This window comes from Centruroides sculpturatus, unplaced genomic scaffold (genome assembly GCF_000671375.1).
Source record: "Centruroides sculpturatus isolate CEXI.00-Female unplaced genomic scaffold, Cexi_2.0 scaffold261, whole genome shotgun sequence".
In the NCBI taxonomy this organism is placed as follows: Eukaryota; Metazoa; Arthropoda; class Arachnida; order Scorpiones; family Buthidae; genus Centruroides; species Centruroides sculpturatus.
In genome coordinates, this window is record NW_019384426.1 from 218283 (window position 1) to 286616 (window position 68334).

General features: G+C 30.8%; 3 protein-coding genes across 3 annotated transcripts; 2 read left to right on the forward strand and 1 right to left on the reverse strand.

Annotated features, from left to right (window-relative positions):
- The first annotated feature begins 10339 nt into the window (after window positions 1-10339).
- Window positions 10340-26399, forward strand: LOC111619581 (rap1 GTPase-GDP dissociation stimulator 1-like). Its single transcript, XM_023361329.1, has 10 exons — window positions 10340-10450; window positions 16705-16806; window positions 18282-18425; window positions 18575-18700; window positions 18772-18918; window positions 19003-19131; window positions 23206-23331; window positions 23398-23544; window positions 26031-26162; window positions 26227-26399. The coding sequence occupies exons 1-10, from the start codon at window positions 10447-10449 to the stop codon at window positions 26382-26384; spliced, it is 1215 nt and encodes a 404-aa protein (XP_023217097.1). The 5' UTR covers window positions 10340-10446; the 3' UTR covers window positions 26385-26399.
- Window positions 26400-29204: 2805 nt separating this feature from the next.
- Window positions 29205-45632, forward strand: LOC111619582 (rap1 GTPase-GDP dissociation stimulator 1-like). Its single transcript, XM_023361330.1, has 12 exons — window positions 29205-29212; window positions 29344-29490; window positions 29575-29703; window positions 33827-33952; window positions 34019-34165; window positions 36651-36782; window positions 36847-36981; window positions 39861-39986; window positions 40056-40145; window positions 42082-42258; window positions 42333-42458; window positions 44475-45632. The coding sequence occupies exons 2-12, from the start codon at window positions 29364-29366 to the stop codon at window positions 44594-44596; spliced, it is 1437 nt and encodes a 478-aa protein (XP_023217098.1). The 5' UTR covers window positions 29205-29212; window positions 29344-29363; the 3' UTR covers window positions 44597-45632.
- Window positions 45633-50911: 5279 nt separating this feature from the next.
- LOC111619595 lies at window positions 50912-52294 on the reverse strand (the record flags this gene model as incomplete). Its single annotated transcript, XM_023361358.1, has 1 exon — window positions 50912-52294. A coding segment is annotated over one exon (1383 nt), but the record flags the coding sequence as incomplete, so codon positions are not given.
- Between the last annotated feature and the right edge of the window lie 16040 nt (window positions 52295-68334).

Here is a 68334-nt window from a genome sequence, read left to right on the forward strand (position 1 = left end):
TAATTTCAACTGTAAAGAACATATTCAATTGAAACTACAGCTAAATTACTTAGTCTTTGCTGGTGCATTGTTGATCTTAAATAGTTTTTCTATAATTTTTAACTTTGAAAAGGACCTTTCACCAAATGCAACTGTAACCGGCAATGTAAGTAATATTCTTAGTGCTATTGCTGTGTTCAGAAATGTTGAAATTAAGTCATTAGTAAAAAGATATTGTAATAGGGTTTGTGGATCATTAGACTAGTTTTCTGGAAAATGCAACTTTAAAGTATTGATTTCATTAAACAAATCAATACCGTCAATGTCTGTTTCACTACTTGAATCGTCTTTAAGCTTCATATTTAAATCCTAACCAAGTTAAAATATCATTAATTATACTTAGACCCATGTCAGAAGAATTAGTTGCAATTTGATATGCGATAGAACTGTTCGAATGCGTACAAGTACAGTACAAACTGAGAAGGAAGCTCCGTGGGGATTCCCTATTTTCGCCAGTCCTGTCAACTTCTGTCATAGAGCACGACTATGGGTACTTGGCTTTCGGGTACTTATGGGTACTTGGGCCGGATGATTCAACCTGCCGACAGACGTTTCGCATTGCATCTTAATTCTGATAAATGCCAATAGAGGCGCTGTTAACGCTATAATATAAATAAGAATATAGTAATTGCGCGCCGGTCGGAGTTTTTGCTCCATGCGAAGACATTTCTTATGCTATAAGTAGAGTGGGTATTATGACAATGACTTTCAATATTACGTGACCGATCGCTCGATTTGCCACTCCCTGGATGTTCCGCCCGCGTGCGGTGCACGCTTTGCACGCCCGCTTACGGCGGGCCTGCCTAGGAGTGGGAAGAACAGAGGCCCCATCACTCTTGGCAAGACTGGCAGTTTGTTTAGTTATGGCAACACAACACTTGGGTGATCTGCCTAGGGGGATATGCCTTGTGACAGATCTTTTTAAGGAAACAGGCCTCTATTTAGGCGTTACAGATGTGGAGAAAACCTAGAAAACTCCACTTGGCCAGCCCGTCCGAGCGAGGCACGAACCCACGACCGAACTCCCAGCATTCAGGGTACGAAGATTGCTTGGCCACTGGTGGGCTATCGGACTGGCAGACTGCATGGCAGAATTGAGCACCAAGTTACTTGTAAGTTTCCCCACCATTGTGGGGACGTTTGCTGGCGTGCTTTACAAAATGCACATCGTTTCTTGTGTAGAAACGGCAGCAATGCAGGGTCCACCAAGGCGGAAATGCCGTTAGGCTCGCAAGACGGGTAGTCATATGGTTGTTTTCTGCTGTACGGATCTATGTAATGAAGACCAGGTACGTCCGCGGGATGTTCAAGTAGTGAGTCTAGTCTTGGCAGAGCCTTGTTCAGTACAGGCGCCAGCAGGCCGGATGGCCGAGCGGTCAAGGTTGCAGCCTACCGCTCTGGAGGACCCGGGATCGAATTCGGACAAGTCAAGGAATCCCCAGGAATTTTTCGGGGGTGGTCCGTTCGGATATGTCGGGCCCCATCCCTCACCACCCAGTCTCCCCATTGTGGGCCTGGCCGAACCCATAATGGGCCTGTTATAAGAGGCCCCGGAAAGAGTAAAAAAACGAAAAAGTACGAAAAAATTAATAAATGATTTAATACAATATATAAATAAAAATAATTTACTTTTATTTAAATTAATTAATAAATACAATTCAGTAAGAAACTCTCTTCTAATAAACAAATTCAAATCGCATATCATGTTAGCATCAATTAGAGTAAGAGTGTAAAAAAAATTGTTGTTTTCGTAAGGTGGCAGCAAGTATTTGAATGTTTATCGTTTGGTTGGCGAGATATTGAACGTTTCGTCTGTTTTCAAATTTTTTTTAATCAGTAATGGGTGAGTATTTGTGAATTTTCCGTAATTATTTAACGAAAATAAGTTTAAATAAGATATAAATGCGTTTATAAATTCTGTTTGTAGACATTTTTTACATTTTATGAATGGTGAGTTTTCAATCAATTTTTTTATGCTCTTTACTCAGTTAAAAATACATCAGACAAGTTAAAAATACAAGTGTCTGTGTTTTTATTCACAGATTCTCCCATTCACATGCTATTTCCTTTGGTTTTAATCATTCAGTAAACTTACAATACATGCAATGTAAACATTTAGACAAAGATAAATTTTCATATTCTTCTTTCCAGTAAAAAAGTGAAGTAAGGAACATCTTACAAGATTTATTAATCAATATAATATCAAAGATCATCCAGAAAAAAATGTATATCATTTATATTACTATGACATAAACAAACAGATGAATTTTAGTGTGGATGAATGATCTGTTAGTGCCAGGTATCGTCTATATTTTCATTGAGAATAGTTGTGATCGACAATGGAGAGAGATGAGGAATGATGCTCCGATCTAATGACATTTTGACACTAAATGACATTTTGTGGTTTGAGCATTGCCATATTATCCACTAGGCATATGAGACACAAGCCTCTAGAAAAGAAATAATGCAATTTTACTGTTGCAATTGTATATTTTAATTTATAAGCAATGCCTGTAGCTAAAATTAGACGTTTTATTGTGTTTATTTATGTGGAGGATCTCCTAATCTTCCGTGTCTATGGGCCCTAGAAGGTCTTAATCTGTTGCCGGGTTTGTGTGGACTTAAATGAGATCCTGAATGACAGACTGACGGGTTGGCTTGTGACTGTCGGGCAGACAAATTTTAACGTGACGACACCGAGTTGTGTGTAAATTTAGAAAGTTCTATAGAAAGGAGCTTGCGTTATATTTTATACGTGTTAACATATACAAATGACCGTACTTAAATGAGACCATAAACATATCTATCTTTGCTAATATAAAATAAAAATTGGCATTAATTCTGAGATAATTCCAAGATAATTAACTGTAAAAACTAACTTTCATAGAATTTTATTTGAAAAATATTAAAAATTTAATCCTTTTATATTCAGGGCAAATTAAATTTCAGTTTAAACATTTTAAATGTTATATTAAAAAAACATTTAAGGACACTTCCAGGAAAGTGCATTTATATATTTACTAAATAAATGAATTATTTAATTATTGGTAACATCAGATACTTACATACAAATAATTTAATTACTATATTTTATATATTGACTATATTTGTGACAAAAATTATATAATTCAAAATTCATAATGAAATGTGTACGTAGCAGTGACTAACAGGAAAAGACACTAAGCAATATAACATAATTATGTAAATTTAATCAAAAAAAGTATATTTAAGAATTTATCGTAGAATATTTTTTCTAGCAGTGCATAAAATGATTTAAATTTAAAATGTTTTGACAAGCAAAAAAAGTCATATGATTTTTTGTTTGTCTGCTTGTTCTAATGTTAGATTATCAGGAGCTTGAACCTGATGATGACTCAACAAAAGTACAAAATATTTGTTTAAATATAAATATATAATCATTCACTGTTAAGATATCTAGTTCTGTCTATAATTATACCAATGAACATTTTAATTTTTTTTAACAGGGCTACACTGGCCACAGAGTATAGGATTGTTTTAAAGTTTCATTTGTCATTTTTGAACAAAATAATAATAATATTGAATTGTTAATTTTACAAATTGTATCATTTAGTATATATTTATAAATAATAAAAGAAATTTGTTGCATTATTTGTATTTATTTGCAAAAAACATAGTGAGTTTGAAAGTAATTTTTGAAAATACAATTCATCTTTTGTAGTGCATTATTAAAAATCACACTTAATTTTGGCTGATAAATTATTTTACAACAGCAAGTGTTATATGATAAAAACAATAATTCATGTTATGACAACTAATTCCTGAAAAATCACTAACATCTGTATTCACAACTAAGGATAAGAGTTACAGTTACAAGTTAATCAATAAGCATTCTTATAATAAAAGTAAAGTGAAAGGTAATTGATTAACTTCTAACTCTATTCTTGATTCTTGGTTGTGAATGTCATATGATTATAAGTGAGTAGGGTTACCATACATCCTTATTTTAAAGCCCTGTCCATGTTTATACTATAATTAGAAAAAATAAACAAAATGTCCGTACTTTCAACTGATTATGCAGTTAATAGTTAGAACATAACCACTTAGATTTAAATCTGACGAAAGGTGCTAAATTTTTTATAATTATTATCGTATATGTTGGCTAGGTGGCAACATTGTATAAGCAAATGCAACATCTCTGTTGCTTAGAGAACATGTGCACATTCAATACAACAGGTTTTTAATTCATTAGTACTTGTTGTCTAAGTGGTAAAATAGTTTTCTTATATTTAAAATTCTGTGCCCCAAAGGAAAGTGTAAATTGAAAATTTATATTATGTGTCTACATTTACTATATTGAAAAATGTGAATAAAGCTTGATATCAAGCTTAATTAAACTTGGGCATAATATTAAAGATTGGTAGGCTAATCATCTTAGGCTGCACAAATGATACAGTATTTTATAACACAATATTGCATAAATATAAAAATCAGCCCGTGAAATTTTCACCAAAAATATTGTACTTTATACTAAATCTTCCACAGTCACTAGTTTACTGCTAAATTTAGCAGAAATCTTCCAACTTGGCGATACTTGTCATCAGTGATGGCATTGTGCTTGGAAGACAAAATATCAGAAGACAATTGAAAATTATCTTAAAAGGATGATTATGTTGAGAACTCTAAATACAGTAACATATGATTATCCTCTTTTCATATTTTGTTGTCATACTGTAGCCTGTACAGTTGACCCCCCCCATAACACTGTTGATAATTCCGTTTTATATGAATTCCATATTGTATGAGTCACTTAGATTTTATAAATACGTGTCGGGCTGTGAACGGCTCACGTATTTGTAAAATCTAAGTGACTCGTACAACATGGAATTCATATNGTCATGTCCGGGTGAAAAGTGTCGAATCCGGTAAGAAAGTCGCATCCGGGTGAAGAAGAGGAAATCGAAGAAGATCACCGCCTAGGCCAACCTATCTGACTTTTTAAATTTTATTTTGGTTTAACAATTTGATATGATTTGGGCTTAACGAAAATTAATAATGAATCATGAATAATGAATCAGTTTCCACTAAAATTAATGAAAAGATCCGATTCGTCATCTTTTCGAAAAATTCGCGCAACGATCGATCATTTATTGTTGAAAGAGAGCTTGTCCGAAAATTATTGTCACTAATTACGATATTCTTCAATGTTCAAAAAATACCTGAATTTAGAATGATCCGTAGTCTAAACTTACCAATACAATCGCTGCAATGTAGCAAAACTCAAAACAAGTACACTTGAAATAAATGCATTTCAATCGCAGGAACTAATGATCGAACCGCTGGCAAGTAGACAAATTGTCAGAGTTCTATTGTTGCGACGCAAATGTTAAAAATTTGAATATTTCCCCCATACAAAACTCTGTAGACAGTGGCAATTCAAACTCGGGGCGCCGGTTAGTGACCTGGAATTTTTCAATTTACGACTACGCCCTGATATACGTTACAAATGGCAGATCACAAGGCCCATGCCTATACTTTCGAAAACATCGAAGTTAAAATAATCATTATAAAGTATTTAAAATGTTTTCCATTTTTCTGAAGGAGATAGAAACTTTAAAATTGTTTTCTATGTTAGACATGTTTCAAGTATGTCTAATATTTAAGGAAAACATGTTTAAAGAATACAAAGTATGTTTCTCACTTAAAAAATATCGCAAATGATTCGGAGAATTTTGTGAATATCTCTTTTAAAAGCTACATAACATTACATTAAAAAAAATTTAGATTTGAGGTTCTCGGAAGGTTTATTGGTTTCATTCACTGGTTTGATGGAATACAGCAACGCAACACAGCGATCTACCAGGGAGAATTTCTCTGAGAAGACTTTCAACAGGAAATTGACTCCTATTTAGATGTTAGAGATGTAAAGAAAATTCAGCAAATTTCACACAGCAAGCTGTTTAAAATGGAGTTATTTATTTTAAAAAATTGGTACTTTACCATTAATGGGCGCCAGTCACTTTTACTACTATTTTTAGCGAAATCGATTTTTCATTTCGTAATTAACACATGTTTAAAATTACAATGAAATAATGAACAATTAACAAAGGAATAAACTTACTCAAAACATCAAAATAATTGTAAGATATCAAGTTTCAGAGTCTACAAACTTTATACCTGTAGTATTGCATCAATCGATGGTTTTTAGCTGAACGGTCTCGCACGTTCACTGAAAAAAACTCTCAACTCACAGCAAATTCCATCGAATACACACTACTGCGGAAGATTACTTCCGACATTTTGTTTTCTACCAGTAAATCGACTTCGGTATACGTCAACGACTCTTGTTTGCATCACCTAATTTTACAACGATTAGAGAGATTAAAGAATTGGTACAAACATAATGCATATTATTATTCCGATAAACAGTCGGGCAGGGATTATTTCCTAACTCATTATGTAAGATTCCAATTTCTAGGAAAAAACAAAACGCAATTTTTTGGTCAGTTGAAAAATGCTATATTCTAAAACCCATTTTAAATCGAAGAATAACAAACTAACCAAAAGGAACAATTACGACAAACTCTGAAAAAACATAAAAGAACCTGACTTTCTGTCTGATTTATATGGAGATCCCAGTCAATTAGGTTATACAGTACAGCGTCGTTTATCCGAATCAATTGGGGACTGAGGTTGTTCGGATAACTCATTTTTCGGATAACCAATTATGTACGAAAAAATATATTAACCTATCCCGTATTGAAATTTTTCTCCGTTGCGTGTCGCTTCGTGTTGAATTTTCGTCGATGTTAAGCCTAACGTAAACGTTTTAAAATAATAATCGTGGTTATTGTATCGTTAAAAATTATTTCTTTATTTCTTACAAACAAAATAAATACCTGTATATTGAAAAATACAGAAACCAAAAAATATATACTTTAGAAGATGATCTAGTATCAAAAACGTTGGATTCAGCGTGACACACAATCCTCAGAAAAACACCACACAAAAGTGCCAGTGCTGCCAGCTAAAACACACACACCAACAAAAAAAATATTGGAGTAGCCCAAGACATAGCCGAAGATTGCAGTGCCACAGCACTAGCGAAAATTTAATGGACTGGAATGCTTTCGGATAACGGACTTTCGTAAACGACGCTCTACTGTATTCTCCGATGTGCCGCCATCTGGTGGCTACTGAAAGCGGCTTCCAATCCCCTTTCAGCCCATTGGAGGCCTGTTTGTCGAACGTACGTTTCTAGTGCCACCACGTGCTGTCTAGAAGACACAGCGTGTGGCCAGTAGATTAGTACAGTATATGATTTAATTCCAAAGTTAGATCTATGGACAAGGTCGAGCGAAGAGTTTGGCGAAATTGTTGGCATAGAGGAAGGCCATTGCATCATTTGGAAGAGCCTCTCAAAGATCCGCCATAAAGCATGTGAACAGAAAAGGAGCCAGGACACTGCTCTGTGGACCCCATGTAGAAATGGATGAGAGGTTGTGCCCCTTCAACGAACGTGGAAGGTGCAGTTTAGGAGGAAGGAGTTCAACCAACAGTGTATTTGATCTCCAAAACCCAAGCCAGACAATTTTTCCAGGAGCCTAGCCTGGCAGACAGGATCATAAATACCTGCTAAATCTAGGATGATGACATATGTCCAGTGATGCTTCACCCTTTCGATAGCTATGTGGTGATGTATGACTTCAACCCCCTATGCAGGAGGAAACCAAACTGATTCTTGAGAAAGATATCGTGTCGATCTATAAAGGTAAAGCAGAAGTCTCTTGAAGGTCTTTGCCACATCGAAAGTGAGTGAGATCAGATAATACAACAAAAATGCAGTTGGACATTTGGGTTTGGCAATTGGGACGATTGCTACTGTTATCCAGTCAAGTGGACAAAACCCTGCACTCCAGATTTTGTTGAGATGTACAGTACAAGAAGTTGGACGCCCTCTGGGAAAGGGCCTTAAGTGCCTGGGTTCTGATACTGTCCGGGTCTGGCATGGTGTGCTGAAGAGGTCTGCTTAGGTCCAGAAGGTGGAACAGGTGGTCTGCAGACCAGTTGCCCTGCTGACTGCACTGTGAGAGTGCAGGAAGGGGTGCAAAAGCCTCTATAGGGCAAGGTCAACCAAAGAAGTCTGCAAGGGCTTCCACCTGTTGAGCTGGCATGATCAGAATGTCTGGTGTCAGAAGAACCAGGCGATAATCAGTGGAGATGGTCAAGTTCTGTAATAGTCAGAATATCCTATAAAGTGTTGCCTAGGCTGTTTGAACGCCCGTGTGCAATACCGATTATGCTGCCCCCTGTTTAACTACGACTACCTACGCTGAGCTTGCCAGAAAGACTCTCTAGTGTTGTCTTATAAGGGTGTGAAAAAAGAAAATAAATACTTTACAAAGAAAAACTATTTATTATTACTAAGTTATTTTTGTTTACTTAAGTGTAAAACCATATAAATATTTATCTACAGAAATTGAACTCTTCTTGCCTTTATGTTTGCGAAAAATCTGCTATCAATTTTCTTGTATCCAAGCTGTCTAAGATTTCATATTCAATTGAAACTACAGCTAAATTACTTAGTCTTCGCTGGTACATCGTTGATCTTAAATAGTTTTTCTATAATTTTTAACTTTGAAAAGGACCTTTCACCAAATGCAACTGTAACCGGCAATGTAAGTAATATTCTTAGTGCTATTGCTGTGTTCAGAAATGTTGAAATTAAGTCATTAGTAAAAAGATATTGTAATAGGGTTTGTGGATCATTAGACTAGTTTTCTGGAAAATGCAACTTTAAAGTATTGATTTCATTAAACAAATCAATACCGTCAATGTCTGTTTCACTACTTGAATCGTCTTTAAGCTTCATATTTAAATCCTAACCAAGTTAAAATATCATTAATTATACTTAGACCCATGTCAGAAGAATTATTAACAAAATAGTTGCAATTTGATATGCGATAGAACTGTTCGAATGCGTACAAGTACAGTACAAACTGAGAAGGAAGCTCCGTGGGGATTCCCTATTTTCGCCAGTCCTGTCAACTTCTGTCATAGAGCACGACTATGGGTACTTGGCTTTCGGGTACTTATGGGTACTTGGGCCGGATGATTCAACCTGCCGACAGACGTTTCGCATTGCATCTTAATTCTGATAAATGCCAATAGAGGCGCTGTTAACGCTATAATATAAATAAGAATATAGTAATTGCGCGCCGGTCGGAGTTTTTGCTCCATGCGAAGACATTTCTTATGCTATAAGTAGAGTGGGTATTATGACAATGACTTTCAATATTACGTGACCGATCGCTCGATTTGCCACCCCCTGGATGTTCCGCCCGCGTGCGGTGCACGCTTTGCACGCCCGCTTACGGCGGGCCTGCCTAGGAGTGGGAAGAACAGAGGCCCCATCACTCTTGGCAAGACTGGCAGTTTGTTTAGTTATGGCAACACAACACTTGGGTGATCTGCCTAGGGGGATATGCCTTGTGACAGATCTTTTTAAGGAAAACAGGCCTCTATTTAGGCGTTACAGATGTGGAGAAAACCTAGAAAACTCCACTTGGCCAGCCCGTCCGAGCGAGGCACGAACCCACGACCGAACTCCCAGCATTCAGGGTACGAAGATTGCTTGGCCACTGGTGGGCTATCGGACTGGCAGACTGCATGGCAGAATTGAGCACCAAGTTACTTGTAAGTTTCCCCACCATTGTGGGGACGTTTGCTGGCGTGCTTTACAAAATGCACATCGTTTTTTGTGTAGAAACGGCAGCAATGCAGGGTCCACCAAGGCGGAAATGCCGTTAGGCTCGCAAGACGGGTAGTCATATGGTTGTTTTCTGCTGTACGGATCTATGTAATGAAGACCAGGTACGTCCGCGGGATGTTCAAGTAGTGAGTCTAGTCTTGGCAGAGCCTTGTTCAGTACAGGCGCCAGCAGGCCGGATGGCCGAGCGGTCAAGGTTGCAGCCTACCGCTCTGGAGGACCCGGGATCGAATTCGGACAAGTCAAGGAATCCCCAGGAATTTTTCGGGGGTGGTCCGTTCGGATATGTCGGGCCCCATCCCTCACCACCCAGTCTCCCCATTGTGGGCCTGGCCGAACCCATAATGGGCCTGTTATAAGAGGCCCCTTAGTGCCCACAGGGCGGAAAGAGTAAAAAGTACGAAAAAATAATAAATAATTTAATACAATAGATAAAAAAAGTAATTTACTTTTATTTAAATTAATTAATAAATACAATTCAGTAAGAAACTCTCTTCTAATAAACAAATTCAAATCGCATATCATGTTAGCATCAATTAGAGTAAGAGTGTAAAAAAAATTGTTGTTTTCGTAAGGTGGCAGCAAGTATTTGAATGTTTATCGTTTGGTTGGCGAGATATTGAACGTTTCGTCTGTTTTCAAATTTTTTTTAATCAGTAATGGGTGAGTATTTGTGAATTTTCCGTAATTATTTAACGAAAATAAGTTTAAATAAGATATAAATGCGTTTATAAATTCTGTTTGTAGACATTTTTTACATTTTATGAATGGTGAGTTTTCAATCAATTTTTTTATGCTCTTTACTCAGTTAAAAATACATCAGACAAGTTAAAAATACAAGTGTCTGTGTTTTTATTCACAGATTCTCCCATTCACATGCTATTTCCTTTGGTTTTAATCATTCAGTAAACTTACAATACATGCAATGTAAACATTTAGACAAAGATAAATTTTCATATTCTTCTTTCCAGTAAAAAAATGAAGTAAGGAACATCTTACAAGATTTATTAATCAATATAATATCAAAGATCATCCAGAAAAAAATGTATATCATTTATATTACTATGACATAAACAAACAGATGAATTTTAGTGTGGATGAATGATCTGTTAGTGCCAGGTATCGTCTATATTTTCATTGAGAATAGTTGTGATCGACAATGGAGAGAGATGAGGAATGATGCTCCGATCTAATGACATTTTGACACTAAATGACATTTTGTGGTTTGAGCATTGCCATATTATCCACTAGGCATATGAGACACAAGCCTCTAGAAAAGAAATAATGCAATTTTACTGTTGCAATTGTATATTTTAATTTATAAGCAATGCCTGTAGCTAAAATTAGACGTTTTATTGTGTTTATTTATGTGGAAGATCTCCTAATCTTCCGTGTCTATGGGCCCTAGAAGGTCTTAATCTGTTGCTGGGTTTGTGTGGACTTAAATGAGATCCTGAATGACAGACTGACGTGTTGGCTTGTGACTGTCGGGCAGACAAATTTTAACGTGACGACACCGAGTTGTGTGTAAATTTAGAAAGTTCTATAGAAAGGAGCTTGCGTTATATTTTATACGTGTTAACATATACAAATGACCGTACTTAAATGAGACCATAAACATATCTATCTTTGCTAATATAAAATAAAAATTGGCATTAATTCTGAGATAATTCCAAGATAATTAACTGTAAAAACTAACTTTCATAGAATTTTATTTGAAAAATATTAAAAATTTAATCCTTTTATATTCAGGGCAAATTAAATTTCAGTTTAAACATTTTAAATGTTATATTAAAAAAACATTTAAGGACACTTCCAGGAAAGTGCATTTATATATTTACTAAATAAATGAATTATTTAATTATTGGTAACATCAGATACTTACATACAAATAATTTAATTACTATATTTTATATATTGACTATATTTGTGACAAAAATTATATAATTCAAAATTCATAATGAAATGTGTACGTAGCAGTGACTAACAGGAAAAGACACTAAGCAATATAACATAATTATGTAAATTTAATCAAAAAAAGTATATTTAAGAATTTATCGTAGAATATTTTTTCTAGCAGTGCATAAAATGATTTAAATTTAAAATGTTTTGACAAGCAAAAAAAGTCATATGATTTTTTGTTTGTCTGCTTGTTCTAATGTTAGATTATCAGGAGCTTGAACCTGATGATGACTCAACAAAAGTACAAAATATTTGTTTAAATATAAATATATAATCATTCACTGTTAAGATATCTAGTTCTGTCTATAATTATACCAATGAACATTTTAATTTTTTTTAACAGGGCTACACTGGCCACAGAGTATAGGATTGTTTTAAAGTTTCATTTGTCATTTTTGAACAAAATAATAATAATATTGAATTGTTAATTTTACAAATTGTATCATTTAGTATATATTTATAAATAATAAAAGAAATTTGTTGCATTATTTGTATTTATTTGCAAAAAACATAGTGAGTTTGAAAGTAATTTTTGAAAATACAATTCATCTTTTGTAGTGCATTATTAAAAATCACACTTAATTTTGGCTGATAAATTATTTTACAACAGCAAGTTGTTATATGATAAAAACAATAATTCATGTTATGACAACTAATTCCTGAAAAATCACTAACATCTGTATTCACAACTAAGGATAAGAGTTACAGTTACAAGTTAATCAATAAGCATTCTTATAATAAAAGTAAAGTGAAAGGTAATTGATTAACTTCTAACTCTATTCTTGATTCTTGGTTGTGAATGTCATATGATTATAAGTGAGTAGGGTTACCATACATCCTTATTTTAAAGCCCTGTCCATGTTTATACTATAATTAGAAAAAATAAACAAAATGTCTGTACTTTCAACTGATTATGCAGTTAATAGTTAGAACATAACCACTTAGATTTAAATCTGACGAAAGGTGCTAAATTTTTTATAATTATTATCGTATATGTTGGCTAGGTGGCAACATTGTATAAGCAAATGCAACATCTCTGTTGCTTAGAGAACATGTGCACATTCAATACAACAGGTTTTTAATTCATTAGTACTTGTTGTCTAAGTGGTAAAATAGTTTTCTTATATTTAAAATTCTGTGCCCCAAAGGAAAGTGTAAATTGAAAATTTATATTATATGTCTACATTTACTATATTGAAAAATGTGAATAAAGCTTGATATCAAGCTTAATTAAACTTGGGCACAATATTAAAGATTGGTAGGCTAATCATCTTAGGCTGCACAAATGATACAGTATTTTATAACACAATATTGCATAAATATAAAAATCAGCCCGTGAAATTTTCACCAAAAATATTGTACTTTATACTAAATCTTCCACAGTCACTAGTTTACTGCTAAATTTAGCAGAAATCTTCCAACTTGGCGATACTTGTCATCAGTGATGGCATTGTGCTTGGAAGACAAAATATCAGAAGACAATTGAAAATTATCTTAAAAGGATGATTATGTTGAGAACTCTAAATACAGTAACATATGATTATCCTCTTTTCATATTTTGTTGTCATACTGTAGCCTGTACAGTTGACCCCCCCCATAACACTGTTGATAATTCCGTTTTATATGAATTCCATATTGTATGAGTCACTTAGATTTTATAAATACGTGTCGGGCTGTGAACGGCTCACGTATTTGTAAAATCTAAGTGACTCGTACAACATGGAATTCATATAAAACGGAATTATCAACAGTGTTATATGGGGGTCGACTCTATGTTTTTGATTAATACAATGTACTAATATCATGCAACTACAGTGGTACTTTATACTTTGAATATTCCAGAGTTTGAATGCTACAGTTGAGAGAAATTTGACTCAGAATTGAAATGATGACTCTACAATCAAACTGCACACACAATAAAAAGTTGCACTCACTGTGTAAATGCTTTCTGTTATGCATCTAAGTTGGCTCTTGCTCTCACTGTGAAAACATCTCTTGCATTACACTTGTATATTTTCAGAGAATTTTTTTACAAATATCAACTTCCTGAAACATGATGTATTGATACTAAGCCAAACAATTGTCATAATTAATCAGACTATTAATTACTTTTAATTAACTAGTACCAAATTACTTAGTTTTTAATTATTAATTATAGCATATTAATAGCCTGATTAATTACGGCAATTGTTTGGCCCCTATTATTATCCTGGTATTCAAGAAGTGTCTGGAAGCAACAAAACCTAAGAGAAAGGTTACAGTATCAACAAATGACCTAAAAAGAAACTTATATACTGCATACTTGCAATATGTGATGGATCTGGAGACCAAGTGTAAGATGCTGAAGTTGATGGCATGCAGTATTCTTAAGGACAAGGAAGCAATAAAAGCATCAAATGTGGCTAAAGCTGTGACAACATTGACCTCCAGGAGATTGCATATTATTGAGGAGATGGAAAAACTTTTATGTCAATAACTGAGAAAGAATTGGCTGATAGTACTGTATCTTCTCCAAGATGATTATTTGTAATAAAGCCAAGCAAACTGCATAATGACCTTAAGAAACAGGACATCATCACTCTTCATTAAGATACAGTTAATGCAATTTCCATTTTATTATACATTATTTACATATTTTATTTATTGTTCCATCTTTTAATTTATTATTTAGAGCATTTAATTGTGATATTTTCATCTTAAATTTTGTGTATTTGCTGATTAAGTATATCAAAATGGGTATTGTTTAGGGTCTAGGAGCAGATTATTTGACTTTCCATTATTTCTAATAATTGATTTGGACTTTGTTGATATGGACAGGAGTTCGAACAGCCTCTTGGAACAAATTCAATTCAGAGAATGAGGCACCACTGTAAATATTTTCTTTCTGAATGATTAAGCCATCGAATTTACCTTACTTCCAATAATCTGGCATTCTCCTTAATTTTACACTGTTCTGGTTCCACGTATCAAATTACCAAGATTGTACTATATAAGCTTTATGAATAACGTTTAGAGCTGTATCACCATTATTTTTAAGTTTAATTTATGATAGAATTGTCATAAGTCAGAGACTATTTGCTATCAGAAGTAAATCTGTTATCAACCAGATTACTGTCAATTTTGGAATTCTAACATCATTTCTCAATGCCACCAATAGTAGACAATATTCTGGATATTTGCATTTTCAGAAAACAGAATTGATGTGTAAATAGAATTTTGTATTTTTTTTAAACTATGCTTTAAAATTAAGCCATAAAACAACATTCTTTAGTTATTTTAAGAAGAAACTAATAGAAGAACTTTAAGTTGGTAGTAGTAACATCAAATAAACTATAGAATTGTCAATTACCCACACAGACCTTGCAGAGGATTTGAATATGTAGTTAATTAACTTTTGCATAATCTCTTTCAAATGCAATTTAATATAAGTGTGTATGGATTATTTATGAATATGGGACAAACAAATTATTTGCATGAGGGAAGTGTAGATTGGTATAAAAAAAATGGAGAGTGTAGTAATGTTTGTTTTTTTTTCTGTACTACATAATGATGTTATTACAAATTACATTTATAGTTTAAATGTGCTGTTTTGCACATATGATGAACACTTTTCAGTATATATACAGAAAAGTGCAATTTCCTTGGCTGCTACTGTATATTTATTTCAAAAGATAATTAAAACTAAACAACTTCTGCTTATAAAAATAAAAATATTTATTTTCTCAAATTTTTTGCCATCTGCTATGTACAGTACAGTACATATAAAGTGGAGCTTAATAGGTGGCATAGTAATTGTAATTTGAAGTATTGCAATTATGTATCTATGAATTTGCATAAATACAGTGGTTAATCTTAGATAAATATTTAAAACATTACTTACTGTAAGTGCCAGTTCTAGGGGTGGGTCCACCCCTATCTACAGACACTTAATTTGTTCAAATCCACTGAGAAATCAAGGAGTTCATCTAACAAAAATCTCCTTTGTGTAATATATATACATAATGATGACTAATAAATCTTTGGGTTTTAATGTGTCTTTCAATATCAGAGTAAAAACGTCAAAATTTTCACTAAATATAGTTTTATTCACTTATCCCACTTAATATTATCAGTTGGTTTTTGTTGTCAGCATGGACAAGAAATTCAAATAAATATTTTGGAAGGAGGATCAAAGTCTATGATTCTATAAGCTTAAGGAATTATTCCATATTACTACCAAATTAGCTGAATTTAAATCATGTGTTATTACACTCAAATACTTCTTACAGATTGATTTAATAATTAATGATGGTATGAGCAATGTGGTTTTTTTTTTTGTAGCAACTTAGGCAAAAATTGTTAACTACAGTTCTGTTTCTCAAAATAAGTTGCCATGATCAGCCAATTTTTCATTATTTGATGATTTTATTCTTTTTTAATGAGTAAAAAACCAATATGTATATGTAAATGATTTATCTTCCAACTTATTTGCACTACAAGTGCATCACAAGGTATAATATTACATAAAATATATGACCAAACATAGGAAATTTGACATTTCTAGAATAATTTTAAAATTTGTGGGACTTAACACACAAAAAATTGATTCATTAAGTTTATTGTTAGGTCCAAAAGTTGGTTACCTGATATTTAATGTGATTTTCACAACAGTTAAAACTGGTTTGGAACAGTTGCATGTTGCTAGTTGTTATCTAATGAAGAAAGTATTCTGTATTAATCACTTAAAATAATAATAATAATATATTGGTTCATTAACTTTTGGACCACCTTGTATGAGATGTGTCATTCCAAAGTGCATCTCATTACTTTTCAGAATTCAATAAAGTTTTTTAAAGCTTTAAACCTGACACTGATAATATTGGTTTATAAACTAACATGTAGAATGAATACAGTTTGGAATGACACACCTTATGTTATTTATATTTTTAATTTTTCAAAATTAATCTTATTTCCAGAACAAGAAATAGCACAAAATACTGAAGACCCTAAAATATCCAATGAAGAAACATCACTGCCTTCTTTTGATTTAGAATTAAGTCTCACCAATTTAGAAAAAGGTAATTGTTTGTTATATTTTATGTACAGTACCTGGATATTTAATACAAACACTTAAACTTGTCTAAAACTTATATTAGTACATAACAACCATTTCATTTAACAGTTCATTTTTTATTATATGTTATTGTCTTTAATTCAGAGTAGATTATTATCTTTACATGTCATTGATTATATATAAATCTATACCATAGAGAGACAATAGTTTACCTAGATTTTCATAAACTATAGCATTTTATTATTGTACAAGTAGAAAAATTTTAAAGGCCAGTAACTAAAAAAGTTTATTAATTATTAAAGCATTATCTATTTATATTAACTGGAGTGTGATATTAGGAAAATGTAATATTAACAAGTGCTTCTGTCCTTGTTTTGAACAATTTTTGTTCTACTTTTTTGATGTCTTTTCTATTTATAAATAATCTTTAATGAAATTACATTTATGTCGAAAGTAGATCATAATGAAAAATTTTTTTTTTTTATTTCTGGTTAATTTGAATGAAAACAATATTTGTTTTGATCTATTGTCTATTTTTTATGTAATGTGATCCATTTTCTTTTTTACATTAAATTGCAAGATATTATTATAAATACATTTGTTTAAAATGATATGAACAAATTTTTGTGTAATGGAAAATAAAATGTACAGCACATTAAAACTAACATCTAATGTAATATAAGTTTTCAATGTTTTTGTGCAATTTTGTATACAAATGAGGGGCACAAAAATCTAATGGTAGTTTTATAAACAATTATATAAAAAGTAAATATGCTTATTTTTATTTCAATATAAAGTTAATTAATGCTGTTCTACTGTATTAATGTAAATAAATGCTTTGTCTGCATTATCTTTAAAGAAGTGATTCCTTGGCCTTTTCTGTCACTCACATCTCTTAAAATTTTAAGATGCATTCTCACACCCTTGTGAGAAAGTCATTATTTTTATTTAAAGGATAGTAGTATTCCATTTTCTCATGTTTAATTTTACCTAACTTTGCATACAACTTAAGCTATTAAGAAACAAAATGCATCTGTGGCCGTTTAACAATATAAAAACATTTAGGTTTAGGTTAGGGATTATAATGAAGAATTTGTAATTATTCATTTAAATTTCCTATTGATATATTTTTTTATTACAATCGTATTTAAATGAAAATCAGTTCTCAATGAAAAAAGGCTTTAAAACTCATTTAAAGAAAACTTTATCCTCATAAAATCATGCATATTGCAGAAGTTTTATATCTCTGAATAAGATATTCTAGTTTCATATCTCAAGATAGTCATTGTCTTAATCAGACTTGACTCACTGAAGGTTTTTATTCATTAGTGATTTTTTTTATTATTTTAGACAAGTTTCTATCACAGTTTCTTCTGGAATGTCTTCTATTTTATTTCTATTAACAACTGAAATTTAATTTTTTAAATGTTTTATAATTTATAAGAAAGATGGTGAAACAGTTTAACTATAAATTTTTAGGAAATAACAAAGAACTGATAATCAAACAGCTTAAAGAGGAAGAAGGCTCAATTTTGCAGTTACAGTCAATACTTTTATCTAAAAAATTGGAAAATAAATCACTTATAGAAGCAGTAGAAATAGTTGCTGAAGTGACAAAAAATGGTAATAATTTTAATATAATCACTAAAATTTTAAGTATTATGTTTGTTCTCTCAAGTTTGAAAATAAATTTTATTCTGTGTTAATAAGCAAAATTTAACTATGTAATGTAATAATATAAATACAATGTATGAAGTTGGCCTTTTTTACAGATGCTGCAAGAAAAAGATGTACAGATGAAGAACTAATATGCTATTTATTAGAACTTTTATCGAGTGATAACAATGCATTATTGTTGCAGGCTGTTCGAGCTTTAGGAAATATATGTTATATTAATGGTAAATTGTAAATAATAATACTTTATTTTTATTTTTAACTAAGATATTAAATTTTTGTAAAATTTTTACAGATGAAGCTTGTGAAATTGTGATGAATCACCAAGGTGTTTTTAAAATTATTGACTTATTAAATAGTTTATCTAGGGTAGAATCAACAGAAACTAGATATTTGATATATGTTTCTGTTGGCTGTCTTATGAATCTAACAGACACAATAGGTAAAATTTTGAATTTAATCAAATTATATACAATGTAATTGTTTTTTATTTATATTTTACATATGCATAAAATTCTTCTAATAGAAAAAGTACAGGAACAAGCTATTGCAGGAGGTGCTATCAGCTTATTGTTAAAGTATTTAGAAAAATATTATGAAGATGAAGAAATTGCAACCAACTGTTTGTTGGTTTTGAATTGTTTATCTGTTTGTGGTATGTGTTTAATTCCATATATTTTTATAATATTTGTCTTTTTTTTTTACCTTCACTTTTTAATTATAGTAATTTAAAGTATCAATAGTAATAATTACAATTATTATTTTATAGCTTTTAATTTCTAGATTAATAGAAATTAATCTAGAAATTAAATGGTTAACCTGTTACTAAAAAAAATACCATATTTACTCTTATATAAGATGATCTCGCATATATGATAAGGTGTGACTTTAAAGATCAAAACAAAGAAAATTAGATTTATTAATACAATTCAAATTTTATATCAAATGCACTTAAATGCACACATTGTCCCACAAAAATTACTGGCATTTTAAACTTTAAATAAAAATCTTGTAAAATCAACAACATAATTTGTTCATGTAAAGCTGGACAATCCAGAAGTTTTTTGCCTATTCTTAACAGTCAAATCCACACTCTGTTAATTACACTTAAGAGTTTCTCCGAATTCTGATTTCCAAATAATCATCTGTATTTCACCAGGAATAAATTTAAACTTATATCAGGCTCCCGTGTGATTTTGGAATTCAATTCAAAAGCTTTGTTTTTCGTATTGCTATTCTTATTCAATACACAAGAACGATTCAAATGACCCAGATAAAATACTTTTGTTTTTAAACACCATAGAGTGAGCATTCAATAAAAAAAAATACAAATACCTGAAGATGGCCTATTAACTAGGCTGAAAACGTTTGTTTTTTAAAATTATATTTATTTCTCGACTAAAAAGGTGTTTTGTTTCTCTTTATTTAGTTGCTGAGCGCTTTTCATATTAATACCTGGTTCACAAAAATTATTGCAAAAACACAAAGAATCCTTTGCTTACATGTATAGGTTTTTGAAGCAGTGAAAAATTAATAAAAACCTCATCTTATATGTGAGTAAATATGGTACTTAAAAAGATTTTTTGAATTAACTTTTAGTAAAGAAAAAATTCAGTAAAAATTAAATAAAATTAATAAAATAATTCATCAATTTTAGTTATTTGAGTCACATATGGAGATTTTTAAATTTACATGTACATTTTCTTTAAACTGTAATTTCTAGTCATCATTTTAACCAATAGAATCAATAGTTCCAATATTTAAGTCTCATTTTTTACAAATTGCAAATTTGCAAAAGAAATTAAAATGATTTTAAACTACATTCTAGAATGGAATATTTTCTTTAAATTGAGGAAATTTATTTGATAAATACAATTGCCTTGGTCAAGTTATATTTGTATGTACTACGAGATTTAAAATAAAGATACCTATTTTTTAAATTTATTTTCAACATTTCAGCTTTCATATAGAAATAATTACTATATAAACTATTTTATATTAATGCTTTCTCACCATAAGATATTTTATNTTGTCCTTGACCTGTAATCACCTACTAAGACACACAGCCAATCATTGCTTTTCTGTGGCATGGTATATACAGTTGACTTGCCTTAAAACAAACACCAATAAAGCAAATTCTTATTGGGCTACAATAAGATATTAATCAGTTTGACTAATCATTAAAATTTATCCTTGAGTTTGTTATATATTACCTCTTTGTAAGAAGCATTTTAAAAGCAAAAATTTCTGTAATGGTTGCAACTTTTATGTTTTTAACAATAAATGCAAACATAAGTTGATACCTTCTTTCCAAATTAAAAAATAAATAAATAATGATGATCTTGGAATAACTGGTTCTAATTCATACCTCAGCACAATCTAACTTTTTATGTTAAAAGTCACTGAATTTGGTCCTACAAATGCTGCAGGCTACTAAATAAAACTTTATTGAAACAAAGAAAAATGTTTCATAAATTTCTTATCTGACAGCTTTTTCTTTTTCTTAGAAATTTTTCTATTCATCATTTCCTTGTATTATTTTATTGGTTTGAATAATAATGTTTTGAAAGCATAACCAACCTCATACTTTCTTTATTTTTCTGTTGAGTGGCAAATGTTTTCCCTGTTCATTATAAAGTTATTGCAGTCTGATATGTATGATAATGAAAGAAAAATACAATAGCTACAGATATTTTAAGCTAATTTACACTAACAATCATAAAATTGGTTATTGAATACTGTCTTAAAAATGCAAAATAGTAATTAAAATTCACATACTGTTATTAGTCTATTATGTATTAGTAATGTAAATTTCTACTCAACAGAAAGGACAGATTAATAATTTTGATTTGATAGTGTTTATTATTTATTTTATTTTTAAAATACTGTTAAACTCCACTGAAGAAACTGGTAATAATGAAAAATACAATTTTAGGAAACTAAAGAGAATTATTGAGAAGAAAGAAGAAATGCAAATTTGATTTATTGATTTGCATTATTTTAAAATATTTCAAGCATGTGATTTATTATTTCAGACATTTAAAATATTTAGAAACTTTTGGTTATGATTAAAGTTTTATAGCAGTTCTATATTATTTAAATAATTTTCTAAATTTTCTACAGGTTTTACTAGAGATTTTACAAAGAAGAAAAATACAAAAACACTAAATATATTTGTATTTTTTCTATTGAAGAAATAGATTTTTATAGATTATAATTTAATTTAATAATTATTTAGCTGTTCTATTGAATAATGTTGATAGTTTTTCCCCTGATGAGATTTTAATAAACAGTAGGTTTTATAATAAAATATATACTATACTAAGACAAACTTTTGACTAACTGATGGTAAATACCAACCATATATACAAGTTTTGGCTTACTTATAGATTCAACTTTAACAAAGACTTGGGAACAGAACTCATTCACAACTCAAGGACTGCCTGTACCTGCATTGGTTTTGAAAACACAGTGAAGCATTGAAAATCCAGACTTCAGAATTCTGGATTTTGCCATAAAAAATGGATATTAACACTATCAATGATAACTTCATTGTTATTGTTCTTTTAGTCTGTCTTGAAGGTTTTCTGATCAAAATTTTATTACTCATCATTACATTAAATTAACAAGAAACTGTTTAATGTATATTTTAAATATAGTTCTATAGTATAGTATATAGATTGTGACAAATATGAAAAAAAAAATAGTGATTCTGTAAATTATATTTGGAACTTTGTAAGTATTCCTACATTCTGTATGAAGTACTGGCTAGAACTTAGAACACCTAAACTTAAATAAATAAATAAATGAGCAATTATTTATTGCGGCATCGTCACAATGCCGTGCTGCAATTTTTAATCATATTTTTAATTTATTTAATTTAAAATATATACTCTCCACTTTAAATTAGTAGCGGCTTGCATCTGTACATCAAATTTTTCCTGTAACAATAGTTATATTGCTCATCTATCTAATATCTTTCAGGGAAAAAGTTTTAAATTGAAATAACATGACTTCTGGTCTAGACTGGAAGTTTGTATATAGTTAATCAGGACCTCCTGCCCTTAAGGTTTACGTATCTGATCTTGGCTTTATCTAACTTTTATCAAGATTAACGAAAGACACAGACTGATGGATGACAGTGGGAATTTATAGGTTACAATTTTTTAAAATTGCAGCCCAATTACAGTGTACTTGGGGTTTATAGTACTTAAAATTCTAGTGTATGCTTATATTTGAAAATACGAATGGGATCTGGTCCCAATTAGTTTGTATTTTTGATGCTTCACTGTATTAAATATGATTTTATCTAATAGGAGATAAATAATTTTATATTTCAAGATTATTTTTTTCTTCGAAGTTTTCAGTCAAGATAAAAATTTTTAATAATTTTTACTTTCCAAATCTGTAAAAATAAACATAAAAAAGTGTTTTAGAACATTTACTGTAATAAAAATATTTTCACAAATTTATTAATATTTAAACAAAAAAGTGATTTTGTCACTAGTGAATTTCAAAGAATAATTTAACTTTAATATGAAAACAATAAAGCACAATGCTAATTTTATTTTAATATATTTACAATCAAAATTAATTTTTAAATTTCAATACAATTAGAAGTATAGCTGTGTTTTTTAAAATAGTATATTTTGTAATGAGATCTAAAACTTTTATGCTGTTGTTCTCTTAAGCTTCATTGTTTTATAGTGTAAAAATTTACAAATTTCAGAAAATGGCAAATCAGAATTAATGGGAAAGTCAAGTTTGAGTTCTTTAATGAACGGTCTTGAAAAACCTCTGTCAAGTGATTTGATGGATTCGTTGTTGGATTTACTGGAGTATCTTGCAGAAAATGGTAAATATTGTGTATGTATGCAATTATTTCAAACTTTTATTTTTAATTTCCAAATTAAAAATTTAGATCCTGCCAAAATAAACATGGCTGAATTAGGTATGGGAGATATTATGTTGCAAGTTATCGAGAAATGTCATCAAAATCACTGGAAGGATGAAAGTCAACATATTTTAAAACTAGCTTGTGATTTAATCATTCTTATTTTAACTGGAGGTAAGAAAAGTTTTTAAAATTTTCTTTGCAAAGCTTTAAATTGGTATAGAATGGTGTTTAATTTATTTGATATTGTATTTTAAAACTGTAAATTATATTTGAGTAGAGAAAGAGAGTAGTTTTTAGTGGTAAGAACTTTAAAATTTCAATGTTTGAGTTAAGGTCTAGATGTAATTATGTGTGCAATTAACTTGATAAACATTATTAATCAAATGATAAAGCAAATTCTTATTGGGCTACAATAAGATATTAATCAGTTTGACTAGTGATAGGTGGTTAACTTGTCATCTCATGTTAGATTTAATAATCCAAAATAAATTTCTTTTAGAATATTCTAAATTAAATTTATTTATTTAAAAAATTATTATGTTTGGTTTAGTGAGTTATACTCAGTTGACACTATTTGCTATGTACTATGCTGGACCAGAGTCAAAGCATAGCAACCAAAACAAAACAAAAATTAAATAAGTGTGTCAGTGTGCGTCTGTATTCAGGAATTTCCTAACAATATGACACATATTCAATATATTGGCCTTCTGCAGTGTGATGTATGTGTTCCTATTCAATTGTAATGTTCCCAGGCTTTTGTGTAGTGTGTGTGATATGACACCTGTAGAGGAGAGAATGACAGGTACAATAATTGCCCCAGCCATCCTCCACAAATGCCTTATTTCCTGGGCAAGTTCTGTGTACTTACTGATTTTTTTTTTTTTTTTTTTTGGGCATGTGTTTTGTACATTGTGAGTGTTTGGATTGGATATGTCTATAATGTATGTGATTTTATTGTGTTTGTCGATGAGTGCGATGTTTAATCTGTTGTGGTAAATTGTTTTATCTGTGATTATGGCTGTCATAGTACAGGGTAGTTATAATTAAAGTTGCCCTACTCAGACCTGTATAGAGTCTGTTCTCATTGACATATTTTGATGAAACTTGGTATATACATTATATGGATCGTGGGGAAAAGGAAAATGCAAAAAAATAATTAGTTCAAATTTCTACCACTAGATGAAAAAATGGCACATGACGAACAATAAACACAGTGGAAACAAGCAAAAAAATTTTTTTTATTCGTGACATTTGTTCAACATGCAATCCATTTGTGTCAATCACATGTTCGAAGCGTCTTACAGCATGTTCAACAGTAGCCCAATATGTTTCTTGAGAAATTGCAGCAATATGGCATGTTATGCTTGCTTTTAATTCAGGCAGAGTTTGTATGCCTCCTTTACAGACACAATCTTTCAGATATCCCTACAACCATATGGACATGTTGAACTAATTGTTCAAAAATGTGATTATTTATCGTATTTACTTTGTTCAGAATCATAAATGACCATTAAATATTATTAGATTTGAGAAAACTACAGAAATGTATTTGTCTTATAACTTCTTAACAGACTGTATAGAACTCAGAATAGAGAAAAAAGAACATTCAAAAATTTGTATGGATTGACCTTATTGATTGCAGTATTGCCATAATAAAACTATTCTTTAAAAGTATAAGGGATGCCAAAGAATAAAGGCACAACAGATTGAGAGTAAGAAAAATCAAAAGAAAGGAAGGTTGGAAGAGGCAGAATAAAGTTATTTAAACTGAAAAGTAGAGGAAAATCCAAATTAAGAAAGGAGATTAACATTATGGAGCAGAGTTAGCAAAGTATGAGGCCAGTTCAACTTCTGTCCAGAATTTCAGTAATAGTGATGGAACAGTATAGGTTACACAGTGGCAGTTTTTTTTTCCTCTGAGTACTCCCCCTCCATACACTGACACTTCTCCCATCATTTGGTAATAGTAGTATATCTGCAGATAGAAGTATTTTGGTTGGTGTCAGAACTGCTGCAAGACTAACTCTGAAGTAAAAGGGTCCTTCATGCAGTAACTTTTGTCTCCCAAGGCTTCCTTTGTCTCCTGTTTCAAAAGCAAAGCCAAACAGGTTATAATTGCACAGTGACAGATCCAGACTGTAGGTCAGCTGATCCATTTTTTACTAGCCAAATTTTTAAATACTACTTTTCAAGAGTTTAATCATTAATGCACAAATGTTGTTAAATGATGATGTATCAATCAATATATTACTTTTTTCCATATGATCACAATTCTTGAGAAGATAGGAATTATTTTTCATTTACTTTAAAGATTTTCTAGCTTTGTTACAATCTATTATTCCTTCCTTATATTAAAGAAAATTCTTTCTGATCATGCTTTATGCATGACATTTTTGATACCACTTCAGCTAGATGTGTATACGGAGTGATACAAAAGATAATTATAAAATTTTTTCTAGTAAATATTTAATAAAAAAGACAAAAAGATTTCAAATCATCTTTAAGAGTAGCAAAAGTGAGGTACTGTAATTTCTTTATAGATTGTACAATCATCAAAGCAAGATTAAAAATTTGTGTTTTTTACCAGAAAGTCTACCAAAAGGTGTTTATGACAGAATAAAATTAGAAAAAATGTTAAATTCTTATTTCTTTAATAGATACTAGTATGAGCATTTTATATGAAGAAGGTAATGGAAATGTCTATCAGAAAACTAAATGTTGGTTGAATTCGGATGATGATGTCATGCAGATTGCTGGTGCCTTAGCAGCTGGGAATTTTGCTAGAAAAGGTAAGGATAATGTAAGTTATTTGACTTTCAGGATTTTAGTGTTAAATTTTGAAATGTTTTGTAGATAGTTATTGTATACATATGGTTGAAGATCACATATCAGAAAGTCTTTTGTGTCTTCTTGAAAAACATAGTAAAGATAATGATATCAGACTGTTGCATGCTGTTTTATCAGCTCTCAGAAATTTAGCTATACCTGGTAAGTTGTTCTTTTTAATTTGAATTATATTAAAAAGTAATGATTTTATATTCTTATTTACTAATTGTTGGTTTGAGTAAACATATTTTTATAATAATGAGCAGCTATTAATTTACTTTTTATGCAAATTATTGTAAATACAGAACAGTTTGTTTATACAGAGTATAAATGAGATAATATTACACAAGTCATGTTCATTGGTCCAAAGATATTTGCTTATTACATTAGACCCCCTATAACATGGTAGAGAATTCTGTGTTATATGAATTCCATGTTGTACGAGTCACTTAGATTTTACAAATACGTGTTCCAGGCTGTGAATGGCTCACATATTTGTAAAATCTAAGTGACTCATACAACATGGAATTCACATAACACGGAATTATCTACCATGTTATAGGGGGGTCTATTGTATACTTATTGCTGAAAATGTATCATATGAACAGTAGCAGACTCTGAAATTTTGCTAGTGCTGTTGTTCCTATGGTACTACGACATATGACATGTTACAAATGCACACCTGTTAGGAAAATGGATTTTATTGCTAAATCCTTATTGATTGTGATACTGTAATATTCTGTACAATATCATAGAAAGTGTTGTAAATAAGCTGCCTGCAATCACTTAAATGATTTGCACTTGATATTTTGCCAAACTCTTTGGAAGATAACTGGAAATGTTTTGATGTTGTACTTGCTGTAACTATTTGTCCTAGAATATCTGATTTGCACTGTTGCTTTATAGTAAGCAAAATTTCACAGCCCTCTACCATTCGTATATCATATTTCTGGCCATAAGTATTATAAGCAAATATTATCATTTGGGATCACTGAACCTGCTCCCAATTTGTGTAATAACATCTCATTTACATCCTGTATAGATTAATATTGACTATAAAATATATCAAAAACTCTTAATTAAATATCTCACCATGTATATAATATATACATTTACGATTTCAGAATGACTAATTTTTAACATTAAATAAATATAAGATTCTGGACTTATAAAACATAGTTCATATTCTCAACACTTCATATTCACATTAAAAAACTTAAATATTCTATTTGAATTGTCATTTAACTGAAACTACAAGTTATTTCAAATATATGATACCAATCATATATTTCCATAATGATACTATTTTATATTTATAATGAAATCAAAGACAAGACCAATACATAAAAATAATAATCCAATGAAGAAGCCAAATAATAATTTAATTTAAATAAAGCAAATGTATCATTACTGTAAATATAACTTCTAATTTTTTAGATCTATGTTTAATTAAATATGCTACAGCAATACAAACTGCTGTAATTTACTTAGAAGAATTACATAATAGATTCTGTCAATTAAAGCTGATTAAATCTAACAAAGCACACGGTCTTTTCTCAACAGTCATCAAAATAATTCTTTTTATTTGAAAATAAAATTGGTACTACTATCTCAATAACATTACATACTGAAAAAATTGTTGTTTATGTTCTTTGAATAACTTAAATTTTTAACATTTTTATACATAATACAGTGAAACCTTGATATATTGTTTCTGCATGTATCATTTTCCAGAAACATTGTTTAATTTGCCCATGAACAAATCCTATTTAAATTATGAAAATTAAATCTACATTTACTAGATTTACTGTTGTCCTGTATCTATCAGTTCAAATTTTTAGTTCTGAAGAAAATTAATCCCAAATTGATCATTTGTAAGAAACACCACACACACAAATGTTAATATGCACCACTTATGACATACTATACCAACTTGAAAGCATGATTGCTGACAGGTTTTCAGACTTTCTGTGCTCTTTTTGAATTATTTGGTGCACAACACAGGAAGAAACCTCTTGTTTGTAGATAGTTGTACTGTTCATTCTCCTTACATATTCTTATTAAAGAATGTAAAGATGATTTTTTATCCTTCAAACTTTACCAATGTGATACAGTTGAAATGAATGTGATCAAACAGCTAGTGCAGAACTATCCATTTTATTGTTTTGTACAGTGTGGCTAAAGGAAGAAGAATGAAGAAGGGTCTGACACTATGGAGGTTAACAGAAGTGTTAAGAATGATGTCATGCAAGATGAAGACTGACTTTGGCTGGAGCAAGCAGTACTGGTATTGCAAGCTTCTGGTCCAGATGCTTGTGGACCAGAAGCTTGCAATATGTTGGTGTATTATAGTGGAAAGTGAAAGTTGTTTGGAGGATGCAAGATGATGGCAGTGATGATAACAATGTCAGCTTCATTGTTCAAGCTGAGACCAACCAGTGATGAGTTTTACTGAAACACTTTGTATATTAGAGACCATAAGAGCATTTCTGTATGCTCATGCCATCACAAAAAAAGACCAAACAAACATTGTAAATATTGAAAATTTATTGATTAGTATGAAAAGGAAAAGATGTAGATGCTGTAGAAACAATACAAAAATACAAAATATTGTACTGTGTTCATATATACTTTTAATATTTCCTTCAAAATCATAAGTAAGCAAAGGAAACAAATGTTTAAAATTTTTTATAAACAAATATCATTCTTGAATTAGTCTCTAAGTCCACAAATGGCTGGTCTTGAGTTATCAATCATTTTGCCTTCTGTTCATACAATAGGAATATATTAAATATATCACACCTAATTATAGATGTCAGAAGCATTCAAATACTTTAATAGTAGCACAGTTTTTTGTTTATCTTGAAAATTAGTCCATGGGCTTATATCATTCTTGAACTGACATTTTTCAATTATTGAATGTATGTTTTTCAGTTTAAAATATTTAAACATTAAATATTTTTTTGTATTTTGTATTAAATTTACTGTTTTTTTAACTNATGTTATATTAATGGTAAATTGTAAATAATAATACTTTATTTTTATTTTTTAGGAAATATATGTTATATTAATGGTAAATTGTAAATAATAATACTTTATTTTTATTTTTAACTAAGATATTAAATTTTTGTAAAATTTTTACAGATGAAGCTTGTGAAATTGTGATGAATCACCAAGGTGTTTTTAAAATTATTGACTTATTAAATAGTTTATCTAGGGTAGAATCAACAGAAACTAGATATTTGATATATGTTTCTGTTGGCTGTCTTATGAATCTAACAGACACAATAGGTAAAATTTTGAATTTAATCAAATTATATACAATGTAATTGTTTTTTATTTATATTTTACATATGCATAAAATTCTTCTAATAGAAAAAGTACAGGAACAAGCTATTGCAGGAGGTGCTATCAGCTTATTGTTAAAGTATTTAGAAAAATATTATGAAGATGAAGAAATTGCAACCAACTGTTTGTTGGTTTTGAATTGTTTATCTGTTTGTGGTATGTGTTTAATTCCATATATTTTTATAATATTTGTCTTTTTTTTTTACCTTCACTTTTTAATTATAGTAATTTAAAGTATCAATAGTAATAATTACAATTATTATTTTATAGCTTTTAATTTCTAGATTAATAGAAATTAATCTAGAAATTAAATGGTTAACCTGTTACTAAAAAAAATACCATATTTACTCTTATATAAGATGATCTCGCATATATGATAAGGTGTGACTTTAAAGATCAAAACAAAGAAAATTAGATTTATTAATACAATTCAAATTTTATATCAAATGCACTTAAATGCACACATTGTCCCACAAAAATTACTGGCATTTTAAACTTTAAATAAAAATCTTGTAAAATCAACAACATAATTTGTTCATGTAAAGCTGGACAATCCAGAAGTTTTTTGCCTATTCTTAACAGTCAAATCCACACTCTGTTAATTACACTTAAGAGTTTCTCCGAATTCTGATTTCCAAATAATCATCTGTATTTCACCAGGAATAAATTTAAACTTATATCAGGCTCCCGTGTGATTTTGGAATTCAATTCAAAAGCTTTGTTTTTCGTATTGCTATTCTTATTCAATACACAAGAACGATTCAAATGACCCAGATAAAATACTTTTGTTTTTAAACACCATAGAGTGAGCATTCAATAAAAAAAAATACAAATACCTGAAGATGGCCTATTAACTAGGCTGAAAACGTTTGTTTTTTAAAATTATATTTATTTCTCGACTAAAAAGGTGTTTTGTTTCTCTTTATTTAGTTGCTGAGCGCTTTTCATATTAATACCTGGTTCACAAAAATTATTGCAAAAACACAAAGAATCCTTTGCTTACATGTATAGGTTTTTGAAGCAGTGAAAAATTAATAAAAACCTCATCTTATATGTGAGTAAATATGGTACTTAAAAAGATTTTTTGAATTAACTTTTAGTAAAGAAAAAATTCAGTAAAAATTAAATAAAATTAATAAAATAATTCATCAATTTTAGTTATTTGAGTCACATATGGAGATTTTTAAATTTACATGTACATTTTCTTTAAACTGTAATTTCTAGTCATCATTTTAACCAATAGAATCAATAGTTCCAATATTTAAGTCTCATTTTTTACAAATTGCAAATTTGCAAAAGAAATTAAAATGATTTTAAACTACATTCTAGAATGGAATATTTTCTTTAAATTGAGGAAATTTATTTGATAAATACAATTGCCTTGGTCAAGTTATATTTGTATGTACTACGAGATTTAAAATAAAGATACCTATTTTTTAAATTTATTTTCAACATTTCAGCTTTCATATAGAAATAATTACTATATAAACTATTTTATATTAATGCTTTCTCACCATAAGATATTTTATTAATTTTTAGAACACACAAATTAATACATTTTTCTATCAGAAATTTCTTAAACAGTCTGATCATTCTATATATTTTTAAAAGTTAATATTTTAATTATTAATGTCACATTTCAGACAATACATATATAAAAAAATTGTCTGGAATGAAAGGTCATACTTGTGTTGCATGTTAAAATTGTTTGTATTGTTTTACATTAATCATTAAAATTTATCCTTGAGTTTGTTATATATTACCTCTTTGTAAGAAGCATTTTAAAAACAAAAATTTCTGTAATGGTTGCAACTTTTATGTTTTTAACAATAAATGCAAACATAAGTTGATACCTTCTTTCCAAATTAAAAAATAAATAAATAATGATGATCTTGGAATAACTGGTTCTAATTCATACCTCAGCACAATCTAACTTTTTATGTTAAAAGTCACTGAATTTGGTCCTACAAATGCTGCAGGCTACTAAATAAAACTTTATTGAAACAAAGAAAAATGTTTCATAAATTTCTTATCTGACAGCTTTTTCTTTTTCTTAGAAATTTTTCTATTCATCATTTCCTTGTATTATTTTATTGGTTTGAATAATAATGTTTTGAAAGCATAACCAACCTCATACTTTCTTTATTTTTCTGTTGAGTGGCAAATGTTTTCCCTGTTCATTATAAAGTTATTGCAGTCTGATATGTATGATAATGAAAGAAAAATACAATAGCTACAGATATTTTAAGCTAATTTACACTAACAATCATAAAATTGGTTATTGAATACTGTCTTAAAAATGCAAAATAGTAATTAAAATTCACATACTGTTATTAGTCTATTATGTATTAGTAATGTAAATTTCTACTCAACAGAAAGGACAGATTAATAATTTTGATTTGATAGTGTTTATTATTTATTTTATTTTTAAAATACTATTAAACTCCACTGAAGAAACTGGTAATAATGAAAAATACAATTTTAGGAAACTAAAGAGAATTATTGAGAAGAAAGAAGAAATGCAAATTTGATTTATTGATTTGCATTATTTTAAAATATTTCAAGCATGTGATTTATTATTTCAGACATTTAAAATATTTAGAAACTTTTGGTTATGATTAAAGTTTTATAGCAGTTCTATATTATTTAAATAATTTTCTAAATTTTCTACAGGTTTTACTAGAGATTTTACAAAGAAGAAAAATACAAAAACACTAAATATATTTGTATTTTTTCTATTGAAGAAATAGATTTTTATAGATTATAATTTAATTTAATAATTATTTAGCTGTTCTATTGAATAATGTTGATAGTTTTTCCCCTGATGAGATTTTAATAAACAGTAGGTTTTATAATAAAATATATACTATACTAAGACAAACTTTTGACTAACTGATGGTAAATACCAACCATATATACAAGTTTTGGCTTACTTATAGATTCAACTTTAACAAAGACTTGGGAACAGAACTCATTCACAACTCAAGGACTGCCTGTACCTGCATTGGTTTTGAAAACACAGTGAAGCATTGAAAATCCAGACTTCAGAATTCTGGATTTTGCCATAAAAAATGGATATTAACACTATCAATGATAACTTCATTGTTATTGTTCTTTTAGTCTGTCTTGAAGGTTTTCTGATCAAAATTTTATTACTCATCATTACATTAAATTAACAAGAAACTGTTTAATGTATATTTTAAATATAGTTCTATAGTATAGTATATAGATTGTGACAAATATGAAAAAAAAAATAGTGATTCTGTAAATTATATTTGGAACTTTGTAAGTATTCCTACATTCTGTATGAAGTACTGGCTAGAACTTAGAACACCTAAACTTAAATAAATAAATAAATGAGCAATTATTTATTGCGGCATCGTCACAATGCCGTGCTGCAATTTTTAATCATATTTTTAATTTATTTAATTTAAAATATATACTCTCCACTTTAAATTAGTAGCGGCTTGCATCTGTACATCAAATTTTTCCTGTAACAATAGTTATATTGCTCATCTATCTAATATCTTTCAGGGAAAAAGTTTTAAATTGAAATAACATGACTTCTGGTCTAGACTGGAAGTTTGTATATAGTTAATCAGGACCTCCTGCCCTTAAGGTTTACGTATCTGATCTTGGCTTTATCTAACTTTTATCAAGATTAACGAAAGACACAGACTGATGGATGACAGTGGGAATTTATAGGTTACAATTTTTTAAAATTGCAGCCCAATTACAGTGTACTTGGGGTTTATAGTACTTAAAATTCTAGTGTATGCTTATATTTGAAAATACGAATGGGATCTGGTCCCAATTAGTTTGTATTTTTGATGCTTCACTGTATTAAATATGATTTTATCTAATAGGAGATAAATAATTTTATATTTCAAGATTATTTTTTTCTTCGAAGTTTTCAGTCAAGATAAAAATTTTTAATAATTTTTACTTTCCAAATCTGTAAAAATAAACATAAAAAAGTGTTTTAGAACATTTACTGTAATAAAAATATTTTCACCACTTTATTAATATTTAAACAAAAAAGTGATTTTGTCAGTAGTGAATTTCAAAGAATAATTTAACTTTAATATGAAAACAATAAAGCACAATGCTAATTTTATTTTAATATATTTACAATCAAAATTAATTTTTAAATTTCAATACAATTAGAAGTATAGCTGTGTTTTTTAAAATAGTATATTTTGTAATGAGATCTAAAACTTTTATGCTGTTGTTCTCTTAAGCTTCATTGTTTTATAGTGTAAAAATTTACAAATTTCAGAAAATGGCAAATCAGAATTAATGGGAAAGTCAAGTTTGAGTTCTTTAATGAACGGTCTTGAAAAACCTCTGTCAAGTGATTTGATGGATTCGTTGTTGGATTTACTGGAGTATCTTGCAGAAAATGGTAAATATTGTGTATGTATGCAATTATTTCAAACTTTTATTTTTAATTTCCAAATTAAAAATTTAGATCCTGCCAAAATAAACATGGCTGAATTAGGTATGGGAGATATTATGTTGCAAGTTATCGAGAAATGTCATCAAAATCACTGGAAGGATGAAAGTCAACATATTTTAAAACTAGCTTGTGATTTAATCATTCTTATTTTAACTGGAGGTAAGAAAAGTTTTTAAAATTTTCTTTGCAAAGCTTTAAATTGGTATAGAATGGTGTTTAATTTATTTGATATTGTATTTTAAAACTGTAAATTATATTTGAGTAGAGAAAGAGAGTAGTTTTTAGTGGTAAGAACTTTAAAATTTCAATGTTTGAGTTAAGGTCTAGATGTAATTATGTGTGCAATTAACTTGATAAACATTATTAATCAAATGATAAAGCAAATTCTTATTGGGCTACAATAAGATATTAATCAGTTTGACTAGTGATAGGTGGTTAACTTGTCATCTCATGTTAGATTTAATAATCCAAAATAAATTTCTTTTAGAATATTCTAAATTAAATTTATTTATTTAAAAAATTATTATGTTTGGTTTAGTGAGTTATACTCAGTTGACACTATTTGCTATGTACTATGCTGGACCAGAGTCAAAGCATAGCAACCAAAACAAAACAAAAATTAAATAAGTGTGTCAGTGTGCGTCTGTATTCAGGAATTTCCTAACAATATGACACATATTCAATATATTGGCCTTCTGCAGTGTGATGTATGTGTTCCTATTCAATTGTAATGTTCCCAGGCTTTTGTGTAGTGTGTGTGATATGACACCTGTAGAGGAGAGAATGACAGGTACAATAATTGCCCCAGCCATCCTCCACAAATGCCTTATTTCCTGGGCAAGTTCTGTGTACTTACTGATTTTTTTTTTTTTTTTTTGGGGCATGTGTTTTGTACATTGTGAGTGTTTGGATTGGATATGTCTATAATGTATGTGATTTTATTGTGTTTGTCGATGAGTGCGATGTTTAATCTGTTGTGGTAAATTGTTTTATCTGTGATTATGGCTGTCATAGTACAGGGTAGTTATAATTAAAGTTGCCCTACTCAGACCTGTATAGAGTCTGTTCTCATTGACATATTTTGATGAAACTTGGTATATACATTATATGGATCGTGGGGAAAAGGAAAATGCAAAAAAATAATTAGTTCAAATTTCTACCACTAGATGAAAAAATGGCACATGACGAACAATAAACACAGTGGAAACAAGCAAAAAAATTTTTTTTATTCGTGACATTTGTTCAACATGCAATCCATTTGTGTCAATCACATGTTCGAAGCGTCTTACAGCATGTTCAACAGTAGCCCAATATGTTTCTTGAGAAATTGCAGCAATATGGCATGTTATGCTTGCTTTTAATTCAGGCAGAGTTTGTATGCCTCCTTTACAGACACAATCTTTCAGATATCCCTACAACCATATGGACATGTTGAACTAATTGTTCAAAAATGTGATTATTTATCGTATTTACTTTGTTCAGAATCATAAATGACCATTAAATATTATTAGATTTGAGAAAACTACAGAAATGTATTTGTCTTATAACTTCTTAACAGACTGTATAGAACTCAGAATAGAGAAAAAAGAACATTCAAAAATTTGTATGGATTGACCTTATTGATTGCAGTATTGCCATAATAAAACTATTCTTTAAAAGTATAAGGGATGCCAAAGAATAAAGGCACAACAGATTGAGAGTAAGAAAAATCAAAAGAAAGGAAGGTTGGAAGAGGCAGAATAAAGTTATTTAAACTGAAAAGTAGAGGAAAATCCAAATTAAGAAAGGAGATTAACATTATGGAGCAGAGTTAGCAAAGTATGAGGCCAGTTCAACTTCTGTCCAGAATTTCAGTAATAGTGATGGAACAGTATAGGTTACACAGTGGCAGTTTTTTTTTCCTCTGAGTACTCCCCCTCCATACACTGACACTTCTCCCATCATTTGGTAATAGTAGTATATCTGCAGATAGAAGTATTTTGGTTGGTGTCAGAACTGCTGCAAGACTAACTCTGAAGTAAAAGGGTCCTTCATGCAGTAACTTTTGTCTCCCAAGGCTTCCTTTGTCTCCTGTTTCAAAAGCAAAGCCAAACAGGTTATAATTGCACAGTGACAGATCCAGACTGTAGGTCAGCTGATCCATTTTTTACTAGCCAAATTTTTAAATACTACTTTTCAAGAGTTTAATCATTAATGCACAAATGTTGTTAAATGATGATGTATCAATCAATATATTACTTTTTTCCATATGATCACAATTCTTGAGAAGATAGGAATTATTTTTCATTTACTTTAAAGATTTTCTAGCTTTGTTACAATCTATTATTCCTTCCTTATATTAAAGAAAATTCTTTCTGATCATGCTTTATGCATGACATTTTTGATACCACTTCAGCTAGATGTGTATACGGAGTGATACAAAAGATAATTATAAAATTTTTTCTAGTAAATATTTAATAAAAAAGACAAAAAGATTTCAAATCATCTTTAAGAGTAGCAAAAGTGAGGTACTGTAATTTCTTTATAGATTGTACAATCATCAAAGCAAGATTAAAAATTTGTGTTTTTTACCAGAAAGTCTACCAAAAGGTGTTTATGACAGAATAAAATTAGAAAAAATGTTAAATTCTTATTTCTTTAATAGATACTAGTATGAGCATTTTATATGAAGAAGGTAATGGAAATGTCTATCAGAAAACTAAATGTTGGTTGAATTCGGATGATGATGTCATGCAGATTGCTGGTGCCTTAGCAGCTGGGAATTTTGCTAGAAAAGGTAAGGATAATGTAAGTTATTTGACTTTCAGGATTTTAGTGTTAAATTTTGAAATGTTTTGTAGATAGTTATTGTATACATATGGTTGAAGATCACATATCAGAAAGTCTTTTGTGTCTTCTTGAAAAACATAGTAAAGATAATGATATCAGACTGTTGCATGCTGTTTTATCAGCTCTCAGAAATTTAGCTATACCTGGTAAGTTGTTCTTTTTAATTTGAATTATATTAATTAAAAAGTAATGATTTTATATTCTTATTTACTAATTGTTGGTTTGAGTAAACATATTTTTATAATAATGAGCAGCTATTAATTTACTTTTTATGCAAATTATTGTAAATACAGAACAGTTTGTTTATACAGAGTATAAATGAGATAATATTACACAAGTCATGTTCATTGGTCCAAAGATATTTGCTTATTACATTAGACCCCCTATAACATGGTAGAGAATTCTGTGTTATATGAATTCCATGTTGTACGAGTCACTTAGATTTTACAAATACGTGTTCCAGGCTGTGAATGGCTCACATATTTGTAAAATCTAAGTGACTCATACAACATGGAATTCACATAACACGGAATTATCTACCATGTTATAGGGGGGTCTATTGTATACTTATTGCTGAAAATGTATCATATGAACAGTAGCAGACTCTGAAATTTTGCTAGTGCTGTTGTTCCTATGGTACTACGACATATGACATGTTACAAATGCACACCTGTTAGGAAAATGGATTTTATTGCTAAATCCTTATTGATTGTGATACTGTAATATTCTGTACAATATCATAGAAAGTGTTGTAAATAAGCTGCCTGCAATCACTTAAATGATTTGCACTTGATATTTTGCCAAACTCTTTGGAAGATAACTGGAAATGTTTTGATGTTGTACTTGCTGTAACTATTTGTCCTAGAATATCTGATTTGCACTGTTGCTTTATAGTAAGCAAAATTTCACAGCCCTCTACCATTCGTATATCATATTTCTGGCCATAAGTATTATAAGCAAATATCATTTGGGATCACTGAACCTGCTCCCAATTTGTGTAATAACATCTCATTTACATCCTGTATAGATTAATATTGACTATAAAATATATCAAAAACTCTTAATTAAATATCTCACCATGTATATAATATATACATTTACGATTTCAGAATGACTAATTTTTAACATTAAATAAATATAAGATTCTGGACTTATAAAACATAGTTCATATTCTCAACACTTCATATTCACATTAAAAAACTTAAATATTCTATTTGAATTGTCATTTAACTGAAACTACAAGTTATTTCAAATATATGATACCAATCATATATTTCCATAATGATACTATTTTATATTTATAATGAAATCAAAGACAAGACCAATACATAAAAATAATAATCCAATGAAGAAGCCAAATAATAATTTAATTTAAATAAAGCAAATGTATCATTACTGTAAATATAACTTCTAATTTTTTAGATCTATGTTTAATTAAATATGCTACAGCAATACAAACTGCTGTAATTTACTTAGAAGAATTACATAATAGATTCTGTCAATTAAAGCTGATTAAATCTAACAAAGCACACGGTCTTTTCTCAACAGTCATCAAAATAATTCTTTTTATTTGAAAATAAAATTGGTACTACTATCTCAATAACATTACATACTGAAAAAATTGTTGTTTATGTTCTTTGAATAACTTAAATTTTTAACATTTTTATACATAATACAGTGAAACCTTGATATATTGTTTCTGCATGTATCATTTTTCAGAAACATTGTTTAATTTGCCCATGAACAAATCCTATTTAAATTATGAAAATTAAATCTACATTTACTATATTTACTGTTGTCCTGTATCTATCAGTTCAAATTTTTAGTTCTGAAGAAAATTAATCCCAAATTGATCATTTGTAAGAAACACCACACACACAAATGTTAATATGCACCACTTATGACATACTATACCAACTTGAAAGCATGATTGCTGACAGGTTTTCAGACTTTCTGTGCTCTTTTTGAATTATTTGGTGCACAACACAGGAAGAAACCTCTTGTTTGTAGATAGTTGTACTGTTCATTCTCCTTACATATTCTTATTAAAGAATGTAAAGATGATTTTTTATCCTTCAAACTTTACCAATGTGATACAGTTGAAATGAATGTGATCAAACAGCTAGTGCAGAACTATCCATTTTATTGTTTTGTACAGTGTGGCTAAAGGAAGAAGAATGAAGAAGGGTCTGACACTATGGAGGTTAACAGAAGTGTTAAGAATGATGTCATGCAAGATGAAGACTGACTTTGGCTGGAGCAAGCAGTACTGGTATTGCAAGCTTCTGGTCCAGATGCTTGTGGACCAGAAGCTTGCAATATGTTGGTGTATTATAGTGGAAAGTGAAAGTTGTTTGGAGGATGCAAGATGATGGCAGTGATGATAACAATGTCAGCTTCATTGTTCAAGCTGAGACCAACCAGTGATGAGTTTTACTGAAACACTTTGTATATTAGAGACCATAAGAGCATTTCTGTATGCTCATGCCATCACAAAAAAAGACCAAACAAACATTGTAAATATTGAAAATTTATTGATTAGTATGAAAAGGAAAAGATGTAGATGCTGTAGAAACAATACAAAAATACAAAATATTGTACTGTGTTCATATATACTTTTAATATTTCCTTCAAAATCATAAGTAAGCAAAGGAAACAAATGTTTAAAATTTTTTATAAACAAATATCATTCTTGAATTAGTCTCTAAGTCCACAAATGGCTGGTCTTGAGTTATCAATCATTTTGCCTTCTGTTCATACAATAGGAATATATTAAATATATCACACCTAATTATAGATGTCAGAAGCATTCAAATACTTTAATAGTAGCACAGTTTTTTGTTTATCTTGAAAATTAGTCCATGGGCTTATATCATTCTTGAACTGACATTTTTCAATTATTGAATGTATGTTTTTCAGTTTAAAATATTTAAACATTAAATATTTTTTTGTATTTTGTATTAAATTTACTGTTTTTTTAACTTTTATAAAATCAGATTATATATAAACTATGATTATATTTTAGCTCAAAATAAGATCGTTCTTGCTCAACAAGGTGCTATTGAAAAACTTCTTCCTTTGATATCTGTAGAAGCTTATCCTATAATATTTAAATTGTTGGGAATATTGAGAATGTTAATAGATAAACAAGGTAATACTTATTTAATACTTTTAAAATAATCTTGAATAAAACAGTAACACATGTTTGATAAATTTTCAGAGAAAGCTGCAGTTATTTTAGGAGAAAATAAAGAATTTGTACAGAAAGTAATAGAATGGTGCAAATCTGATGATCATCCTGGAGTCAAAGGTAAAATAATTAAAACAATAAAAATATTTTAATTTTCTAATTAATAACTTTTTTATACATAAACATCTGAAAGCCCAAAGTTTAAATTATAAGCTAAACAATTGCTGTATTGAATCAGGCTACTTTACTGTTACAGTTAATAAACTGACATGCCAAAAAATTAGAGACAGCAGCACATGCAATGTTGTTACCTTCTACTTGGGAACATTTGCATGTGATGCCATAGGTATGATACTTAACAATTATATGTGGGCTTGGTTATAGTAGCAATGGGCTGTGTAAAGGATTTGTTCTTTGATCATGGACAGATTATTGGAGTAAGAAGAATGGGTCGTTCTATCAGTGAGGTGACCAGTTTTTTTTAATCTTCTTGTGCAACAGTTTCAAGGATTTACCAGGAATACTTAAATTCTGACAGCCACCAGCAGCCATCTTTTTGCATCAATCATGAATGCTCAGCACTCATGATTGATGCAAAAAGATGGCTGCTGGTGGCTAACCAGGTTAATAAACATGCAGTGAAGGGCAATTCTGTGCCAAATCACATTAAACTTTAATGAATTTAACAGTGCCCATATTATTCAATGCACTGTATAATGTTCTATGCATTCTTTGGGGTTTGCTAGTCACTGACCCACTCAGTTATCACTACTAACATCCAGACATCAGGTAATGTGCTAACCTGGGCCAACGAATATCAAAATTGAACAGTGGATGACTGGTGCAGTGTGGTATAGTCAGATTAATCTCGTTTTCAGCTCTTCTGAGCTAATAGTTATGTTTTGTGTGTGGCAACAATTGCATGAAACCATGAATTCATTGTCAGCAAGCTGGGGGTGTCTCTGTCCTGGTTTAGTGTATTCTGTTGTCATGAAAAGGGACTGCAGTTGACTTTGACAAATGTAATGTATACTAATCTTATGGTAGATGTTTTGCACTCTTTTGTGCTTGCTATGTTCCCTGATAGTGATTGTTTGTACTAGTAGATAATGCTACTTCCCACAGGGCATAGGTGCACAGCAGTGGTTCTGGGAACATTTGACAGATTTTCAGCTATTCCTTTGGCCATCTTAGTGACTTGAACCCCATGGAGAATTTATAGGATATTCGTGCAAATGTTACTCAATGCCTTCCAGAACTATCCAACAAATGAAACTGAATTATAAAGAACCATTGAATGTGTCTGGATTGAAATATCTGTGCAGCAATTCTGACACCTCATAGAGTCTATGCCATGTTGTGTAGTCGCTGTTATTCAGGCTCAGGGAGGAGCTATACTTTTAGGTAGTTGTCTCTAATTTTTTTAGCATTTCAGTTTAATTAGATTCTATATAATTTGATACTAGGGTTAGGCATTAGGCACTATCTATTTTATGATTTAATAATTATAATTATATTAATATTTATTAAAGAATTTAGAATATTCTGGATGAAAAGAATCAGCCTGGAACAGAACTCAAACCTGCAATTCCAGCTTACCATGTGGATGTGTTGCCAATTACACTATCCAGACCTCCATTCAATCCTCCCTCTCCTCCTCGCCATCATCCATCCAATTGTCCTTGACCTGTAATCACCTACTAAGACACACAGCCAATCATTGCTTTTCTGTGGCATGGTATATACAGTTGACTTGCCTTAAAACAAACACCAATAAAGTGAATTTTGCCATTGTCACAACATTAACATGTTTGTTCACTTTATCATGTGAAAATTATCAGAATTCAGTAAATGGAAATGTAAATTATCTTCACAATCTCCAAGAAATAATCTTATTTCCACTAATGATTTTATTATTCACATTAAAAAGCATAAAAAGCAAATTGGTACTGTAAAAAAACAATTGTAAAAGAAACAATTCAAATTAAAACTCAAATTTAAATTTTATTGTAAGATTAATGTTTTGTTGTCACTACTACATAATAATTTGTTTTAGGAGAATCAACAAGAACAATAGCTTGGTTAGTGAAGAATTCACTCAATCAAAGTGTGATGAAAAATATAGCAGAAGCTGGTGGTCTCTCATATTTAATAGAGATGATTGGTTCAAAGTATCCGGTAATGCAGAATGAAGCAATCGTGTCTTTAACATTAATTGCATCTACTGTTTTGAGTATGTATGCTTATTTCCATAAAGTATAGTATTCAAATTAAGAATCGTAATGAAAATATTTCATATATTTACAGATTCATGTAAAGATGCATTTGATATGGAAAAAATAGTGCATGTTCTTTGTCAGTGCTTGTCAAGTGAAGTTGCACCCGAAGTTGTTCAGAACATTTTGACTTTCATTTCTATTTTAGCCAGTTCAGGTATGATTTTAATATTTAAGTATTAATTTTATTAAAAAATTTTTAAGTTAAATATACATTTTTACAAATTTCTGTGTTAATCTACGTAATGTCTAATATGTAGTATATTACTTTTATCATATGAGGGCTGTTTAAGGCAAATCTGGATTAGTGATCATAGAGAAAACAAATGGAGTAAGAAAAGAAAAATCCATTTTCCATATAATCTGTTACAACTATTTATTTGTTCTAGCATTTTGATAAGTATTACACTATCTGCTTCATAAAAGATTTTTGTTCAGTTTAGGCTCAGACAGGCATTTGAACAGTGGCATTAATTTTGAACTGGCCATCCAGGAACTCTTTCAGAAATTTCTAAAAATGGAAATCATTTGTAGCAAAGTATGAAGTGGCCATAACAATGTCTTACAGTGCATGCCTCATATTTATCCTGCTTGTCTCTATTTATTTTTGTTTATCATTTATTAATCTCCTAATTATCACTTTTCCCTTTATCTTTTTATAAAATACAGAGTATATTCTACATTTATTTGATTTCTTCTTTGCATAATTCAATATTACTATTTGATTGTATGAATTGCAAAAGATTATTGTCTGGTCTAATTTACAAGTGAAAAGCCAAGAGCTTTTTAGAGGATGTAACAAGAATATACTGCTTATATATTGGATGTGGAAGAAGAAAGCTTGGATAATGATGAATATCTTTTTGGACTGGTTCCACCATTGTTTTGTTCAGAAGTCAAAGAATAATTGGAAAAACTTGGATTTCCATTTAAAGTCATTCTTTTAGTAAACAATATCCCAGTACACTCAAATGATGCAAACATGCTTGCAAATGACAAATAAGATGTTGCCATTTTACTTCCTAATGATACATTTATCCACTTAATCAGGGGATAATCAGATTCTTTAAAGCTAACTATATGAGATGTAAGAGTCACATTGCAGCAAATCAATTTCAGCATCATTTTGTTTTGGAAGGACTTCATCTTAGTGTACAGTTTCTTCCTAATAAAATCAGGTGCTAAAAGACAACAAAGACAAATCTATGATCATTATTGGAAGAAATTATGACCTGAGACTGTAAAAGATATAAAATTATAAACATCATTACTAAACCCACTACATAACAATAAATCTACTACAACTGCTGTGTAAGAAGTAGAAGATTTATTGTAAAGGATATCAGTTCAGATATCAGATCAATTCAGAACCATTTTGGACATACAAGATGAGAAAATAATTGAAGAAATTAAGGAGTTGACCAAGTAGAATTGGTGATTTTGAAAACAAATTCTCAACGTTTTCCACTTGTAATTGGTTTATAAACAACAATATTAATGAATAACTGTCTGAAGGAGTTTGTTCAAATTTTGAGGATGATAACAAAGTTGAGGAGGAACAATTCCAAGAGAAAAAACTCAACTTAGAAAATCTAACGCATGCAATGCATGATGCCAAATGCTTTACTTACTTATTTTATGAATATTAAAACAATCTTATTTGTGCAGTGAAATTTTAAGGAAAGACTTGATATTTTAACACTATATAAAACTGTTTAGAGAATGGAAAGAAACAGCTTTCCATCAATTCCTCCAAAAGACAATCTTATCAATGCATAACACATCTAGTGCCACTTTTATCTGATTTTTCAGTCAGTAAACTCTCTAGCTTCTGACATTCTGAACATGGAAAACTACTCTCTGCAGTGAATACACTGGTTTGAATGCAATTTTCTCAAATAATGTTCTTATAGTGTAATAAACATCTGACTAAAATGTTATTCAATATAGTAAAAACATAAAATTTGTTTTAAAAGTTTAAATGATTGCATAAGTTTATGGTAATATTCTAAAGAATCAACAATACAATTTTATTTTATTTGGTACCTGTTGGTAAACAACCCCTGCTTTTTAAGATGGTTTATTATAGTGTTGTCTTAAAAAAATTATAAAGAAATATATTTAAAATGGGGCAATGCTGCTGTTTAATGCTAATAATTATTTTTTCTTATAGATTTGAAAGAAGAACTGTTGAAGTGGAGTGATATCAAATCATCAATCCAGCTCGTTTCAGAAAATTCTAATGAAGACATATCCAAGCAAGCCAAGAATATTCTTCAGATTTTAGAATCTTAAGCAAAGCCTTGTATATCATAAATTTATATTTATTAACAGATAGGTGCTAACTTTATTTTTGGTGCCGAAAATATGTTTATATATAATTATAAAAATTTTATTTATATTCTCTTGTAAATTCAAAATGCCATTTCAAATACTCATACCAAAATTATTAGTGTATAGATGTAGTGATTAGAAGCATTCCCTATAAAACTCATACTAGTCATGTTAACAAACTTTGAACATTTCCATTTTTTAGTTTACCAAAAAAAATTCCTCTCGTAGAGATTATTTTTATATACACATTCCAAAGATGAGCCAAAGTTGTTTTATTTGTATGGTGCTTTAAATTTATAAATGTTGGAGTGTATATTTTAATTTTAAAAACTACTTTAACATTGTGAAAGTGTATTCGTTTGCAGTCTTATCTCACTCGATATTCAACTTTTCCGTCTCTTTTCTCGGAAAACGATTTATAACTGTCTGAAATCAATTTCTAAATTTTAATCTTTTTTTATATGTTTTTTTAAATGTTATACAAAACAGATCTTTTGATATTTGTAATTCTTTTAGAATCTCTAAGATTGTCATTTTATAATTATACTCTTTGTACGTCGTACATTTCTAACTTCTGTGATCAACCGTCATGGTCCAAACCATTTAATCGATTTTAGATGTGAATCCGACATCTCTGCGGCCAAGACTTAAAAAACTGTTTGATGCCACGACTTGCCGACTGGAGTAGGAAGTTGGAACATCAAAAAATTTCTAGATATAATTTTATACATATATAAAAAGAAAACACGAACGTTACGAAATGCAACTCTCATCACGTTATATACATTATAAATGTTAGAATTTCAGAAAATTGTACATTGTGAGAGATTATAGAGAGAGTTGTATATCCTTGCCAGCTTGAAACAAAGCATAATAAAATTGCTGCACAGTGTAAATAAATTTATTCATGTTGTAATCAAAAGATAGAATGTAGAATATTTTCTACTGCATGAGATGTTGCAGTTTAATTATTTAAAGAAAATGAAAAAAATATTATATATATAGAAAATAAATGTTCTTATTAATATATTCATATATATAAATATATATACAAATATAAATTTTCAGATTATCTTAATTGTATTAAATGATATTTAGTTTTTCTTTCAATAATAAAGTTTCAATCAAAGAGTTTTTTGTTGTTTAACCTTCTTTACATTTGGTAAGAAACCGTTATTAATTTTATTGCCTTTGCTTTAGTACAAAATATTAAATATTCTATTCTTGTCAGTAATAATAATGAAAATTCAATATATTCTATGACTATAAACTTTAGAATAGCTCTAAAATATTGACTGTAAAAAGTTATTAATACAGTCAAACTTAAGGATACCAAAAAAGTCTGATATGTTGAAGATCTACTTAAAACATTGTTTCTTAAGCTTTTAAGTGATTGCCACATCTTTGAAAATTGTGTTCCGACCTTTACATTTATTGAAAAATAAATTCGGAACACAATTTTCAAATGATTGCATGGAGGAAAGTTTGCAAAATTTTCATTTTAAACTCGACATTAACAAATTTCTAGTTTTTAATAAAATTATTATTAAATAATAACCAATGCAAGGATGTTCTTATCAAATCCTTGCATTGGTATACTTAATTCATTCTGTTGGCTGAATATATCTGCTAAAAAGACCAGTCGAAGTATTTTATCTCTTTTCTCAAAGTCTTTAACTAAATCACGCTTTTGGCTAGTAAGAAACTATAGTTTCCTCATGCATTTCAAACACCCCGTTTAGTATAAGTTCCTTGAAAAGTCACCTTATTTTGGTGTGATTAGCATCGATTTCTTCGCAAGAAGAAAGATAAGATGATTAAGCATTCATCTTTGATATACCTTTATTAAATTTACTACAATAACTAAGTGTTTTAACTTCCCTGGCAAGACTTTCGAACAAGACTTCAAGATGTTAAGACTGTCCTGCAGTTTGATAATATCTTGCAACATAAAATGCACTGTGGTCGTTGCTTATCATTTTTTTTTTTTCATTTGTGCAAGTCAATGTATGAGCAACAAAAGCAATTAATTACATTTATTTTGGTTGATTACAAAATAGAAGCATTTCGGCCTTTCATCAGTAACTAAAATTACAGTATTAAGAGTTTGGTATATTTTTAAATGTTCACTTATTTCATTGACTTTAAGTAAATAAAAAACATTTTAATTTCAATTAAATGATTGCATAATATACTCGAATATTTGAATTAATTCGAAAAATACACATTTGTTATAATATACAGTACGTAAAATTATTTAACACATTTTCAATATGTAATATTCACCGATTAATATAATTATCGGGCATATCACGTTATGTTTATATCAGAAATTCTAACTTTTATTAATAAACTATCAAATTTGTTCAAATAAAAATTAACATATTCGTGATAAAGAAAAGAAAAACATTTGCATAGGCCAACTTTTCAGTATGGATACTCCTCTGCGCACATTTCTTAAGCCAATGTACAGGTATTGTGCAGTACGTTGCTTTCCAAGAGATGCTCTTCCCTGTTTAAAAGGACCACGTGACATCATTGGGCATAAATTTATAATGAATGGTTTCTTCACTTTCTATATTGGGAAGTGCACCACACTCAAAAAACCAACCGCACGTTCCACCTAATGAAGTCAACATAAAACATCTGATCGCCGCGAAAACCGCTTCACACGGTGCCAGTCGCGTGCGACGGTCGCAATCGCGTTACGTCACGAAAGGATAACGTGTGAAATTAATTTCTGATAAGATTTTTACGAAACTTTAAACAATATTTAAATATTTTTAAAATTATTTTTTGTAAAATATTCTTTTATAAATTAGTTTTATAACGATTATAACAAAATCATAATGTCATACTGTGAAGGATATTTTTAAAAAAATTTGAAGTAAATCATTTTTATTGTTTATAGTAAATGAGTTATTTTTTAAATAAAACATTTTAAACAGAACTTCCTCGTGAACTTCGACCTTCAGAAAGCGGAATAACAACTTTAACCTCATTCTCGAAGTTGATGTTTCCAGTGAAATCACCGTCTACACTTTCTATTTTAATTCGGAAGATGAAGCGAGTTCTTCTATATTTTCTCTTTCTGTAAATTTTCAGTATGTACATTTTCAGTAGTAGAAAACTATTTTTGGCAATAGACATTTATGCTTACATTTTTGCCGTGATTGGTATAGTGTTTATGGTGTTTGGTGCTGTCTACTTGTTAAAAATGCTTATTGACTGGATGAAATATTTATATATTTTTAGAAGAAATATTCAAGATAAAATGGATATAATTACATCTGTGGATAGGAGTAGAAAATATTAAAAAAATGAAAGAAAAATGCATCTAAAACAGAAAATCGTGGGCGATTTTCAGTGTGAATTTCAAGAAATGCGAGGCGAGAATATTGGAAAAGGTAGTGTGAAAAGTAAAATATTTTTAATTCATTAAATATTAACTAAAACAAATTGAATATGATTAATTAATACTTTCAAGAAAACCACGAGTTTACGGCAGAAAGTGTAATTTAAAGAAACATTTAAGTAAGTAGCATGAAAACGTTACTAAATAATTATCTATACGAAGATGTAGAGAAGAATTGGAGTTTTGTTTGACATTCATTATCGTTGTGCATGAAATTTATAAATATAAAATGAAAACACCTTTACGGAAGACAACTGTAATTTGACCTAAATACACTAGACATTACTTATAATATGAATTTTCTGGAATCTTTAGTAAAGTAGGTCACAGACGTTCCTTTCTGCTATAATGGGTACTGGCTTTAAGACTCTCCGATGCACGATTGATATTTTCTCAGTGGTACGTTATCCTACGGGCGAAAAAAAACAATGCTTGGGGCCCACTCCAACAGGGAGCCCGAAACAAATCTTTTATAATAAAATATTTCCCCCCAAAAAAATGTCTGAAGTCAACACGATACATTGAGTCCACTAATTCAAATTCGCCTGAGCCCCATGAAGCTATAACACGCCGTTGTATTTTCTATTATGACATATAAAATATTTCAATTTTTGTTCGTCTTTACGGTGTGGTGTTATATGATTCAAACTATTTTCAAGAACGTAACCTCAATTCATGACTCTGTTACAGGTAATAAATACTATTGCTGGCTTTACGACTGCATTCCAGGAATTACAAAAGAAAAAACTGTTGTATGTTTCTTCTAAAGATTTTTAATATCATTAGCAGATCTTGTATAATTTCAAGTGTTACTTTAAAATATCACAATAATTTTTAATGTATTCTTAAACAAAGGAACATATACAGCAAATGGTAATTGTATAAATCAGTATTCATCAAATCTTACTTAAATATGTTTAACAAGCGGTTAATTGGTTTGTTATGTTAAGGTATGGGGATCTAGAGAAAAAGAGATTTAAGAATAAGAGCATGGCGTCCCTGCAGAAGGTATGCAGCTATTACAAGATCACTTAACCTTTAAAAGATGATGTGTTAGAAGTTCGTTAGTATTTCAGTGATGATTGAGAGTAGCCGATTCCCAAAAATGTGGAAATGATGATGGTAACACCGAGTGATGCATCAGATGATTTCGGATCAGTTGTAGTGGAACAGAACACACCAAAACATCAGTCTGCCCTCGTACATGTTACAGAACTTGAACGTTGTCAACTTGAGTGAAGGTGTTTGAGATTAGGGGAGAAATATAAACGGTATTTAGAAAGTCCAGACTGGCAGATGGGGAGAGACGGGCCTGACGTATCGGTACCATTTGCTAATTGCTAGGTCCCACAATACCGAATGGAGTGGGAAATTTAAAGATCACTGTCAATATCATCAATTGATGATAAGTCGATACAAAATTGCTTGTACTCAGTTTAGGTGTTTTTCGAACGCAAACAATTTGCTTATAGCACGAATTATATATCTCTTCATACTTGTTTCTGTATATGTAACAATGATACACATTAAATAATATAAGGTATATGCCATACTCATCTTTAATTGCAATGTAGAACCGAGTAAAATAGATCCGACAAAAACTTAGAATCTTTGAAAAACTTCGTAACTATAAGATTCCAAGCTTACATGTAAATGGAAGTATAACTTGCAGAACATATGTAAATATCGAGGTGAATATTTGGCAGGATTAACTTCTCTCTTCGTGTCGCACATAACACTCAGAAGCTAATAAGTAGGGCATGTTACTAACGTGCAAACGAATTGATGCTTCGATCCAACGTGCTTTTTCCTCCGTTACTAACATTTATAAACTTATATTATCATGAAATAATCACAATAATCTTAAATACAGTTTTTAATTTTATTCTTAATTGAGAGATAATTCCTTCCTCTATCAAAATTTGATTAACACGATACTACTAATTTGAGGTGATAAGCATATATTTTACATTGAATAAATTAAAAATTGCAGTCTGACTTTGTGACGACTTCACAATAAATAATTGCTCGTTTCATATACAGCGGGTGATCGGTTAACGAACACTTTCGCGAAAGATTTTTATGTTCGGACAACGAACACCTCACAGAACAAACACAAGAAGAAGGGGCGTAAAATAATAAATACCGATTCAGCGGCGGGACAAGACGTAAATTTGATGTGGGCAAGGCAAGGTCTTAGATTTATAAATCAACAAAGAGAACAAAAAGCATTGAAATGAAACACCTGAAGCACGCAAAACAATGATAAATAACAATGACTTGGTCCTAACACGAGCTGACAAAAGAAAACACCTATATTATCGTAACTTGGCACCTACTGTAAACAAAGATTTTGTCGTATTAATCCGACGAAGATTTTCATTGGTCAAATCACAATCGGAAGTGGTTCGACACGTGTTGACCAGTTAAGCCCCTTTTTCTGCACGTGTTAAAGTAGGTTAGAGTTGTCACAACAATTTAAAAGTTACAGAGATATTACAGTACTTAGAAAAGTTATTATAGCCTTTTTTAACATTTTTACGTAGCCGTTTAAATTTCAGTATTTCCATCGTTTAAATATAGTTTGTCAAAAATTATTATTAAATATATATTATTAAGACTTACTGAAAACATATTTATAATTTTGTAATTGAACATACTTCAAAATTTTTATCTATACAACTATTTTATTAAACAGATATAAAACAAAACAAAACAAAAATTCTCCAGCAATCCTTAAAATCATACGCAAACCTCTACCTCTAAAGGAAAACGTTACTGTAATGTATGAATTTATCTATGTTATATTTATATATATATTTAAAAATTTTTTAAAATAATTATAGTGTAAACTTACCTTATTAATCATCTGTATCAGAAGATAGTTGCTCAAAGTAATCATTTATATCGCTTTCGTCACTGTTTGTGTTAGACTGAATAATCAGTTTTTCTACAGCAGTTTCCGAAATCTGATCAAGTTCCCACATTCGTTGTTCTTCTTTTTCTATATGTTCGATACATTTTCTCCATCGTTCTTCATTTATTTGTTCGATAGCTTCATTCATTAAAATTCGCACATCCGACAGTTTGAATGTTGTGTTGTGACGTGCGATGTAACCTTTCATATCTGCCCATATCAATTCAATAGGATTTAAATTACAATGATACGGAGGTAAACGTAACACATCGATACCTACTTCTTTGGCCATTTCGTCAATAATATATTTATCGTATTTATGTTTTATTTTTTTAACAATATCTAAAAGTTCTGTTTTCAACACTTTGTCGTTATGACCAACCCTATTTTTTTCCAACCAAGAAATTATGTCCGCTTTTTTCCAACTACAATTTGGAATCTTTTCAATTTTAGCTGAATGATATGAAGCATTGCCCATGACAACAACAGCATTACTTTGTAATTTTAATAATAGTTTTTCAAACCATTTCTTGAAAATATTGCTATCCATTTCTTTGTGGTAATCTTTTGTCGACTTTGATTCAAATTCATACAGACCACCATTAAGAAAGCCTGTATTGCTGCCTATATGAACAACAACTATTAGTTTCCCCTTTCCAGAAGGATTTTTCAATCCAGTAGATCGTCCAGACATAAAAACTTCGCGATAAGACGTAATCGAACAATCCTTCCATACTTTATTCTTGGTATGGCCCGCATTAATCCATGTTTCGTCCAAATAGTAAATTTTACGGCCTAAAGAACGCATTTCTCTTATCTTTCGTAGATATTGTCTTCGCCATAAAATGATATCGTGTCTTTCAATTAATCTACTATTTCTGTTTCGGTTCGTATATTTAAAATTAAGTAATTTTAACAAATTATATATCGTAGATCGAGTAAAGTCTGGTAAATCTGGATCGTCATTAACAGCCTGTAATACCTTATCTACGGTAGGTAATTCGTTTAAAAAATAAAAATTGTGTACTTTACCTCTAATGGCACATTTTGTGAATTCGTCATATTTGTCAACGAGTTGAGTACGCTTACGGGTTTTCGAAGGAGTTATTACTTTACCATTAGTAAAATATTCTTTACGAATTCTGTAAATGCTCCGTTCTGATATCCCTGTTGTCTTTGCTGCCATTTTCATTAAATCCTTCACGCAGACTTCTGGATTCGTTTCAGTTAAATAATTAAACAAATTTAATACTATTTGTTTATCCGAGCTCCTCAGCGATTTTCCTTGCCGATGTTTAATCGTATTTACATTCAAGTTTACCATCTTTGTAATTCAACAACACAATTTGAAATAACGGTAATTATTGCAATGAATGGAAAAAAGAAACAAAAACATTATAGTGCGCATGACCGGAACAAGTTTATTTCTAATGATTCACAATGTGCAAATACGATTTTTAATTGATGGACGTGGGTTTAAACCAATAAACAAAGGGAGGTGTGTCTTAGTTTGTTTACAGTAGGTGCCAAGTTAGGATAAATAGACTTTTTTTTATAGGTGTTTACTTTTGTCAGCTCATGTTAGGACCAAGTCATTGTTATTTACCATTGTTTTGCGTGCTTCAGCTGTTTCATTTCAATGGTCTACGGGTATGGTCTTTGAGAACAATCTTCCATCTGAAGAAATCCCTTGCTAAATCATTGAATTCTGAGATTCCTCTTTCCGATGTTCATTTATAGAATCAGTATTCCAAAGGAGTGTGCTTCATTCAGAGAAAAATTAAAAAAGATTGTCTACGTAAGTCCATCAGATTGACAAAAAATAGAATGTATGGAATGTTACAAGAACTCATTGCATTAGAAAATTAAATATACATGAATGATCCAGGAAGACTTAATGAAATTAATGAAAGAGTAGTCAGATTATTGACGAACAGAGTATACAGAGGTTTAAAAGAAAGATATATCAGAAGAATGACATGGATCATGACAAAACAAGTAAGAAAAGAAAAGAAAAAGAACATGAACCCATTTATTTTATGGGATCAAGTAGACATTCCAACCAAAATCAAGGAAACTCTCAAAAAACGCCCAACTTCGTTCCGGAAGACGAAAACTTATGTCAAATTTCAATGGCGAAATTGGAAAGAAAAATGTCAGAATTCAATAGTTTAGAAAGAGATTTCGTCAGATGGAAGATTGTTCTCAAAGACCATACCCGTAGAACAAAAAGTATTAGAATGAAACAGCTGAAGCACGCAAAACAATGGTAAATAACAATGACTTGGTCCTAACACGAGCTGACAAAAGAAAACACCTAGTCGTCATGAAAAGACAAATTACAGTAGAGCCTCGATTATCCGACCCCCGATTAACCGACTGTCCTAGTCGGCAAATTTCAAATGTCCGCTAGTGATGTGGCGCTACAATATTTGGCTATGTCTTGGCTACTTTAATATTATTTTTACGTGTTTTAGCTGGCAACACTCATTCGACCATGAAAGGAAGCCAGTATTTAAACGAGGCTTAATTTTCTAATTTTTAACGATACAATAGCGACGATTATTATTTTAAAAAATTTTTGTTAGGCTTAACATCGATGAAAATTCAACGCAAAGTAGGTTAATAGCGATATACTAATATACTAATTACATGGGATATAATAATATACTACACTAATAATAGATTTTTTCATACTTTTCGGTTATCCGCCCTTTCAATTATCCGACCAACCCCAGTCCCCAATTAGGTCGGATAATCGAGGCTCTACTGTATAGGTGTTTCAACGAGATGTGTCAGCAGCAGGGGACAACTTGAGTTAGAAGTCGCACTTGTTGCTCTCTTTTTTCTAATACATGGCTTAATTAACACGACTAGAATGAAGTTTCTAATTCGTTTTAAATGGACGAATAAATCCATCTGAAGAGAAGTGTTTAGTCACTCGATAGATCTCATTATCTTCCGTATATTTCAGAACGTATAGTCCTTGTCACGTGTAAGCTTTTAACTGTAAAATTTTGGACACTTTAATTTAACAAAAGTTCAATTTTACTAATAGATTGGTAGTTAAAAAAAGGGGGTTACTGTATTTCGAGTCTATTCTTTTTTCGGTTCGGAGGATCGTGATAAAATGGAAACTTTTATTCGCAGACACGAGAATATTAGATTTGTCAATTGATATTACTGTCAACGCGAATGTATATGCAAGGAATGATCGGCGAAAATCTCTTTTCCGCGACGGGGAGGCGCAAAAGTCACGAAATTCGGTGAAAAATCCAAACGTTTTACACTAAATTTCGTGGCGACGCAACAATAAAACTGCGACAATTTGTTGCGAGCGGTCGATAATTGTTATTGCGAGCGATTTGATTTTTCTGTTCGTGCGTTTAAAAGTGATTTATTCGAAGCGTTTTCTGAGTTTTGCATCAATTGCAGCCATTTTATCGGTAAGTTCAGACCACGAACTTTCTAAATCTAGGTATTTTTGAACATTGTTAAGCCGAATGTCGCAATTAGCGGCAATGATTTTTCCACAAAGCTCCATTTACATAACAATTGATCGTTTTGGTCACAGAGACGAATGGGGTCTTCCCGCTCATTTTAGGAGATACTTTTCACCCTTTTTATTGTTAATTTTCCAATCGAATCGTTAAAGATTTGTAATTGCTAAAGCAAAATGGGAATTAATAAATACAATAAATTGTTATTCCCCACTATGGTTTATATCCCATATGCAATTAGCGCCGCTTTAATTAATTAGAATTTCTTCATTTTCACAAATACTTTGTGTTATGGCAGAATTATGTAAATCGATTTTTTAAAATTATATATCGAACATTAAAAACCGTTGCAGAGATTAAAATTACTATACTTAATAATTAAAGATTTTATCATAATGTTGATTTATGACTTTTATTTTAATTAAAACGACCATTTTCTACAATCTTCTATCATAAATCTTTAAATCTTCATTTGAACATGAAATATCTATATATTTCTTTCTTACAATTTATCAATAGATGAAATTAAGACAATAGGAATATTTCTTAATTAATGCAAGTTCTGTTTTCACAACATTCGCTGTTTTTTCTTTGCAGAATGGAGAACTTCAAAGAACTAAAGAAGTGGAACACCTCGGGACAGGGCCGTGCTGAGCCCGACGATGACGCCTCGACTTGGCATCGTCTAATACGAGTGCGTCCGAAGAATGCGGAGGACGAGGCGCATACACCCGACGTCAAACGGGTGGTCGTCGTAACCCCGGACGACAGCGCCTCGTCTCTCGTCAATTATCTGCAGAGGCGATATCCCGAAGTTGAGGGAGGGACTGGACACAAAGGAGTCCGAAGAAGCCGTGGTGAAGCGCAAAAGGCCTTGGTGGAAAAGGTTATTTTTCTGCTGCTAAAAGTAACATTCTTTCTGCCNTTAGAAACAGGAGCAGCGGGCATATTCTCCGGTTCTTTCCATTTCGGTGTCCTTCCAGAACCTGGATATATCATACTTAAATGCTTCACGAAAATTTGAAACCTTTCTCCGGGCTTTTTTGCTGGCCATTTCATGAATTTTTTATACATAAAGGAATACATGTACGAGTCCGAAAGGTCCTCTGTATAATGCTTTGAAAATTTTTTTTTATTTTTTACATAACCCCATAATCTTTCAATTTTTTGAGTATTATCCTTCGTTCTAAGGTTTACAAAATAGAAATGAGTGATTAACTGTTCTGTGTTCAATTTCTAATTCTTCAAGGTTGTTTATGTGGAATTAAGACTTCCAGATCTTACAAATTTAGATATCACTCAATTAAACGTGTATTCAGATCTATCCTTCACATGACAAATAAAGCAACTATCATCTTGCCTATATATTCCGCCTACTACCCATTTTGTACTTTTCAGTTTACGCCCTTTTTCGTATTTACGTTTACATATTACTGTCACATCTATTTCGACGGTTTTATTCGGACCTCCGATTTTTAAATGAGGTCATATTGTGCAAAGCGATAAGCATTACTAAACGTATATGATTGGACCAATCGACAGCGGCCTTTGTAGAAATACCTGCAGCAAGAGCCGAATTTGCTGAGGTGCACTCCAAACCCCCTCGGGCAACGTACATTTCGCGAGGCTTTCTGGTGGCGCAAGAAGACGGATTTTATAAAATAAAAAGTAGTTGCAACTGTCAAATTTTTATTCCTAAAAATGCAAACTATATTCTTTAACTAACATTTTAAAGAAAAATAAAAAAAATAAAGAAACAGAAATTTCCTGCTTTTAGCCTTACTGAACTCCTNGATTCCAACTTGTCACCGAATGTGACACATCCACCCGGAAGTGACTTTTCACCCGAATATGACACTTTTACCCGGAAGTGACTTTCACCCGACTATGACACTTTTACCCGGAATTGACCTTTCACCCGGCTACGACTTAATCAACCGGACTTGACTTCCCATCCTAATTTACGGACGGATACTTGGACAACATTCGAGATTCGTTCTTCCACTTCGGTTAAAGTGCATACAACATCTACTGTGGCAAAACTACACAAGCGGTGTTTAAACGACTATAACTGGCCAAAACAAATTATAATATTTATAGCGGTGTTATACTAGTAAAACATTTCAACACAGAACAATGGGAGGAACCATTTTCCACGTTGAACTTTAACATTGCAGTGAATATATGTCTAAAGCAAAACTATAAATTACTTCAACAGTTAAAATTGTACATGGAATTTTCACCATTTTATATAAATTCTTGTACTTAATAAAACTTATTGAATTCAATACTAACAGTTTAAAGATTCGATGTTTATTGAAGTTACGCAATTTTAGATTAATTTATAATTAATAAGAATGTTTATAACAGTTATGACGGATGACGAAAAAAAAATGCACACGATTCATAATGAATCGAAAAAATTCAATCAAATTTTAAAAGCTTGCAAATTCGTAGTCAAACAATCGAACTACTAATACCGATTGTCGCCCGATCAGCTGATCATAGGAGCGTCTGGCGCGCTCAGTACTTGGGACGGAGACGGCCTGGGAATACCGGCTGCTGCTGTCACTATTCTTTTTCTTTCATTCTTCGACTAATCTCTTTTTCTTTCGTCTAATCAAATTGATCACTTCGCTCAGTTAATACAATACATTATGTCAAGCAAATATTTCTTTTCTATAACCTTTAGCTTCCGGTACATTGCTTTAAAAATTCTCGGTAAGCATACCTTGTATTAATTAAAAAGGCACACTGAGCGGTTAAATGCGACAGTTTGAATGTTATGTTGTGACGTGCGATGTAACCATTCATATCTGCCCATATCAATTCAATAGGATTTAAATTACAATGATACAGAGATAAACGTAACACATTGATACCTACTTCTTTGGCCATTTCGTCAATAATATATTTATCGTATTTATGTTTTATTTTTTTAACAATATCTAAAAGTTCTGTTTTCAATGCTTTGTCGTTATGACGAACCCTCGTTATGAATAAACCTTCGAAGAGCGAGGCCCCTCGGACCTCGAGGCCGTAAGCGGTGGCCCACGTCGCCCATGCCTTACGCCGCCTCTGTACCGATTGATCTTCTCTTGCCTTGTAGGCAACAAACTGATCTGACAACAGAAGAACGTCAAGAACTCTTGAATGAAGAAGAACACCAAGAAACTGGGCGAGATATGTTTTTTTTTTTTGAAAAGAGGATTAATGCCCACATCTGTTATTAAAGATGTTTTAAGTAGGAGGCAGTGTTGCCGTTCCTAGTACATTTGTACTTTTCTGGTACATTTTGCCCTTTTCAGTAAATTGAAAGTACATTTAGATTTTCAGTACATTTTCAGTACATTATATTATTTCAAGTACCATTTACGGTACAAAATAATATTTTACGCCTTAACGAAAAGATGAGAAAAATTAGTGTAATAAAGTCTCACTAGTGTCACTGCTTGCTAATTTAAATTATCCAATCACAACATACAAATGGTGTGTGTCTGTCGATGTCAGCGACATAGATAGTTGCACGTGTAAACGGTCTTGACTCAGTGGTCTTCTTCGTTACGTTTAGTTGTGTGCATATTCTCATCAAGACCTTGACAAAATTTTTCATTCCACGTGGTCCAAACAATTCAACTCCGTCAAACAAAAATAATGGACAGGTAAGGAAATCAATGATTTTAAACATTTGTCGTCAATAATATCAAAATATCCATTAAGTCAGAAACAAATTATTACAGAAAATAGTTTTGAAATTGTACGAATATAAGTATTATAAATACTTTTATATTATTTTCTACCACTATAATTTAATTCTTAAATTATGAACTTCAATTTTAGTAATCGTAGTAAAAGAAATAAGGATTAATGTTACGTATGGTTCCAAAATGGCCGCGCTTCCGACTGTTCCAAGGNGGGATACTTTACTGCGATAATTTGATTGGCTTTCTAGCCGTTGAGAATCGTGAAAGTAACGTAAACAAACACAATGGGAAATCCCCAGCTCTGGCTGGCAAGGATTCCCAGCGATTGCAACGCAACGCCAGCAAATGTTGCTAGACTAAAAAACAAATTTGGTATGTCAATATATTTATTGTTTTATGACGAGTAAAATTTTTTCTGTGCGTTCACGGCTTTTATATAATGCATAAACCTTCGAAGAGCAAGGCCCCTCGGACCTCGAGGCCGTAGGCGGTGGCCCACGTCGCCCACGCCTTACGCCGCCTCTGTACCGATTGGTCTTCCCTTGCCTTGTAGGCAACAAACTGATCTGACGACAGAAGAACGTCAAGAACTCTTGAATGAAGAAGAACACCAAGAAACTCGGCGAGTTATGTTTTCTTTTGAAAAGAGCATTAATGCCCACATCTGTTATTAAAGATGTTTTGAAGTAGGAGGGTGTCAGAACGGTCTTAGAATGGCATCCAAACCAGGTTGAGGTTAATAGGTTTGGGGATCTCTACAATTACAATGCTATTAATTACTTCTGAAAAATCCTGAAGAAGAGAGAAAATCAATCGACATTGGACAGATTCTTTAACCCCACAAACGGAAAAAACATGACTAATAAAAATGCAACACTGTGTATATATGTAATTTTATTATTGCATATAAATAAACGTAGTAAGAAAGTATATAATGTTTTTTTTTTATTTTAGGGAGTCTCCAGAACGGACTAATCAAATTCACATAAATAACCTATGGTAAATCGATAATCGGTTAACGAACAATTCGGATAGCGAACAAAGTTTTGAAACGGATGTTCGTTAACCGATAATCCACTGTATACGTTTTTAAATACGGAAATTTAAATCGTTTAACTTCTAAAGTTTGTTATGTTGCTATTTTTGTCCAATTATTTAACAATAGTAGTAGTTCCTCCAATGCTAAGTAGCATACCGGGCAGCAATTATCTTCCATCGATTTCGATCTTAAGCGAGGACTTTAGCTTCCTCCCACGTCATATTCAGCATCTTCAAATCTTGAAGAAAAGTTCGATGCCAAAGCATTTCTGGGGCATTTTCGTGGTCGTTTGGCTTCAGGGAGCCCATTTCGCGGCTGTCTTAGGGATCCTATTGTTCTCCATACGAGAAATGCAATCGGCCAGTCGGACTCTTCTACGAGCGACAATGTTATGAAGTTTGCACATTCCACTCCTTCGGAGAACCTCTTCGTTGGTGATATGATCTAAATATCGGATCTTTAGAATTCGTCGTAAGCATCTCTGTTGGAAGACATCGAGCCTTCTATTGACATTTCCCGACGTCTTCCAGGACTCACTAGCATAAACAGCTATCGGAATTACGATGGAGGTGAACAGGCAGAATTTGGTTCTCAATAAGATGGTGAGGACCAGATTTTGTTTATCCGTCGGAAGACGGTCGCCGCCTTTCGATGCGGCACTTCATCTTCCGCCGTTATAGGAAATAACACTACTCAAGTTGGTAAATCTCTCCACCTCCTCCAATCGTTGTGTTCCGACAATTACTCCCCGAGTTAGGGCATTGTCACATACAGGCATAATTTTCGACTTCACAGCGTTTATCCTGGGGCCAATTTTTGTGTGCCTCCCGACCCAACGCGGCCGTGGAGTGCTGTAGCATTGTCTCACTTTTCCCTAATATGGCGAACAATATTTAACAATGTTTTAGAGTAATTACATAATAAAAGTGTTTTTGTCTTTATTTATTTTATGATTTATGTCTCGATTTTTAGTGGTTCTATTAATAATTTTCTTTATATACAATATGAAGATATTTCTTTTTAGTGTTTGAAGGTATTTGCGATTTAAAATGTATGCAATATCTATGATTATCGATTTTACATAGCAAGAGAAGTTAAGAAAAATAACAAGAAAATTTTTTCTGTTAACTCTCTTGCTATTTTTCCTAAATTAAGTTAAAATATTTTGATTATAATAATAACACTTTAGAAAGTTAAAACATAACAAACATATTTACAATGTTAACTGACTATTGCACCACCCTGTATATATTTTTCCACCTGTGCATGGAATACTACAATTTAATGTTTATTATTCTAGTACACTGCATTTATATATTGTACTCTATAAAAATATTAGTTTGAAACACAATTAGACGATATATATCGAGAACAGCAAATAGAATTAGTTCAGGTGTTTGTTTTGATTTAAAAAAAATCAATCATATTCTTAAATAAACTCTTTATTGACGGTATTAATTAATGCTAAAGACTTAAGATAGTTGATACATTTGTATATTTCCATTTTCTTTCTTAAGCAGTTATTGCTTAAAGAGGCTTTAAGTTTCGTCATTACTAATAACAAATGCATAAATCTCCTTGACATTGTCCGGATAGATTTTTCTCTTCTTCGCAAAATTTCTCGCACTCTTTCGGATTGTTGGGGCAGCCGTGATATCCCGTCACCATCCCGTGTTCTAATAAAATACAAATAATTATGATTAAGTATATCGAATTACAGGCACTAAACACAATTATCGAAAGAACATTAACTTAATTTTCAAATACAAGCATCCTTGAGTAATTAAATAAATCATTTTTTACATTGAAGATCTTACCGAATGTGATGAACAGAATAGCGACTATTAACAAGAAGACAATTGTTCCTTTCATTGTTATGTTTTATGTAATACACCAGCAAGCAAGGAAAGCAAGAACAATTTTTCTAAAAATAACACTGAAATAACAAATTCTTATCTGAATATAGAACGATTTCTTTGTTTCCTGTAGTTACGGTAGAAATGTCTACGACAATTTATATCTTCACAGGCATCGCTGTAACGAATAAAGTAACCAATGAAATTGTCCGTCATGTATTTTTTGCTTATTGTTAAAAAATTTGGACAATCATTATGTTGAAAATTCATAATAGAGAGTTAAATCATCCTGTTGATGTTACTGTAAGTTAACACGTCATGTTACGATTGTCATAATGTAATTAGCATCATAACTTTAATTGTCAAATACATGTATATTCACTGGTAATATTATTCGGTAAACCAAAAACATAGTGCAGTTTTAAAAATTACAGTAACAAAAGCTCTTTGTTGCCAGGCCTTTACGACTTATATGAATAGTTACACGTTTGAAATTTTTGTTATAATCCTCGGAAGATGTTAGAAACATTGATTTTTTACTAAAGAAATCATCAAGGTGCGAGCCTGATATGAAGCCTTAACGGGATGTGTCAGGCCCGCGGGTCGCCAGTTACGATCCCTGGTTTATAGTTATTATTTTGTTCCATTTTATATTCAATCAGGAATGTTAATAAATTCGGGTGCCTAAAGACCAGTGCCATGATATTCTTTGGCATGCAAGCCTACTATACGTTTCGTGATTTATCTTTAATAATTGTTATTGTTTTATAATGGCGAGTTTTCAAAATCATTTACTTTTATTATGTTTTATCGTGTAACAATGATTTTGTAATTAAACAATAAATCAAAAGAAAGCTTATGAGCAGGAGATCCCAATTTACTGTATACAAGTTTCAATTCCAAATAGGAAGTTACAATAGAAAATTACCAAAACTTTATGTAAATGACATGGAGATGAATAATGTTTACTAGTGTATATCCACAGAACATTGCAAGAACAAAAAGGAAACATTCAATTAATATGAACCACCATAGTGGCAGTTTCAGTAGCGTAGCGTAGGAGGAAAGGGGGACGCCTTTCCTCCTACTAGCAAAATGTCCGCTCCGGCCGGCATTTTGCTAGGGGCGGCAAAATCCTTATCATTGAATTAACCTAAAATATGTGAAAGTTCCTATTTTCAAAATGTCAGACTCCACGTCGGACATTTTGAAAATTCTTGCACTACTTCAGCTTCTTGGTTTTCACCAAGAAGCTGAAGTAGTGCAAGAACGTGACACTGATGCCCTGGTATCTGTAATTAATTCTTCGAGTTTGTCAGCTTCACGTGCTTCTCCTATTATATATGCAAAGATTGTTGCACCAGATCAAATTCTAACAACGTCTACTAAGTTGGAATCTATATCGGTATGTTCAAATATAGTTCTCGATAACTCTTAAACTGAGACTAATAAAGCATTGGCTTCTACTCAGTACAGGTACTTAGATGATATCGGAAAGTGGCCTGAACATATAGATGAAAACATGAGATTGCTACTTGTGCAGCGAGGTCCGGAAGTTGTGTAGCATCCCAAAGTAGCTCAACATAACCAAAATTTTTGCAAATGGAAGGAGTTCTAAACCAGACCAAAAAGAACAGACTATTGATTACAAAAAAGAGCAATATATTGTGGCGAAAAAAAAAAACAAAAAAGTGGCTAGAAATTCTTGTAATAATGTTTGATATTATTAAATTCCTGGCGAAAAAGAATTTGGCTTTTCATGACCACAGAGAGGACAGTACCAGCGCAAATAGAGGCAACTTTTTAGAACTGGTTCACCTGCTTGCAAAATACGATCTAATACTCCGAGAGCACCTTGTGAGATTGAGAATGGGTCAAAAAATTTCAGTTACGTATTAATATATGCCACCCCAAATTCAAAATGAGTTCATTGCAGTTTTAGGAGATAAAGTTCGCCAACAAATTATCTGTCAAGTACAAAAGGCGTTATTCTATTATATTTGATAGTACTCCAGATATTTCACAAAAGGTCAAACACAAATCAAGTTGTGTGATACGTAAAGATTGAAAATCAGAAAGTAAAAGTGATAGAATCTTTTATATATTTCATTGAAACAAAAAAAAATAAATAAATAAAACTGCTGAAGGCATTTATGATATGATGAACTGCGGAAGTCAAGCGTATGATAATGTCGCTGTCATGGCTGGAAAGCATACAGGAGTGCAACAAAGGCTCAAAGACAAATCTCAATGCCGAATTTGTATCTTGCTCAAACCATTCGTTAAACCTGGTTTGTTTGCACGCTGCTTCAATTGAAACGAATTCCGTAACTTTCTTCGGTTATGCATTCTTTTCCATGTCCACGCACCATTAGGAAGTTCTAAATGCTGCTACGGGAAGACATTAAAAAGAATTTAGAATACACGATGGAGCGCAAGAGCTGAAGCAATAGATACGACATGGAGCCATTATAAGATTATTTTGACAATTCTAGAAAAACTGAGAGGCAGATGAAACTTAAACACACGGTCAGACGCAGGAACTTTGCTAGTCGCAATGCAATCATTTTCTTTTCTGATTTTGGGCCTCTGGAAACCTTTACTGCATATGGTCAATAATACCCAAAATTATTTACAAACGGAGGGACTCAACGCGCATCAGTGTGCTAAAAAAATAAGTGTTTTGCAGACGCTACTCACAGAGAAACGAGAGGAATTGGTAGAGGGTGCTTTGAAAGGCTAAAAATATGTGTGAAGACCTTGGCATTTTAATGGAAAACGGAAAACCTCCTAGACGAATAACGACGAAGCAAACTTTTGGCGACGGAAGTAAAGATGCAGCCTTGGCCCATAAAAACGAGTTGAGAAGATTTTTGGCTATTGAGCAAGAAACGATTGATGCAATCGATATTAATAGTGCTATTAAAGATTTTGCTATGAGGAAAAGTAGGAAAATAAAATTTTAGATTAAAAAGTTCTTGTTTTATTTCTAATATAAGGTAATTTATAATTATTTTACTCGTTGTTTCTTTTCAATAAAAGATTAAATAAATTATTATCTATTTTTATCCACGCCACTGGTTTTTAAATTCGGTGTTAGAAAGATGAAAAAATATCCGGTAAACTGCAACTGGCAGGTTTTTTTGATGAGGCCACCACCAATTACTAACGTTTTGTGGTTTATCCATTCGGTTATTCATTTAAAGAAATGTATTCTTATGTTATATAGGATAATACTCCTTTGGAAATTTACATTAGTTGTTTCATATGCAATAAAGAAATTGAAACATATTACAGTACCAAGTATATTAATTGATTTTAATACTTATAGGCAATTTCTATATATTTCTTCTGCTCTAGTACTGAAGATAAACATTAACGACCAATTATTTATTGTGGCATCTTCACAATGCCAGGCTGCAATTTTTAATCATATTTTTAATTTATTTAATTTAAAATATATATTCTCCACCTCAAATTAGTAGTGGCTTCCCCCTGTACATCATAGTTTTCCTTTAACACTAGGTTCGTGTCAGTCATTTATTTAATACCTTTGGGGTATCAAAGTAAGTTTTCGTAATAGTTCTTTTGTAAACAAACAATATATTTCTGTATTCATAAATTATAAAAGACAATTTAATACTAAGAAAAAATCATCGAGTCTTATGTTAGAGATAAATTAATTTGTAATTTAAATAATGGAAAGAGACATCTACAAATTCGATTTCAACATTAAATACAATGAAACATTAAACTGATGATTCTTCGGAATTTGAATTTAATGTCGAAAAGATGAACCGACATATTTTAAACTGACAGATTGCTCTTTTTGTATTTCGAAACGTTGAAGACGTGCGAATTTTGAAAGACGAAAGTCTCAAAATCGTCTTTCTAAGTGTCTATGTGCACATAAAAAACATAAATTACAGCATTAAATATGCAATTAAAAATATCAAAGTTTCTTCACTAATGAATAAGTAAATATTGATTCGCATGACATAATTATATTTTCGTTATAACTCATAAAATGAAATTAGATTTTGTTTTAAAATAATTTGAAAGTTTGCAACAAAAAATTGCAAATATTTCTACGTTATTACTATAATTACAAGTAGAAATATGGTTGGTCATTCATTGCGATTGTGTTGCATTAGTCACTGTTAAGAATTTGTTATAGAGATTTCATTAACGGAAGTAACGAGTTGCATCTACAGTTAAAATTCTTCACACTTACCGGCAACTTAAGGGTTGAAGTATTTTCTGATTTCAAAAAGATTTCACACGGAAATTTTTTCTGGAATATGCGAAAACTAATTGTATATTGATACGTTGTATTCGATATTTTACTTTCCTGGCGTAATAACACAAAACGAGAAAGTACAGGTAATGATATTACTTTCCCGGCTGTTGTAACATACCAATGAAAAGTATTGAAATCGTGTGAAATTTGACTCTTCGGGTGTTTTACTTAACTCGGCGTATTGAGACATCCTAAACCTAAGTCCGTCTATACATATTTGTGTGAGATGTGTGTTTGTGTTAGTGTCTATTTCGTGTAATATCTTAGGATGGGATAAAGATTAAGAAACGAAGTTTAATATGGAACTTGTATATAAGGCATTTGATGCTATGACCCCATTCGAGTTTATCTCTTTCAAAAAAAGCATTCATGATTTTCTTGGTTCTAATTCATAATGCAAGTGTGTATATATATACTGTATATAAACTTTATTTTTTATTAAATCCCAGAAATATTTATTTTCGGTTAAAACCTCTATTTAGTGGGAGTCCATTAAAGCTGAAAGCCCGTTGTACAACAAAGTAGGTTTTCCAAACGGCTATGTTAAAAAATTATTTTAAAATGAGCATTAAATGACGTTAGAATTTTATGAAAGTTACGTACGCATATTTCTATGTGAGCATCAATGGCCGATTGGAACCATAATAGATGGTTGTGGGTTCGTACCAGACCAACGAGCTAGTCACGCCGAGTGTTTCTGGTTTTCTTCGCGAGTGTAACTTCTAAATAGAAAGCAGTTTACCAATGAAATTCGTTCCGGGAGGATTTCCCGCTGTCAGATTGCCCTTGTGTTGCACTGACTGACTCTTAACAACCCACTATATTTCTAAAATAGTATTTGCCCATTTTAATTAATTTCAACTCATTCCGCCGTATTTTTTCAAATAATATAAATTATTTCTTCTTTTAAGCGGCAATAGTAATGAATAAAATCGCCAAAATCTCAATAAAACTTTAATGTAAAATATTTTTCTACCGATCTTAAGTACGTCTTACATCTTAATCATATAAGATGCAGATAAGAAACAGTTTAATGTTCTGAAATTATTCTATATTTATAAGCATTTATGAAAGGAAGAAACGTTTCGAATACTTTAAAACAAAAGTGGATGCAAATATCAAATCACAAACAGAAAAGTCTCGTTTGTGTCGACATTTTCAAGAACAGAAGGAACGTAAATATGAAACAGACAATCATTATTTTGCATCAGAAATTACCCAATTAGAGATGAATCTATAAACTTTTATAAAAGTATAAATACAGACATCACCATTGTTATTAAATCAAATACATCGGTATCGTCGAGGGTAAGTTTCTCTTATTTTGAATTGTTTTAACTATTTAAAGTTAAATACAGTCGACCCCCTATAACACTGTTAATAATTCTGTTTTATATGAATTCCATGTTGTACGAGTCACTTAGATTTTACAAATACGTGAGCCGTTCACAGCCCGGCAAACGTATTTGTAAAATCTAAGTGACTCGTACAACATTGAATTCATATAAAACAGAATTATCAACAGTGTTATAGGGGAGTCGACTGTACAATTTTAACCTTTTCAATTCGATTTTAAAATTGATTTATATTAAGATTATGACCAATTAACTGAATGACATTGAAATTTATAGTGTGTACGTTTTCTTGTATGGTTACTTACGATGTTAAAATAAGGGATGAAGCATTTATATGGTAGATAATACATACTATTGTGAGTAAAGAAGCTTCGGTGAATTAAACATACTTAGAGAACTGAACCGTTTCTGAGATAAATAATTCGATAAAGAGAGTTAGCGACTCTAAGGTTATTTTAATGAGTACTGTATATACTATTTAATATGTAAATGCTTGAAACTGTTATAACACTCTGTATAAAATTTTAAATTAACTTTAATTATTTTATAATATATACTTGGAATTATAATAAGAAAGAAATTTATTGTAATGGAAAATATTTAATTGTTTAGGTTTAATTTGATTTAGTTTATAAACTAATTATATTTATTTATTTATAATTTTGTACGATATGTAAATAAATTTTTTTCTTTGTACAGAATTTCTGGGTGTATTAGCAGACAATAATAATGAAAAGAGCAGTGGCCTTTGTGTTGGTTGCTTTTATCTCATGCACTTTAGGTAAGACTTTCTAATGTAGAAGTAAAATAATAATTAATTAATTGAGGTGTTTTTATTCAATTTCGTGTAAATATCGAAATTTCAGATATTTCGAATCGGTAGCGTGCCGTCATTGGAAGCGGTGGATGCGCCGCTTCCCTCGTATTTTCTAAAAAATAAATACGTATTAATTTTACTTATATGAAAATAATCTTACAATATTTTATTATAACCGCATTGTGTATCTTATTACAAATTTCTATACTACGCGTGAAAAAAAAGATAAGATCGCTATCGTATATTCGAATATTAGTATATTAGTATATAGAATATAGACTACAAATATTCGAGTACAAAGTAACCGGTTTCGACTTATTTCTACTTAAGAAGTAGTTAAATAATTAAGCTATTAGGGAATTGGGGACGTAAACAAAACCCCGATGAAAGAGCCGAAATTTTACTTAAACGAAAGCTTAACCGAACCAATCTATATCCGAGTACAGTGGGGACTAATTTCTTCGAAATATTAGATGTAATGAAGACAGAAATTTTTCCAGTTCAACGAGAGTGACCGAAAAGTTGTAAATTTTGGAAATTTCCGTGGACGACACCTGGTCCTAAAACGAATTAGTTAGAAAACAAACGACGGACAATCTATTAAGTTTAACGTACAGGTAACCCCCGTATAACACGGTAGTTACGTTCCAAAAAATTGCCGTGTTATGCGAATCCGTGTTATACGAAACAAAGAACTAATACGAAAAGGAGGGTTAGGTTCCAAAAATTAAAAAACATGCTAGTATATTTTCATAATTAAGATAAATATCTTCATTAAAATTTTTTAAGTGATACA

Excerpts from the sequence above, each read along its gene's own strand:
- LOC111619581 (XM_023361329.1), top strand. Across the intron at positions 18,701-18,771 it reads AAATATATGTTATATTAATG|ATGAAGCTTGTGAAATTGTG; the intron begins GTAAATTGTAAA and ends AAATTTTTACAG. Across the intron at positions 18,919-19,002 it reads GAATCTAACAGACACAATAG|AAAAAGTACAGGAACAAGCT; the intron begins GTAAAATTTTGA and ends TTCTTCTAATAG.
- LOC111619582 (XM_023361330.1), top strand. The coding sequence starts at position 29,364 with ATGAATCACCAAGGTGTTTTTAAAATTATTGACTTATTAAATAGTTTA. Across the intron at positions 33,953-34,018 it reads GGAGTATCTTGCAGAAAATG|ATCCTGCCAAAATAAACATG; the intron begins GTAAATATTGTG and ends TTAAAAATTTAG. Across the intron at positions 39,987-40,055 it reads AATGTTAATAGATAAACAAG|AGAAAGCTGCAGTTATTTTA; the intron begins GTAATACTTATT and ends ATAAATTTTCAG.